This window comes from Glycine max, chromosome 3 (assembly GCF_000004515.6).
Source record: "Glycine max cultivar Williams 82 chromosome 3, Glycine_max_v4.0, whole genome shotgun sequence".
NCBI classification, from domain to species: domain Eukaryota; kingdom Viridiplantae; phylum Streptophyta; class Magnoliopsida; order Fabales; family Fabaceae; genus Glycine; species Glycine max.
The window spans coordinates 35955230-36020694 of NC_016090.4; the positions used below are offsets into that span (position 1 = coordinate 35955230).

The 65465-nt window shown below is 31.3% G+C and overlaps 4 protein-coding genes, 1 long non-coding RNA gene and 1 pseudogene across 6 annotated transcripts; 4 read left to right on the forward strand and 2 right to left on the reverse strand.

Annotated features, from left to right (window-relative positions):
* The first annotated feature begins 10754 nt into the window (after positions 1–10754).
* On the forward strand, positions 10755–14410 carry LOC100794939 (uncharacterized). Its single transcript, XM_003521110.4, has 2 exons — positions 10755–11293; positions 13111–14410. Exons 1-2 carry the CDS (start codon positions 11209–11211, stop codon positions 14064–14066), a joined length of 1041 nt encoding a protein of 346 aa, XP_003521158.1. The 5' UTR covers positions 10755–11208; the 3' UTR covers positions 14067–14410.
* Positions 14411–18740: 4330 nt separating this feature from the next.
* On the reverse strand, positions 18741–21649 carry LOC100795474 (glucan endo-1,3-beta-glucosidase). The gene is made up of 2 exons (XM_003521111.4): positions 21384–21649; positions 18741–19886 (listed from the first exon to the last, which is right to left on the reverse strand). Exons 1-2 carry the CDS (start codon positions 21469–21471, stop codon positions 18940–18942), a joined length of 1035 nt encoding a protein of 344 aa, XP_003521159.1. The 5' UTR covers positions 21472–21649; the 3' UTR covers positions 18741–18939.
* Positions 21650–30102: 8453 nt separating this feature from the next.
* Positions 30103–37704, reverse strand: LOC100807678 (uncharacterized). The gene is made up of 4 exons (XR_005890730.1): positions 37454–37704; positions 36624–36684; positions 31562–31649; positions 30103–30335 (listed from the first exon to the last, which is right to left on the reverse strand). It is a non-coding gene; the product is annotated as an uncharacterized lncRNA (long non-coding RNA).
* A 509-nt stretch (positions 37705–38213) lies between these two features.
* Positions 38214–38593, forward strand: LOC100796000 (histone H3.2-like; annotated as a pseudogene).
* A 721-nt stretch (positions 38594–39314) lies between these two features.
* Positions 39315–44736, forward strand: LOC100796521 (uncharacterized). Of its 2 annotated transcripts, none has more exon segments than NM_001253267.2 (6): positions 39315–39451; positions 40726–40966; positions 43772–43939; positions 44083–44129; positions 44213–44253; positions 44395–44736. In NM_001253267.2, coding segments are annotated over 6 exon segments (693 nt in total). In that variant the 5' UTR covers positions 39315–39346; the 3' UTR covers positions 44486–44736.
* Positions 44737–48503: 3767 nt separating this feature from the next.
* On the forward strand, positions 48504–49898 carry LOC113001220 (uncharacterized). The gene is made up of 2 exons (XM_026128033.1): positions 48504–49099; positions 49595–49898. Exons 1-2 carry the CDS (start codon positions 48504–48506, stop codon positions 49896–49898), a joined length of 900 nt encoding a protein of 299 aa, XP_025983818.1.
* The last annotated feature ends 15567 nt before the right edge of the window (positions 49899–65465 follow it).

Sequence of the window (65465 nt, forward strand, 5' to 3'; positions counted from 1 at the left end):
ACACCAAAACTTCCATTAGAAATGATGAATTGTTCGATGTTTGACCCATAATTTGGTCATGACCAGTTAGATGGCGTTATGTAATGTAGTGCTGTTTAAACTGAGATAAGTCTCCCAAATTCAAAATTCAGAAAATCTTAAGTTCAGTGGTAAGTTTGGCAAATATTAAATTAGAGAAATATATAACTGTTTGTTTTAAAAAAATAAAATAAAACGTTTATAATATAAAATGATTATTTATAAATTAAATATTCAAAATGTTTGCTGCTGTTCGGTTGAAATACCTAGTCTAATTAAAAATTGAATTATAAAAATTATAAATAGCCACAAATCAATTTCATTTTTTTCCTATCAACTTTAACCGTTCTTTTTGATTTACAACAACAATTATTTTCTCGTACTGCGACATATATTTAAAATAAAATAAGTAATTAAAATTAATTTAAGCACAATTTAATTATAATAAACAATTGATAATTAACTAACAAGTTATTGACTTTAAGTAATATTAGATTTGATTTCTTAAGTAAGATTTTAAATTTAAATTTTATGGATAAAAAAAATATGACTAAGAGGTGAGATTCTACTAATATTAAAATTGATTGTTTCCAACAAAGATTGATAGATACTTTACACTAATATGATAATGACAATGGATCATTAATTATAGTAAAATCTAAATGCTAATTAAACAAGAGATCACACGAGCCTTTGGGCAAACATAAAGTGGGGCCAAGAGCCAAGAGGTTTTTGTACCTGAATTGGAAAAGAAACATAATCCATTGCATTAGTCTTCTGCTAAGAATCAAATTAAGTAGAGAGAATGAGAACATGAACTGAAAGATGCAATATGCATTGTTTCCTTGTCTTTCTTTGACTCTATAGTTGATCCAACGCACTTGCATGTATAGTCTTGGATATAAGCCCGTAATTCGAGTTACCTTAACAACACTTTAGTGGGACCCGCTCTGATTGATTAATAACAATATCCAACGCACAGAAGAAGAAAAAATTCAACGCACGACTCATTGATTCATTGTTCTTCTCTCGTCCCATAAAACTTTCGTCAGTTTCATGTTTATCCTCTTGATACAGACACGTAAGCACTTCTACTTATTTTGTGCGCCTCTTGTACAATTAATTCAACCCTTTTTTTACTTAATGGCATGCAAAACAAGAAAAACGTTTTAATTTAAAATGCTAATAAATGATACATACTAAAAGTATTTAACAATTGTGAGGGATTAGCGTGAGAATAGAGAGGAAAATAAGGCTATGAATTGCGAGAGATCAGTAAAGACTTAGAGAGCAAAATTTGGTTATGAATTGCAAGGATTTAGAGAGGCACAATTGTGAGGGATTATTGATAAGCGAGGGACTATTGTGAGGGATTATTGATGTTGTACGTCATTTGCGAGAGAACAATCTGTCACAAAATCATGATTTTCTTGTAGTGTTAAAGAGCAAAATTAGAGGTCAAATGTTTTTAATTTGAATCATCTTCATGTTTCAAGTTAGTTTCTTCTTCAATTGCGTTATTGAATGTATTATAAACCCATATTTTCTTGTATGTAGGTGGAAATCCATGTTTTTTATAACAAATCTCAAAAGTGTTACCCAATTTGCCACAATTGGTACATTGTTATTTGACTTTCCTTTCTTAAATGTCTTCCTACCATTAGTGACATTTATCAAAGCTTGTGTTTCTTCAATAGGTCCAAGTCCATTATGTCTTTCATGTAGAATGATATAAAACTCTTTTTTAATAGGTAATAGATCTTTCGATCTCATGACATTTGAAGTCATAATTCAATCCAATGAGAAAACATATCACATAATCTTATAAATTGTAAGTCCTGAAAATTCATAAGGCTTCACAAGAACACCAAAAAACACACACAAAACTTGGAATGGGTCTATAGTTTTCCAACTCGTCCCACAAAATCTTCATTTTAGTGAAATTTTCTATGATAAAACTTGAATTATACTTATAAGAATAAAATTCTTGTTGAAACTCAACAATTCAAAATATGCTAGACTTTGTGCTATACAAAATGATGCATAGCTTATCAACCAAGAATGGACTAGAATAATACAATATTCTCAAGTATTGTTGTAACTTGGATCAAATCATGCATTATAATGCTCCATCCAGAAGATTAAATTTACTCTACTCAATCATGACTTTCCTTATTGCTTGAGCCTATAATGGTAATTATCACCATTAAGCAATGGATAGACAACAATGGTGCAAGATTCTCATTAAGATGAATGAAATCAAAGCTACCAAGATTCTATAATGGATTTTAAGATTAAAAAAAAAATTCAACTATAGTTATGGCTAACGAGGGAGACTTGATGAAGTCTCCCGCGGTGGGGAACTTTTTGTAGTCATCAGATATATTAATTGTAAAAATAATGGCCAAGATTGAAAAAGGTAAAACTAACAACTATAGTTTTATTGAATTTGATTTCAAGAAAAAAAATTAAGTCTACGTCACTCCACATGTCAATTGGAGGAGTTAAGGTTTATTGAGAATTTTGTTTCTTCCTCTTTGCAATAATGGTAAAACTTACGTGAAGCCTCTCACCCTCTGCCTCCTCTTCTTGCTTCAATCTCCCTTCCAATTCTCATTCTTGCTTCTTATCATATTACTTATGTTCTCCCTCCCATGGTAGACCCCAAACTATTTAGATATATATGACTTTGCCTTAAACATCACATATTACAAATCAATCTTCTCATATAACTTCACATCCAAAATCGCATTGATCATTCACATCCACTAATCAATTAATAACACTCATGTAAATCGCACTCAAACAATACCTTCAAATCTCTTATTTTCCTCCATACACGTCTCATGTGCACCACTTTTACCATCCTATCCTCCATCTTCTCTCATATCGTCAAATAATATCACTCACATGGATCACACTTGAAACATAACTCATCCCTAATGACCATTTATATGCTTGTGTGATTTTCATGGCTCTCTTTTTTTGTCTTGCGTATCATCGTCATTCGGTAAATTTTTTAACTTGAATTTTTTTTACTATATTAAGTTGGTTATCTAGTTTAACACAAAACTTAGTTCTTAAAGGTTCTTCAAATGCTAGTTAAAACGCTCAGAAAATTCAAGCTTCTAAGTATACTAAAAGTATATCTGATATACAAATATTCTAATAGACTTCAAATCTATAAAGTAACCATGATCTCAATTGAAAAGTATCACATATACAATTCAAATTAAATAACTTTGAGTAATTAAATTTTTTTAGACAAAACTTTTAGCTGTTCATATAAACAACCTTTATTGGTCAAAATCTTACAAATAAAACTTTTTTGTAATTATCCAAATGAAATAAGTTACTTAATAAGATATATTGTACATATGAATCTCAAATATGAATGTGTTTCACAAAGGATTTATTAAAAAGTAAAATATATTGTATGAAATTAAAAAAAAATTGTGAATCAACCAATAGTTTTATCAAGAAAACTTTAGTTGATCAAGAATATTAGAAAACGGTGAGAGTACACATATACAAATAAACCAATGTGAGAGATAAAGATATGTGATGTTGCACAAAAATATTATCTTGTTTAACCCAAACAATCCTTAGGCTACGTTAAATTCTCACACAAGGTGAGATTTTTCAACCACATCTGTCAATAATACAAGTATTCTCATTGTCTTTTCTAGTTTATATTATTATTATTTTACACCTAATCTTTACAAGCTTAAAACTCATTATTAATTTATTTATCATATAGCCTCTGCAGACTTCACACACAAACTTTCTTAAACCAATAATGGTAAAACTTATTAGCTTGGAAAGTGATATGACTCAATAACGTAGAATAATGAGGTTTTGGTATAATACCAACTCACAAGCAATCAAAGATTGCATAGGATCTTTAGTTTAAGTTATAAATGCCTCCTACGATATGAGAGAAAGTCAAGTTCAAAAATATTTGGGAGTTATAGTCTTATGACAAATATATATATATATATATATATATATATATAAAAGAAAGATGAAAGCTAGAAATTATGAACAATGTACTTAAACTGATATTAGAAAAATTAATCATAGATATTTATAAAAATTGTTCCATCAACATAGTCAGAAAGTTATACCTCAAGCCTCCAAGCCAATCCTACTAAGCTTCTAAGTAGATTCTATTAAGATTCTAGTAAATGCAAAATGAACACTATATATATATATATATATATATATATATATATATATATATATATATATTCATAAGACTTACAAATTTGGTATGTCATGATTAAAACAGAAAGGATTTTAACCTCACAACACACACTTCCCTTTATCTTGGTATTCGTCTTATTGTAACTTAGACATAAAAACACATGCATTTTGTTTCTTCAATTGCATAATCAAAGTCATAGTGGAAAAAGCCAAAGCTTTAGAGGAAAATCAAATGTAAAAACAAGTTAAGCTTCGTGTCGATAAGAACTACATCAATTAAAAGTGAACATAGTGCATTAAACATTGAGTGAATGACAAATGCTACATATCCTAACTTGTTGAAGGCTACACATAATTGGAAAGGCTTGATTTCGTCTACACTTTAATTATAATAACCAAGATAAACATTTTTCACAAACTTTTAGAGCCATTATGATTAACACGTCTAATAATTCATCGTTAAAAATATGCTTTCCTCTATGGTGGTTTAGATTAAGGGGTTCGCATGGTCCTTCCACCAAGATTCCCTTCAACCAAAAAGAGATGTTTTTTAGGAGCTAAAAGTGAACATTTCTTATTTATAGGACTAAAAAATATTCAATATTATTTTAAAAATATATCACAAAATAAAGGAAAGTACGGTGATGATGAAGTTTCTCTTAATTTTTTTATGGTGTAAAATTTTGTAAATTAGATCAACTTTATGAGAACTTTAAATTCAACTATTATATTAATAAAACTTTTTTTTGGATAAAAACTTATTACAGTGTTATATTCTATTAAATTTCACACGAAGATTCATTTGACATTTTTATAGACACACGCGTACACACATAATATATGCATGCATAATTGTATATGTATGTATAATATTTAGATATAACTTTTCAAATAATTATTATAATATTTTTTTTATTATATAGTGTTTTGAAACCTAACTTCAACTTACGAGGGTAGAATGCAAATCCATTTGATGCCCAAACATGAAAATGATGCCACCTAGAGTTTCAACACGTACGTGGTGAATAATAGACATGATATGCTTCACTATCTAGGATGTGTTTGGATACTCAAGATGTGGTAAGGTATAGGATAACATACTTAAAGAAAGAGACCTAGGTCGCCAATGCCCTTAAGAAATTTACAACTTTTCCCACATCCAGGTACGGATCGTGGATAAATTAGTTCGTTCCATTGATTAGTTTTCTATTATATATGAGATTTGTCTCTTATTAATTATGCAAACTTGCATCACCTATTTTTCTATTATTAAAAATTATAGATGTTCTTGTCAACTTTTTTCATCTCAAATAAGCTCAAATGTTGGAGAACCTTGAGCTTGTGAACTCAACAACTCAATATGGGTCAATTTGACTTTACATCCACCAAAAATTGAAGGTTTCAGACTCTTAGCTTTTGGGATAGAAGGAATCCACCTTAGCTTGATTGCCTTTCTAAGAGTCAATGAAATCCCTGAGGATACGTGTTGTATAGAGTCGAAGAACAAACTTCGCCTTATCAAGTAATGTTGTTATGAGCCTTCAATGACGTCCATTACCCAGAATCACAAGATCGCCTCATTTTTTTAGGTTGATTGCTTCACAAGATCGTTGCTATTTTAGTGTGGTTGATTCATAAGTCTATAATGGTTTTTTGCTACCAAGGTTTGTAAGAGAAAATGACCCTTTTTTCAAGTCGATCCAACCATAGATTTGTAAGGATATTAGTTTTCCACCTCACAAGTGCAAGTGGTAGTGATGCCAACGCTTGAATTAGAGGTATATAAGATTCTAAGATGAAAAGGACAAGGGCACTTTTGATGCCTACAAGAACTAGTAAAGGCACTCATTGCCTACTTCTTGTTCTACATGCTTGAAGCAACGACTTTGACATTCAAGCAAATAACAATATAACAACACACAAGTTGCGAAGGTAGACAAAACTATCTTATTTATTCAATGTCAAATGTATACATTTGAAAGTTTAACATCCCAATCAACAAAATAAACAACAAAAAAAAAACCAACAATAAGGCAAAAAGTTACGAGATACGTTAGCATCTTAACATTTCACTATTTCTTTAGCTCATTAGCAGTAAGATTAAAAACATAGGCAAGTTATATATCGGGGAAACCTAATATTTCAGATCTACCTCAGTTCATTTCCTACAACAGGCAAATATTCTACTAACTTAAAGGATGAGTATTCTAATTGGACTCAGCCTAATCACATCTTGCAAGGATAGAATGTAGGTCGGTCCAATGTCCAACCATGTAAATTAATAATGTCTCTCGGTGTATTTAGCATGTGGCGAATAATAGTCATTCATTTAAAACACATAGTTGCTCGATAAAATATCTCATACAATTTCGAAAATAATAATTTCAAATTACAACTACACTTATTGCTAAAAAAATAAGACAATGGTGTCATATAAATCTCAAATTCAGAATAAGGTACACACTTTCTTTTTCTTCTCCTGTTAACTCTACACCTTATTGATTTAAATGTTAGAGTCCTTACAAGTTAAATCTCCTACCATCTCTGACTATAAGAACCTCTCATCATATTCCTTTGAAAACCATTATGCAATCTCATCACTAGAGTTTGCTACTGCAAAATACACGAAGATTGAAAAGAACATGCGACAATCATTGCTTGAATATGTGAAAAATGAAAAGGATAAATTTAGGTCATACAATAATACATGGACAGTCCAAATTAAAAATTAAGTAATAGTGACATAACCACTTGAAATTGTATGTGCATTAATTTAATCTCAACTATTTAAATATAATCTAATGGTTATATTTCTAGTTCTCATTTTTCTTAAGGGGCATTTGTTAGGGAGATTCTTTTTAAGTTTCCCATGAATCATTGGGTTGTGAATCTTAAACTCTTATGTTTGGTATGAATATTTTAAAAATCAATTTTAGGAATCCAACATTCTCAGGAATCATTTTTAATTAAGTTTTTATTGAGTTTCTCACAAAATATTCTCATGGGAAAGGGTGAGAATGCAACTTTCTCTAGTAAAAAAAGAGTTTATTGTGGTAAATATAATTAAAAATTTTCATATTACTTTGATTAGATCATTTAATTTAATAAACATTAAATTTTTTTTGGTAAAAATGTTACATTAATATTTGATTCCCAAAAATCATATAAATATTATATGGAATATTTATGACAACTAAACCATTTTTAATCATTCAATCATGATTTTCAAGATTTATGAAATCTAGAAATAGTGATTCTTAGGAAAAAAAAACTTTCCTCATACTAAATGTTCTCTAATGATAAGAATTCTTAATTGATATTTGATAACTGCGAAATATAAGTTAATTTAATAGTCAAATTTGGCTAAAAATTATTATAATTTCTTTACTTTAATATTATTTTTAATGAAATAATGAAGAAATTAACATCTTTACAATTTTTGATTTGCATAATTCAAAAGAAGAAGATTTCAAGTGCTTTGGAGGAAAAATTGATGCAAAAATTGAAAAAAAAACTTGAAGAAAAGTTGAAAGAATTGGACAGTTCGCTTAATAAACACTCCAGGCTTAGCCCGCACTGCAAACTTAGCGCGTGAAAGCCCACAGTGAAGCCCAAATGTGCGAATAGCGTGAAAGCTCGCGCTAAGCACCAATTTCTCGTGAAATTAATTAAGCTACCTGAAGCTTATATAAGGAGGAGGAAGCAAAAGGGAAGGACACACTGAGTCTCAGAGCTATCCAAAGCCTAGGTCTATCCCTTAGGGGAAACCCATCTTTTTTAGCCATTTCCCCTTTTCTTGCTATTAGTCATCCAACCCTTTCTTCCATTAGTCCCTGAAGTGTAAAGTCTCTCATGACTATGAGAAGGGTTTTTCTGTTATTATAGTCTGATCACCCATATAATGTTTAGAAGATAATGTATTGAAAAATGATTATTTTCTAAAGAAATAGATTGACATTTATTTTGCCCAAGAATTTTTACATCTCTTATCTTAATGTGGTTTGTTATTTTATCTCTGCAAAGAAATTTGGGTAGAAAAGGATAAATAAACTAGGTCCTTCGTGCGGGAAATCAAAGATAGGGTAATTCAGTAGATGCAGGTGGAAATAAAAATTTCATTAATTAGATAAAATCCATTACATTACATTATAAGTAGTTTTGACATGTTAGACCCTAACATCATCACATTCTGATTTCATCTTTTTGCATTAAATTGTTCTTTATTTTTCCTGTTATTTTTTTTGCCTTACTCTAAATTTCACACTTCTAATTCCTTATCTTTTCTTCTTCTACTTCTTCTCATTGCTTAAGAATTGAGTTTGTATCACTTAAGTACAACCAAAGTTTATGTGGATTCGACACTTGGATTTTCATTTTAATCTTTATTACTTGTGATAAAATTGATACACTTACCAATCTGTTAACAATATTACACACATGACTTAATAACTTTTAGTGAAAGACAAAGAAGAATCAAATTGCACAAGATAATTTATATCATCCATTACATGAATGGCTTATAATAATTTTATCTTAAAATCCATTGTTAAGTTGAAAGTTCTTTTAAATACATTATATTTACAAAATTTTATATCAATAAAAATTATTTGATAAACCATTCATATACATTAAAATCGGTGTAATGAATTCCTTTTAAAAAAATACAAAAGTATAAAATGTTTGATTACTTTCTTATTTTTATTCAATTTTAACAATTTTTATGACAAACTATCTTCTTCTTATTATAATTAAGATAATATATAATTATAATTCAATAATTAGATCAATAAAATTCAAATTTTATGTAAAGTTATTAATGATCTAATACACATATACATATGTGTATGTATTTTTATTTCTCATAATAACTCTAATTATTGTAAGAAATGAAAACTTTTCACTTCTTTAAACAATAATGTGTTCTCACTATCAATAAGTTGGAATACGATCCTTTAATTTTGTTATCAACACTAAGATTACTTCCTTTACTTTTACATTAATTAATAAAAAAAGTCAATAATTAATTAATATGTAAGATAGAAAAATAAAATAAAATATTATATTAGGCATAGAAACAAACATTGAATTCATATTCAATGTCTGATTATATTTTTTTATAAGATCATCAAATTTAGAAAAGCATCTTTAACAAGTCAAGAAAAAAATAGAAATAAAATAAAAGAAATATTAATTTTTGATATTTTTAATTAGAAGAGTTATAACAATATTAATAAAAATAAATAACGTTCACTAAATAATTATAGTATAATCTCTTATTTTGAAAATCTTTAAAAATAAAATGGTTACATAAAGTAAGAAACAATCCTTCCTTTTCTTTTAAAAAAATTCATTTAATGATTTCTTAAAATAATGATAACAATTATCAAATACTCACGAGAAATGTTCTAAGAATATATCTTTAAATCTTTTTATCTTGAATGAAGAAGATTATCAATTCATCATATTGAGATTTTGAAGGGATTTCTAATTTGTTTTCTTTTTTAAAAAAAGAGGGAAAGAAACGAAAAAAAAAAAATCCTCTAACAAGGTGCAGAGACGGAGAAGGGGGGTTTAAGTTTGCGCAATACAAAAATGATTATTTATCTAAAATATAATTTAATTTTTATTTTTATCTTTTTTTTAATTGTTACAAGCATACTATTATAATAAACACTTAAAAAAACAGGAAAATAAAAATAAGTTAGAATAAAGATAATAATAAGAATATTAAGTATAATTTGTTTGTTAGTCTAAATTTTTTATTATGACAACATTAGGTAGTAATAAAATTAAGTTGAATTTCTTTTTTGGTAAGGATTAACTTGATGACTGTGTATTTTTGTTTGAATTTCATATTTTGGATAAAACACTGTTAGAGAAATTTTAGACCAATAGACAAATTAGACTTATTAATCAATATTATGCTTATTATATTTGTTCTAACTTATGTTTGCTTTTCTATTTTTTAAACGGTTTAGTGCAATGTTATGTTTGTAATGATTAAAGGGGATGGAGATTAAAATATATTTTGGATAAATAATCATTTTTGTCCTTAATTGAATATGTTATGTGTTGACAAATTTGTCTTTGAATATGTAATGTAGGGGTAACAAATAACGAATGAATATATTTGTCTCACTTTCTAACTATAGGGAACTAAAATTTTAATTTTTATTTTTCGGATATAAATTTATCAGCGTTTTACATATTTAGAAATAAAAATAATTATTTACACAATTTATTATTATCATGATTATTATTTTATATAGAAAATAGTAAAAGCAAATTCGTGAATATATTAAAGTAAATAAATATTAATAGGTTGTTGATTCAACTAATATTAAATTTAATTTTTTTAAACAAGATTTTGATTAATATTAGTTAGCGATAAAATTATTCCGTGTTGCATATTAATAACAATGGTTATAAAAAAAAAGTGAATAAAAAAAATAATGATTACAAAGATGATGATTCATAAAACCGAAACAAAGCAAAGGACAAAAAATACCATGTGCTATAAATAGCGAAACGAATATGATAGGGTCTCACTTCAAAGGAAACGCTTCGAAGGCATGTGACAAGAAACCTCAGCGAGCGTTTCCTCTGGGGTCCATTCACAATTTCACATTTCACGTTTCACATTCATCAATTCATATTCATTCATGGTCCTTCTACAACCTCCTTAATTTCATGCTCTTCTTCTTCTACCTTTTCCTCACGCATCACCGTTTCTTTTCTTGTTTCTGTCTACGTGTGGTGTCCCAATACACAATAGAACAACAAACAATAAACACACACACAAACATAACTCTCTTTATTTCTCTCTCTCTTTTGCTGAGGTAATTACTGAAATCCGTGCCTGCTGCTTTCACCCTTTTGTGCCAAAGTTTGCAATTTTTTTTCTATTATATTGTGCCTCTGCTCTGCTTGCCACCAAAGCTTTCAAATTTCCTCTTCTGGGTCTTTCTCTTTTGCCTCTGGGAAATGGCTAATTGCAGAAAACAACAAGGAGAGGGTCATCATCAAGTGGGTCACTGGCGATCCTCCTACAACAGGAAGCCACCCTTGGGTTAGTCACTCTTTTTTCTTTTTCTTTTTTTCTATTCTTTTTCTTTTCCTTTTCTTAGTTTGGTTTTCTGAGCCTGCGTTTAATTCTTGTTGCATGGATTACTCTTTTAGTTTTCTTTTTGTTTTTGTTTTCAGACACACTTTGAAAAGTGGGCGTGTGATTGAATTGCCACGCACATCATGATCACGCTGCTTTTTGAGTGAATTTTAATTGGGGTTTTTGTTTGAGAAAGTGGGGTTCCCTTGTGTTTTGTAAAATGGTCTGTATTTGAATGAGCAATTAATGGTTTTCTTGCCTTTCTTTTTCGTGTGATGGAGTTCTAATTTTGTGTCAGTCGTGTGTTTCTAGGAACTAGCTTTAGTTAAGATAGATATATATTGAATTGAATTTTGTTTTATTTTTACTGTCCAACTTTTATTTAATTTTCATAGTTGAGTGAAGTGTGGTTTGATTGTGCCCTTATGAAACCCCTGCCTCTTTTGTGATAGGAGGATCAGAGGTGGATTAATTCAAGGCTTCAATTTACTTTCTTGTGTTTGTGTTGTGTGTGTGCAACTCAAGTGATAAGGGTAGGGTGGGGTTATGATGGAGGGCTTAGGTTTCATTTCCTTGTCAATGAATGTAACTAAGAGATTATGCTTGAATAATCAAAGGGAGGGCCTCTAAGGTTATCAGGTGCTGTCATTTCTTTGGTTGGTAGGTTGTTGGTATTGATGCTTTGCATGTCCAGCAGATTGATCGGTTCCAATGTCATTGAATTATTGAAATGGGCTAGGTCTTTTTTATGAAGATGAAATGGACTAGGTTAACATGCATAACTAAGTGTCCTTTTGTAGTGGATCTAAGCAAATTCTGCTCTGTAACAATTTTTGTTTGTGTGCTTGAACCCCAACTGTCTATGGTTGGGCAATTTTCAAGTGGATGTCTAGAAATTGAATCTTTTAGTGCACATTGTAAATAAAAAACCTCATATTATCATATTTGTGAAGCCTAGGGTAAACTGAATTTCCTATGGTAGTCTGTTTTCCACATGTAGCAATTTTAATTTCTGTCAGCATTCTGAACTGAAATTGTTCTGATTTTAGCAATTTCTAATGATGAAACTTTTGATCCGTTCATCCAATGCTACGTGGTATTATTTAATTGAAATTGAGTACTGCAAAGATAACTGAATTTCCTGTTTGGTTTATCTAAATAATTCTTATAATTACTCGGTGTGTCGTGTTCTGAACTGAAACCGTTGAGGTATCTACTAACGGTATAGCTTGGAGACATGTCTGATTGTTTGAAACAATGCCTACATCATTCAATTATTGAAAAGAAAATCTGGTGATTGAACCTGAAGCTGTCGGTTTGCGTAAAAATGTCGGTTTGTGTCGAGTTTCTTTGTGTTGGTTTTTGAACTGAAGCTGTCGATTTTGGCAATTGTTAACTAGTTTATTAATTGAATATTTTATGGTGACACGTTTCAATCAAACAAGCATACAGAGTAATTGTTGCTCTAGATATAACTTGGAATTGTTTGTCTTAAGTTTTGCATGGTTTTCTTTCCTTTGTCACGTTTGTTAGAAGCATCTGCATGTTATTATGAAATAATTTTTTTGAGAATGTATGAGTATCGTACTGTAGACTGCACACGGAGTAATGCAGGGCCCTTTTGCTTGGGATTTTACATATTGTTTCTTGGCTTTCCTTTTGTACTAACCATGCTTTTATTTTGTTTAGATTACGGCACACCTTTTGTTATGTATTCTTGCCATGATAGCAGGCGATTCCTTTAATTATCAACTGATTTTCTTATTCTTCTTGGTTCACAGGAAATAAGTGGCATTCAACAGTGCCTGCCTGGGAAAGGAAATTCTGCACTTCAATTGGCTCAGTTCCATGGCGAAAGCTAGTAGAAAGCAAGAAGTATATGCACCTGTTTGAACATGTGGTGAACTGGGATGACTCTGCCGGCAAAGAGGCATTTGACAATGCAAAAACAAGGTATTGGGCTGAGATCAACGGTGTTCCCTGCAACATTTCGCCACCTGATCCCAACATTTTCATCGATGAAGTAGATTGGAATGCAACTGTTGACCCTCAACTTATTCTAGACGTGGAAACAGAATTAGCAAAGGTCCCCAATGAGGAACTAAGGAAGAACGATCATGAGATTGTGATGATTGGTGGCGCTCTCTTCTTGAACGAGCAAAAGCTTCCATGTACTGGATGGGACGATGATTATGCTGCCGAAGGACCAAAGCCTTTTGATCCAAATTCTGCTGTCCAAGGCTGGGGGGAAAATCTGCAAGAACACAATGGAGTAGAATCTGGGAAACTGAATCATGCTCCTGCTGAACATGCAGGTGAACATGTTGCTCCTGCTGAACCTGCAAAAGAAGATTTTTCTCTTGCTGAACCTGCAAAAGAAGATTTTTCTCTTGCTGAACATGCAAAAGGGCATGAATGGCAAGATTGGAGGAATGATTCTTGGGGTTGGAATCAAAGGGAGAACTATGGTGGTGGTGGTGGTGGTGACTTGCACAAAATGGGAAGAGGGAGAAATGGTGGAGGAGGGTATGGTAATTGGGGAACATGGGATGGTTATAACAGAAGGAGAGAAAACAACATGTCATGGTCTAAGACCCCTTCTGCATATAATGGTAACAATGAGTATCATGTGAATAACAATAGGGGAAGAAGAAATTATAGAGGAGGAGGAAGAAGGGGCAATTTTGTTTATGTGCCTAAGGAGGTGCCTCCTACTCCTACTCATGCTGGATGGTAAATGATACAACAAAGGCTAAGTGTCAAAGACCGTAGACCGAGACTGCGACAAGGGGACCCCAATGAAACTGCTGAGGTGGCTGAAGATATATAAATTTTGTTATCTGGTAAAAAAAACATGCAAGATATGGTAGCTTATAAGAAGACAAAGACAGCATTTTATATTCTAATACATTTGTATGGAAGGTTTATGGTATATTTGGGATTTTATAGTTTAAGAATAGGTTTATGGTATATTTGGGATTAATAGGTTTATGGTATATTCTAGTACCTGCCGTGGTGATAGGTTTATGTATATTCAGAGAAAATATGCATAGACAATTTTAAATGAAGCTAAATTGTTCATTCTTGTCTCCTTGATGATCTATGCTACTTTTGTTTATTTGTTTTTCATAATTCAATATGTAATCCCCTTTACACTTTATTTTGACCTTAGGGAAAAACTACGTCTGTTTTTTTCCTATTTTTTTTTAAATGTTTTATTTTTTATGATTGTGTTATGTTTTTAAAGTTATTTTCAAAACTCTCTTTTTTAGATTTTAAAATTAAAAAAACCTTTTCAAAAAAATATAAAACTTGTTTGATATGAATAGTTTTTTGAGAATCGTTTTCAAAACTCTCTTTTTTAGTTTTTAAAATAAAATAAAAAACCAAGTATATCTAAGATGTATTAAAAATCTAAAATCAGCTTGACTTTTTTTTTAGGAATTAGCTTGATTTCAAATATTTATTTTCAGTTTTTTTATTATGTTTTTAAAAAGTTTAACACGAGGAAACCATTTCATGCTAAGGTGCTAAAGTCAAAGCATGCCTACTAATGAACTTATTTTTTAACCTAAGTTTAATCCTACTAATGAAAGTTCAATTGATTTTCTTCAACCAAATAATTTAACTAAATGTCATTATTTTGTTATGGGTTTTTTAGAGGATTTTTTTTATCCAATAATTTCTTTTGGTGAATGATTTTACCCGGCCAATAACTTGACTCAAACCAATCCAAGTTTGATTAGATTGATTTGGCTAAAACACTTACCTAAACCCAATCATACCCAACCTCATTTAGTTTGGAGCACTGTTTTGCTCAAACTTCATCTATAACCATTTTTAATACTCGTATAAGTAGTTTTTTTTTTATTAAACTAATATACCAATTTATGTTTTACATTATTTAACTTGTATCGTCATTTAAATATTTTGAAAGTTTATTAATTTTAAATTATCCTGAAATTTCTTTTTCATCTTTTATTTTTTTAATTACGTAAATTTTGTGTTTAGTACACTTCTTTTAAAATTAGATAAGATTAACAAGTTTGCCTAATGAACTAGTTGGGTGATGGTTTAACCATGTTGGTCAAGTTTGCTTCCAAAGAACAATTTGGCTAATGAACAAGTTTGTTTAATAAACTAATCAAGAATTGATGCAAATGACCTAACTACCTTGTTGGTTGCCTCCAAAATAATTATATAAAAATAGTAAATCTTAATAAAAATTCAATCACTACAAACCATTATAGAGGGAAACATATAAAATAAATTACTAGCAACATATGAAAATATAAATTTAATAAAAAAGAACAAAACAAAGAAAATAAATTTACAAGCAACAAATAACTATAATTCATTTTTTGCATAAGTTAATATTTATATTAATTAGGGTGAAAAAACTAAAAAAATAAGATATTTAATTTTGGGAAAGAAACAAAAAAAATTATAATAATATACACGCTCTAAATGTTTGGCCTTGACACAATTCGAAGGTAGGTCTTTTTATAAGTTCTGCATAAGCTATTCCTATAATTAAGTTATCTTGAAGAACTTGTGAAAATAAGTTAAAAACATCTAATGTATTAGTAATAAGATATTTTTATAATTTCTCCCAAACACTTATATAACATAAGAGCAGTCCAAAACCGTTGTTTATAAGTTCTTCCAAATGGAACCTTAGTTATTTGATTTGAGGGTGTGCTTAATAATGGAGATTGAAAAACTTTGAACAATATGAGTTTATGTACGACCAACATGTATCATATATTCATAATGCACGAGGTATCTAGAGTTCTTAACAAGTTTGTGATTGAGTGTCATGGTGAGTTCTACACAAGGTGGGTTTCAGAGAAAGGAGAGACTGGTTGAGTCTTTTCAAGCTAGGAGGACGATTTTCTTAACCGTGGTACGAAAAAGGTGAAGGGAGGATAGGTTTGAGAAAACGTGGTGGTGACCATGAACTTATGAATGTATAACTCAGAATATGACTAAGGTTCTAGAGGGTGGTCCAGTGAAGCATTGTGAATTTGTGATGGTCATGTGATTAATTCCTCTTAGCGACAAGGAAATAAATTTATGGGCAAGCCCATGAAAAAATACGCTTAATTAGTTGTTAAGGTGTTAGGGAAAATGGTTAGCTTCCACACTTTGGAATCGAAACTTTAGAGGAATTGCACTAAGAATGATAAAATATTTATTAATGATATGTACAATGGTTTTTTCCAAGTAGTTTTTAGTAATGGGAGGAATTATAAATTTGCCTTACTGGAAGGTCCTTGGATGGTGGTTGACCAATATCTAATAGTCCTTGGCAATCATTTTTCTTGATGAATGCGAAGGAATCAAGGAGGATTACAATTTGGATTCCCACTGAACTCTCTAATGGTATTTTTTTAGAGGGGTTGTGGTATAACCCTAGCTCGGGAATTATGAAGGTTAATCCTTTGACTTCGGTTCATTAATTCACAAGGTGAAATTGGTCGAATTTTTGTTGTATTGGGCCATCATAAGCCTTTGGTCACTCTTATTGTTGTTAGGGGTTATCCCCTTTACTTAAAATATAAAGGTTTACATGTAATTTGCTTTCGGCCGGTGTGGGTGATTTGGGCACAGAGAGGATCAATGTACTGAGTTCATAGGAAACAATTGTAATAATCAGGGGGGAAATAAGACGCATAAAAGGTGTCAATGAGGTAGCGTATGCAAAAGAAAGCAAGGGTTGACGTCTGCCCTACTTTCTAAACTAATGCAAAAAAATATGGATCAAACTAAGTCAACGAATCACCTACAGTCTATCTACAGGGTAATTAGGGTTCATGGTTAATTGTTCAACGTAATAACGCGTAAAATAAGGAGGTTACACAAAGTATTAAAGATTCTTCCATTTGGGATGTTGAAGTTGGCTTTGAGTTATAGCTTTTGCAACAATAAATTTTATCCTTTTCTTGAGATCCCCTAAACTTCGATGTAACTCATGGATTTATAACAAACCCGAAAGTTCATCTGCTAACTTAAGAGTACTAAGATCTTTTTTACTTCCTAACTAAATGGATGTGATTGTAGGTTCTCAATGATTAAGTAAACTTCAGAAGTTTCATGAGCTAATCCTCTCTATTGTAGTTTCTTCTCAAAGGTGTACATGTGTTTATTGTTATAACTATTTCGAGCAGTTTTGAACCTTTTGTGGGTATTGATAATGATTATTGCTTGGTTCTCTTATGCATAGAGAGTGCCTTGATTAAGTTTTAGAGGATTGTTTTATTCTGAAGAACACGTAGTTGTACACTAGTGTATTCATTTGTCTCAAATTTTTGAAAGTACTGTTACACAAGTCAAACAAAGTTTTGCAAGTAACTTCCTTATGACTGAAACCCTTTTCTCAAATTTGTCTCTTCCAAGACTTAGCTACTTGGACATCTTCTAATCTGGCAATCATGATTTTGAACTTCATCTCAAAATTTTGATCATCTCATCAATATTTCTTGAATTGACTTCAAACTTCAAGAAATGTTGATAAGTTTGATAGGAGCTAGGTAACATTATTGAAGTCCAAGTTATATACAACTTGATATTCTTCCTCAAATCTTCTTCCTTTTTGTCCATTTAATTTACTACATTAAAAATTCAAGAAAATTAGTGTGCAATGATCTTTTTCATTTAACAATCTCTTAACACGAATTGCATGAAAATGTATACAATTTTAATAATATCCATCAAGTTAATGCATTAAAACATGTAATAAGATTCTACGAATCTACATATGCTACCGTAGATGTTCCATTTATCAGGATTCAGGACACTTTTGACCCTTCTTATTCTCCCCTCTAAGATAGCTTTGCAGTTCCTAGCTAGAATCCTAGATTTAAGCCACTCTGAGATAGTTTGAGTTTTAATTATGCGAATGGCTATTGCCTACACAGCGTGATGATACTGATCCTTCGCACGCACCAGCTGGTATTATTTGCGTGTGATCATTTATTTTTTTTCTTATATTTTTTATTCACCGGATTTATTAGTTAGTTACACTCATTATGCTTCACGACTAGCTAGCTACAAATCACTGCACCTTGGATCAATATTAATTATAATTTGATCCCCCCCATCTCTATCGTATGCATTGAAGTTTCAATTTTATGGTCGAGCATACTTATTAATTGTTCTCCTGAATTGCATTCCTCCACGTTAATATTGTGGATGAGTCACTTGTTCTTGCTGGCATATTCTATTAACTAGTGTTGTTGTCATAGTGGTCGCTATAACACGTTAATTTGTGAAATGGTTGTACTGATATGACATTAATTAAGAATCTTTCATTTAAAATTTTCCATACTAGGTTGGTCGTACTTTGAAAGAAAGTCATCAACCATACTAGAGATTCTGAAATTCTAGAATTAATTAATATGCTAGCAAATTAAAGAGATGGTTCAATACATACTGTATAATATTGATAAGGAAAATCTTTATTTAAAGCTAACTTTGCTCGTAAATGGGTACATATTGACTCCAACAGTTCAGATAAAGCTCCATAGCTGCCTCTTCTAGGTCAATTATGGAAGCTTCACTTGAAATCATAGCCCTTATTTCTTATAAACTATATATACTTCTAATAACTAATTCAAATTAATAGAGTATTTGAGCTGTTTATTTGGAAGGAAGAGCCCCCAAAACTTCTCATACTCTGGCTGCTTCTGATTTTCTTCAAACATGGCAAACACATAAGTTTCAAGGGGTCTACCAGGCCTTTTTGGTGTTCCTTGCTTCACATTCCGAACCAAGTTTGTGTTGTAAGTTCTTGCATTATCAAGTGAAGTTGCAGTTCCACCAGAAGAAGGCCATCCACTCTCAGACACAACTATGTTCAGTGACCATCCTCCAGATTTCTCCAACGCAGCATAAACAGCATCAACCATAGCATCAAAAAGGTTACGGTAACCAAGTGAACCATCTTGCACTACCACCGAAGGAGACCTAAAGAGTGCATAGTCAAGACTAATGTCCCTAGGGTTTTCAATGTAAGCTAAGTAAGGGTACACATTAACCAATAATGGGGCATTGTTGTTCACTAAAAATCTGATGACACCATCAAGATATGATGTTCTATAATCAGACCTAAATGAGCCTCTTGATGGAGGGTATGATTCTGCCAATGCACCAGACTCAATGGCAGTGGAAACTTTGATTTGGTTTCCAAGGCCAGCATTAGAAATTGCTCTTTGGATGTTTTGCATTGCAGGCACTACAAACTGTGCAAATGAGTCCCAAGGCTTCACTTCATTTCCCACAGTAATGTACCTGAATCTGACATTCCAAAAGTTTCTGACATTGTCTTGCACCCATCTGTTTGCGTTGTCTTGGCTGGAAGCTACATATTGGAGGTCGATGTTAGGAAGATCTAGCAGCAACTCAATGTTGGAATCTCTCAGAGCTTGGAGGACTTCATGGTTTCGATCATAGATTCTCATCCTTTGGAAGCCGTACTGTTTAAAAAGGGAAACTACTTCTTGTGGCGATGGCAGATTGTTGCCAACTCTTCCATAGCATACACCAGATTGTGCACCTGCACCAGATGGAACAAAATGGTGAATTGATAATACTACTTCTAAGATATCAAGGAGATCTGTCTTAGTTTGTTGAACAGTATGTTATGTGTTGTGTATATATGGATAAATTATTATAAATTCTTATTAATATTGTGTGCATGAGTTGAAATGAGCTGTCAAAATTCATATTCCAGCTTATTTAGTCCTGATCGACTTAAAAATTTATTGGCTCTAATTAAGCATGATAGTCCTTGGACGATTTATATTTTATTATTTAATATTTTTATAATTGGTAAAATCGTGGATATTAAATTTAACACTACATGTGTTGTCACTTTATTTTATTTCTATTTCTATCTATTATATTTTTCTATTTTATAGTATACATAATAATAATATTCTATAGTTTTTAATTTTATTTTATAGTGGTTAAAAATAATTAATGATTTCGTAATGTAAAAATCAATTATTTTAATATTTTTTTAAAAAATTAATTGGCCCATTGGCCAACATGTTTAGCATGGGACACACTAAGGGTTGGACTAAGAAATATATAGAGAGAGAAGTGATTAACTTACATTAAGAATAATTTTTGTAGAGTTATTCTTTAATCTATAAGATTAGTGATTTAGTATAATTATTAGATTCTAAAAAATAAATGATGAAAATAAAAAGTCATATATATATATATATATATATATATATATATATATATATATATATATATATATATATATATATATAACGGGAATAACTAAATTGATAGTACTATAAACTAGATCAAGTTTAAAATTTTTCATGTAAATAAAAAATTAATTTACTACTTCATAGACTACCTTATTTTGACGAATAATATGGTATTTAAAATATAAGTAATCTCATTGCTATATAACATACAATAAAATCAATTTATTCGATGTTTGATATACATGATCATAAAGATAATATATATCAAATGTTTCAATGGTTGGATTTATTAATTCCGTATTGTATAAAAAATTATTAAGAGGTGTAAGGATAAAATACTGACACCTCGTGTAAAAGATAAAATTAAATTAAAGAGAGATCAATTTTTATTTTTTTTGGTTACACTCTTCGATAACTTTTTATTACATAATTTTATTTCCAAAGTTATCATTGATAAAAATTATCATATAAATTATGCGTACAAAATCTTATATAAATATAACTATTTATTCAATATTTGCAAAATACATCTGTATATTTAAAGTAACTAATAGTGTAATAGTTTATATGAGTGTAAATTGATATATATTTTTCTCCTTTCTCTCTATATGTTCAACGTTATAATACAAAAGGCAGTACAACTTTTCTAAATTAAGTGATCATATATATAACCTTAAACAGTGATATGAAAAAGTGCCCAAAGTGGAAAATAAACAAGACTTGAGCTTCCTATTAGTAAGAAGATGATATATATATATAGATCAGTTTGTAGAAAGTAGAAAACAAATAGTGATTATTAAATGAGAGAGAGAGAGAGAGAGAGAAACCTGTTGTGCCTGTATTACTGATAAGAAGCATAAACAGGAGGAGTATTGAAGTCATGGAAGAGGTTTTTCCAGAATGGGATTGAGCCATTGAAAATTGAGGATAACAAAATAGGTTAAGGAAGCAAAAGTGATACAAGGGAATGACAATTTAGGCTCCAAAACTAGCTCGTTTAATAGACAAATGAGGCGGCTTGTATTGGGCCATTAGATTTTTTTCCCCTCCAATTTCTATGGCGTCATTCACACTACTGAGGGGTCAAGCACTGCAGCCACTGAGCCACTACCTAGCTAAGCTAGAATAACAACAAAATCAGCTTTCCCTATATGATGGATATCTTAGTGATTACCTAGCAATTTGTTGATCGTGGACTTCACACGTCAAGTTCCCCTCTCTTGTTAGTGTTCAAATTGAAGCCCTAATTTTCAACAAAAAAATTGAAGCCCTAATACCCCAAGGAAAAGTACTAGTATCGTGCTTGTGTCGAACACCGATACCATACGTATTCGTACATATTAAGAAGTATTCAGTTTTTTTTTATTTAAAAAAAATTATAAGATACAATTGGAATAGACTTCGATACGGTTCAAGATGGCTGGATATGACTAAGTTATTTCAAATACGGCTTGAGCCTCTTTTTTGATTATTTTTTTAATATTTTATAGTTTTGTTGTTTTAACTTTAGACTTTTAAAATAAAAAATATCCAAGCATAAACAAAATACAACTCTTTTCCTCTTCGACATAAACAAAAACACAACACACAATTTTCCTCTTCTTTGAGCATGACAACTCTTTTTCAGCAGTTCTAGGCGTTCTTTCGATGAGGAGGTTTATTTTTGGCAAGTGGGATGAGTTAGTCTCTCTCCGCATAATACACAAGCCATGCTTTTGAATAAATTTATTTTGCCACTCAACATCCTTGTTTGTAGTATTTACTAAAACAAAATATGCATATTTGAAGTTTTTTTAAAACGGCAAAAATGAAGATGTCTATTAAACCGCAACACCAGAAGTACTGTAAACACAACATACAAAGAAAGGTTGGACTGAAACTTTGCAGTGTTTTAACAGCACTTAAGATTATATGCATAATTGCATTTTAACACTAGCACAATTGTATTATATATATATATATATATATATATATATATATATATATATATATATATATATATATAAATGTATGTAGAATGTATCATATCCTTAATTTTTTTTAAAAATCTTGTATTCTCATATTCGTGTGACATCACGTATCTAGGATTCATAAATTCAAAACATTTAAGAGTAATGATAGATGTTCATCCAATGAAATAGATTGAGATGAAATATAAAGGAAAGAATAAAATTGGTAAAAAGAAAAGGAAATGAATATTTTTTATATCAACCATCTGTATCATTTATTGGATGTAATTACGTTTGAGAGATAAAAGTATATAATAATTATGGGACATAAAACTATTTCAATCAACATTTCAGCGAGAGAAATGTGATAAGTAATGTGCTCAAATGAAGAAAAATACAAGACAAAATGGAAATGTAAATGAGTTCAAAGAAAAAAAATGAATATATTCATCATTACTCTTCAACATTTAATTAATCTACTTAATCGCTAACTAGGTAATTTCTGGCAAACAAATAAAAATATGATTCAATTTAATTCAGTTTAAATATGATATCAAATTTGAACCAAATCAAACTAGTCTTTTTATGGTTTGATTTGATTTAACGATTTTTATTTTTAATTTATTATTATAATTTAAATTTATGAACTAAAATTACATAACTTATTATGGTAAGTATATTTTGTTTTAAAAATGCATTTATTTATTATTTTATTAATTTTTTTAACATATTTTAATTTAAAAAAACTTACTTCTATTTAATATTATTATAAAATAATATTATTAACTCTTTTTATAACATAATAGTAATTTGTGTATCACTTAATATTTAATACTATTTTAATTTATATTAGTTCATCCTTTTTAAAAGCAAATCAAATACGATAAATTATTTAATACTTATTATTAGTTATTACAACAAAAACCACATATTACAAATTTATTATAGAAAAAAGTACAGTATGAATCAAAAACTATAAATATTATAAACTTAAATTAATACTAGTCCTATAATGTTAAACCTCCATTAAATAAAATTAATATAATTGTAATATGTGATTTATTTCAATTTGATTATATTTCTATAATAAGATCTGAAAACTAAATAAAAGTGCGGAATTTTTTAATTATTTATTTTTACGATTTACAGTTTAAGCGGTAGTCAAATTTTTTAATCAGTTTCGTGGTTTACAGATAATTTGATTGATTATAAATAAATATTTTTGAACATATAATTTATATTTTAAAGGTATGATAAATAATTTATATTGTTATACAAGGTTATTTTTAATTATTGACATTTTATTTTAAAATATTAGAATTTAATGAATAAATAAAGATGAAATAGATAGATTAAAAGATATAAGAGGTTGAGAAAAGTCTCTAAGAATGTTATTGTCGAAGAATAAGTCTTAAAAACGTTGTCCTTTAAGGTAACTATTATAATTTTTATATATAGAAATTAAGGATTTTTTGTTTTATAATTAATTTTACTCTTTTAAAAAATTATTATTAGTTTTATCTTTGATATAAAGGCTGGTCTAGAAATGTATATGTGTATAGATATCCACAAATCCAATTTGATCCAACTCAACTTATACATTTTAACTTTTTTTTTATTGATCTTAATTTAATCTAATTCAATTAAATTTATAATTTTTTTGGATTAAGTACCGGGTTTCGGTCTAACATTTTGTGAACACGGATGGATTTTTTTTTCCCCAACCAGGGTAGCTTCCATTTCCCTAGATTTCAAACCAATGTGCCATTCATTGTATTTTATTTTTCATTGTGGAAGCTAGACTAATGAAGTCTTCCACTAACCTTAACTATAACTAGTCCAATAGTCTTCCACTCACCTTAACTATAACTAGTCCAATAAAATCTTCCACTCACCTTAACTATAACTAAGTGGCATTAGTCATGCCGATATTAATTTGATAGTGACTCGAAGTGGAGTGGGTTTAGATTTTTCTTTAATTTTTCAAATATATGGATTAAATTTTATCTATTTATTTCATGTAAATTTGTTTAAAAGCAAAGGTCAGCTTTAAAATTTACTTAAAGGTTTATTTTGTAATAATGTGTTTAAATAAGCTAATAGATTGAAAATAAGACGAAAAAAGAAAATAAGTATATATTAACTATTTTTCAACATTTAATTAATCTTGTTAACTGCTAGCTAGGTAGCTCCGCTGCAAGGAGATAACATGCACATTAAGAAAACAAAATGGGTGATCAAAATGTTTGACTGTATCTGCATTCATTTATCCTCTTTTTTTAATGGATGTTTTATTCTTGTTTTGTATTTCTATTTTTTTTAGTAATTAAGTTCATAATTAAGACTATGATGAATTCTATATTTTAACCTTTTGTTATTTCTCAATTTCAATATAGCAATGTTCCTTTGTCCAATAGAGTGTGTTATTATTCACAAAATTAATAACCATAATATAATTGATAGTTTGATTCATGTACGACACTGAATTAAAAAACTCAACTTATTTAACTCAATCAATTATTAAATTAAGAAGCCTAATAACACGTATTATAAAGAACTTGGTTGATGATTGATACCCATAGAAGGCAATATTAATGCCTTGATAAAAAATGTTTGCAATGCTCAATTACATAAAGTCTGCCATGCATACCATTGACAGAGATTTGGCCTAGTAAAACCATGCTGAGCAAGTTATAGGAAGATATTTGAAGGTCCACCTGATTTTAAAAATAAAGTCTTGTCATATCCCTAACCAACTTGTCACAAACTGCATCATTTTGAGCCAAAAATAGTTCAGCTGCTTCTCTACTATCCAAACTGCTCCCTTCAATAAAGTAGCTTCCCTCATGTTTCACAATGATTCCATGTTCACAAGCCAAATCTAAGACATCTGACTCATGGCAAAACCCTCTTCCAAACTTGATACCCTGTTCAGCCCTTTTCGTTGCTGCGGGTGCTAGTTTATTTTTTACCACTTGAGCACAGATCATAACACCCTCCACCTGAAGCACCAGATATCATAAGAGAACAAAAGAATCAAAACAAGAAAAGAAAGGGTGTTTGCGAAAGAAAACAAGAACTTGGGTAACTCTACACATATTACGAAACAACAATAATTGTTGGTGTATGACCACACTAAACCTTTATTAATAATGAGCAAATAGGATCGTATGTTTAGATAGGATCAATCTCAATGAGTAATAAAGACTAAATCACTAATTACTATATAATCATAAATAAGAAAATAATATATAAATCTAACAATCTTAATTGCAGACCCAGTATCCTGGCTTAGTTACAATCTCTTTGGGGTTGCCTAAATTGCAAAGTGGTGGTTTAGTCCCACATCGATGAGTTATATATCAAAATTAAAATATATAACTAAGGAACAACTCTTATCTTACTAGATGAATTTTTAGGATTAAGTTAAGGATATGACTCACGATAACATACAAAAGTAGCATATTAAAGGTGACATGATTGAGAATCAAAGTCTTCCTCACACAGAGTACTACCCTAGTCATAGTCCCAATAGTACTTAAGAACTAACCTTATCCTCAATAGAGTACTACCCTGGTCATTCGTGATTGTAAATCTTGATTAGTGACAAAATCATCTTATATTCATGTGAGAGTAAAATGAAAGATGAAATGTATACAAATATATAGAAAATATCTTATGAATGAATATTTTAGGGCATCTTTGATTACCTCTTAGGAGTGACTTTCATATTTCATTTGTTCCCTTATGTTACTAGAATTAGGAGTATAATTTTAGTATAAATAAATAGGAGTTGGTATTTTGTATTTTATATCAAATCAATATCAATTTCGGATTATTCATTAGCTTATTCTTTCTTTTCTTTCTTCTCGGTCTAAATCCTACAATTTCAACAAAACGAATAGGAGAATCCGTAAACCTAGTGTAAATACTTGGATGAAAGTCATTTAATGCTGCAATTGGAGGCAACACTCTTATTTCTTGATAGTGAGGTGTGACACCCTCTACCCTAACATGCATATAAATGGAAGAAAAAAAACATATAAATGCGGAATCCAATTAGAATCAATTTTATTCATTAAAATTGCAAGTAAATTCACGTGGATAAAAAGTCCACATTTGCTTCACTGTTACCAATTAAAACTTATTAGAAACATTTCTGCCTCACAACAAGGCCATTTAAGTTTACAAAAGAACTCAAGTTAAGATACAAAATAAAACAAACTAAAATAACATGTTCAGAACATTATGAAATTAAAACAGAAACTTATGATCCAATGTCACATCCTATCAAAACATTGTGTCCTAATATCCTCTAACACGAAGTTCTTCAAAGCTATCCATTTAACTATCTACTTCCACGAATACAAAGTTCAAAATCATCACATAATTCAAATACAAAAAACACACAAGAAGTGATTTATCACATTCCTAAATAGGTAAAGATAAACAAAAGCACACACACGTATAATATAAGTATACCAAGCTCAGAGTAGCACAATTTGCATCATTTTACCACTCATTGTGTAATATCACTTGTCCTAAGGATTTAATCATAAAATCACATTTTACATCTTCACATTAATCACGTGTTTAGAAGAACACATCTCAAGTATAACACAACATCTCACACTCACACAATTCATTACCCACCATCGCATAACAAGTCACAATGATCATTACACTAAGAGTCAATCTTATATGCAATGTGGTACTATGTCAATAGAAAATTTCGTTGGGTGCCTAGGAGTACATGACAAGACATACCACACATTAGTAAGTCAGGTCACTCTCACTATGTAAAATCATAGGAAGACTAGTCAAGGTCACGCTATTTCGCGAGAATGCTCAAACCATGTGGGTTTGGCACAAGCTTAAAGGAACACTCAAATCAAGTGTATTTATCCCAAAGACCTAGACTCCAAAGAGTATGTCAGGGTCTCTCCCTCCTGATTCAAGTCCAACCCATAAAATATTTTAACATGTTAATTCTATCTATGAACTATACAAAACACACAACTTCTCAATTGTTCTCAAAATAATTTTAATTCGTTGGGTCTCAAAGTGATTCAACTTGTCGGACTCCCATAGTGGATCCCATCACAATACTCATTGTGCATTAGCTCGTTACCCTTAAAAGGTCTTATAGTCGTGTAATTCTACGGTTCATAGCTCACAATTCAATGCACACAAGATATCAATACACATGTGATCTCACAATTTAACTCATACTCGATTTATCACTTATACACAATCTCAATAACAATTTTATAATCTCAATATAATAATTTATCACACCTCATGGCACAAAACACACACTCACACATACACATTAAATCGAACTATATTATTTTCAATTAAAAAGAATTTCTACAACAATTAAATTAAAATTCTATCAAAGAAATTACTATGTATATATAACATGTTGATCATCATTGTGAAAAGATACAGGACAAATGTAATAATTTGTATAAAATAAGCAACTAAAGAGAAGATTATTTAGAATATGATTCACGTTCTTTAAAAAATTCAATTGATGTGCGTGGTGTCAAATATCAAAAGTGGTGGTATAGGACATAAAAATCCGCGTACGATTTTAGTTTGATTTAAAAAATATAACATTACAATATTTTTTTCAATCTACCGCAATATGCAAAACAAACACAATTTTTTTTTCTTTTGACCATTTATTCTTTATCACAATATACTAGATTCAAATATAAACTCATAACACAAATTAACTAGTAAAGATATCATATTAATCATTTAGTTTCATCAATTTATGCTAATTAGAAGAAAAAAAATTTAGGGTTCATACTCAACACATCAATACATGTGTGATCTCACAATTTAACTCATACTCGATTTATCACTTATAAACAATCTCAATAACAATTTCATAATCTCAGTATAATAATTTATCACACACTCACACACACACACTAAATCGAACTATATTATTTTCAATTAAAAAGAGTTTCTACAACAATTAAATTAAAATTCTATCAAAGAAATTACTATGTATATATAACATGTTGTTCATCATTGTGAGAAGATACAAGACAAATGTAATAATTTGTATAAAATAAGCAACTAAAGAAAAGATTATTTAGAATATAATTCATGTTCTTTAAAAAGTTCAATTGATGTGCGTGGTGTCAAATATCAAAAGTGGTGGTACAAGACATAAAAATCCGCGTACGATTTTAGTTTGATTTAAAAGTTTATTTTAATATAACATTACAATATATTTTTTTCAATCTACCGCACTATGCAAAACAAACACAATTTTTTTTTCTTTTGACCATTTATTCTTTATCGCAATATACTAGATTCAAATATAAAATCATAACACAAACAAACTAGTAAAGATATCATTTTAATCATTCAGTTTCATCAATTCATGCTAATTAGAAGAAGAAAAAATTAGGGTTCATACTCGATACATGAACACATAAATTTCAGAGCAATTTCGTATTGGGACATCAATTGGTCTGTTAAACATATATAATTCTTTTGAACAAATATAAACTCATAACACAAATTAACTAGTAAAGATATCATATTAATCATTTAGTTTCATCAATTCATGCTAATTAGAAGAAGAAAAAAACTGAATTTTTAGGGTTCATACTCAACACAAAAACACAAATTTCACAGCAATTTCGTATTGGAACATCAATTGGTCTGTCAAACATATATAATTCACAGTTATAATTGTAAAAATATAATCAAAATTGTAGAAACACCTCAAAATTCATCCTAATTGATCCTCTAAGGATCCTTACATATGTTCTCACTATGCCCCAACGTTGAATAACTCATCTCTTACCTCTAAGTAGACTCACGTGTGTAGTTCAACAGCGATAGTGACGTCTCTAGCGATACCCTAAGATGTTTCAAGCTTATCCTCTGGTAGTTCTGTTGGGGTTTCCAAACGTTAGAGAAAAGGAGAAGGGATTAGGCCGCAAATTCACTGTCTTTGTGTGAAGGATATCTCTTTCTTTACAAACATTATTTCGCAAATTCCAACGATGAGAATATGCAAAAATGAGTTCCAAATGGAGTGTCTAAATTTTAAGACGATCCAATGGTTATGAAAGAAAAAAAGAGAATTTTTAAAGAGAAAGAAGAAAGAACGAATTTGGAAGAAAGAGAGAGCGTAATACATGTAAAACAAAATTGACATAATATATCTCTATTTGGATACTCTGAACCTTATTTATTTTATTTTATTATTTCATAAAAAGAGAGTTCTATTTTACTCCTTATTAAATAAATAAATAAAATATCATTTTTATTTTCTAAAAGTACATATTTATTTTATTTACCTTAAAATCTTTATTTTAATTAATAAAACTATTTCTTTTTATTTATTTAATTACAAAAATTTCATTATTTTTTTAAAAACTTTATTTGTTTTTAAATAAAACTCTTTTTAATTTATTTTAAAAAATAAGAATATTTTACTTTTGGGGAGAATTTTCTTCTCCTTTTACTAAAATGGTTGCAGACTTTTAAGGAATGTTCAACACGAGTTATATAAAAAAAGCCAGCATGGTTATGATAAAAACAGTGTAATCTAAATCCACCTCACTTAACCAAATCCTCGAGCAATATACTAGGTGTTAAAGACAAAATACAGTAACTTACACTATCAATCACAATCACATCTACAGCACCACTTTTTGTTAATGTAACAACCATGCTTAACAAATTTTCAGCACAATCAGGATGTGATATATATAAGAAGGTTTTCAGTATCTACGCCCATCGATTCCATAAGTGAGAAGTCCAATGCATTTTCCACATCAAGATATGCACAATATCCTGACAACAGAATAGACGGAAACTATCAAATTGACAGCACATTATAAGCTAGACACCATACTCCAACAGAAATAGCGCATCAAGTGAAGAATATGACTGAGAGTCTTGCAGGTGTCAATTGACAAGAAATAACACAAATTTAATTTTCAAGTTTTTGGTAAGAATAAAAGTCAAAGGAAATAACTTTTAGAGAAAGCTTAGTGCATTTCATGCATGTCTACACTCCAGTATTGTTATGATGAACAAATTCAATATATAAAAGCTTAGATCATCACCAAGAAACTAACCTATTTCAAATGAAGGAAAGACTTACAGTTGCCTCCAATCCATTTTACATATTTTACAAATTTTCCTTGGATATTCTACCTCCAAATTATTTGCTTGGTTTGAAATTCAAACAAGATTCTTTTTTTTTCCTAAATGCTTTCCCTATGCTTCACTTTTGAGAAACCATAAAATGATATGATGCCAATTATACTAAAAGTAATAATTGATGACAATTTACGAGCTCATAAGGATGTTTCTGTATACATAGAGCCTTTAACCGGCACATTTGCCACTTAAAGGAAACATAACTGTGCAAAATAAATTCTAGTTGCATGATTGAAGAATTTACTCATGTTGAAACTTGTCAGAAATTCATAACTCACTTTCTGACAACTTAATATAACTCTGGCAGGAACTGTGTATATATGCTTTGATGTATATTTGATCTCTCAAGCATCTATATTTTATTCTCCCACTTTTTTTTATCTGTCCACTTCGGAAGTTAACACAAATTATGAAATGTAATTAATATCCTCGTATATATTAAAATTATTATTAACTTCCTATTCTCTCATTTATAAATGTGAGAAGTATATAAGAATTAAGAAGAGATAAGGGCATGATTGAGAAATAGTAATTAATATTGTCTGGAACTTCTAAGTGAACAGATAAATAGAAACAAAATCTCCTATAAAAAGTGGATAGATAATAAGAAACGGAGGGAGTATAGCACAAAGAAAAATATGCTTCCATGCCAAGCTCCAAAAGTTCATTATTATTGCCTAGCCAAGAATTGATAATTACTCCAGTCCCTTATTAACATCATCAGTACTCATAAGAATCTCGAACAGAAATCTCCATAAACAGACTCCCCCCGCCCCCCAATAAAACTAAATACTAATTGAGAACTCGTTCATATACTTGAAGTGAGTCTAAAAATCTGAAATTCTGATACGTACCTCCAAGCTTTTGAGCTTCTTTAATAATTCGAAGTGCAATTGTAGTCTTACCAGCTGCATCTCGTCCATAAATTTCCACAATCCTACCCTAAAATGTTGCAATGCAATACACATTAGGAAATTTTTTAATATAATGGGAAAAAAAATCATATGCTAGAAGTAAGAATCATCATTTCCAGTCAAGTCAGTCAAGTGCCCATTTGAAAAAGGTTGACCAACCCAAAACCATACTATTGATAGTTGACAAAGCATTCAAGTGCCACATTACAAATTTAAAGTGATCATCTATCATCCAATAGTTAAGATCTGGGGATAGAGAATGAAAGAGTAAATCAAAAGAACAGAAAGGCTGCTCTATAGTGAAAAAATGTTATTTGTCAAATTCATGTGGTCTGCTGCTTTAAACAGCTGACTAATTCTTACAGTGAATAATACACATAATATATCATTAAGAGGCTTAAAGAAAGATTCCCTTTGGCTGCAAAAGGTTCAAATTCTGAATCCTATGGGTGTTTCAAGAGAAAAAAGCTGAGATGAGAGGAAAAAAAATCATCACAAGAGCTAAACTGAAAAGATCTTGACTGCTCCATCTCACCTAAATATGAAGAATCAAATTTCCTAAAATAATAAACTTTTTAATTCGTTTAGTATACATTATAAATATAAAAGACAGACACTCTCTAAGTTTATCACAATTAACAAAGCAAAGATAAACTATTCTAAGCTTCTATTTAGCATATTAACAGTGGGAGGGGAATACTCATCTTATGTGTATTCAAGGTTCCCAATGAAGATTTGTCACTGCTTTTGACGGGGACAATTTCGTACCAATACCATGGTTACCAAAGAAAAAAGGATATTAAGTGGGAAAGAGAACTAGCATGAATAAAAGGAAAGACGGGACGAACTAGGGAATTTATGACCCCTAGATTCCTTGTCTGAATATATCTATCTATACCTAAAATTCTAAATATCAATATCAACACTTTTGGTCGCCACTCAACCTGAATTATTTTCCTGTTAAAGCCCTATTGCTAAGAATTTTCTATTCAGACTCCAGTTTCATATTAATATTGACCAGTAAATCCAAGCATTTAAGGCCATCTAACCATCAGAAAAAAGCAAATAGTGCTACTACTACACAATTTCGCTGGGTCATTGTTAGGAATCTTCTCTACTTTACTAACTGCAACTAGAGGTAGAACAGATGCACACAAGAACCAACACAGAACAGTACATGCAGAGATAAAGGAATCATTGTTATTGATAGTTCTTTCACTCTTTATGCAAGGAAGAGCACTCTCTTCTCTTACAACACTGAGACACCTCTTAGGTTCTCTCAATACAATCAATTTCCCTTCTCTCCTTCTCAAGAAAGATGCTATTTATTCAAAACTACTAACTAACCTGCTATACACCAGAAATTTTCTTCCCACCAGGTAAGGCCGCCAATGCTGGATGGCTAACACCAAAGCCATCAATTCTTTCTCATACACCGACTTATTCAATGATGCTTCTGACAAAGGTTTGCTGAAATAAACAATGACCCTCTTCTGCTGAAGCAAAACAACTCCTATCCCCTTGCCTAAAGCATCACAGTCAATGGCAAAAGGTTGAGAAAAGTCTAGCATTGCTAGCACCAGAGCTGTAGTTAACGCTTGCTTTAATTGACAGAAGGCTTCTGAGCTTTCCTTAGTCCAAGTAAAATTCCCCTTCTGCAGCATGTTGGTAAGAGGCCTAGCAATCTTCCCATATCCTACAATGAATCTTCTGTAATATCCCGCCAACCATAAAAATCCTCTCAAACTCTTGACTGATTTGGGTAACGGTCATTGAAGCACTGCCTCAATTTTCCTTGTATCCATAGCCACTCCCTTTGCAGAAATAATGTGACCTAGATATTCAATTTCTTGCTGCCCAAAACTGCACTTCTTGAGGTTGGCAGTAAACTCATGTTGAACCAGGGTTCCCAAAACAGTCCTCAAATGTTGTAAATGATCTTCCCATGATGAACTATATATCAATACGTCATCGAAGAAAACTAGAACAAATTTCCTAAGAAATGGTTGTAGTGTAGTCACCTTATTTAAAGCCCTGTAGTCAGTGCATAGTCGCCAACTTCTATCTTTCTTTTTAACCGAAATCATAGGGGTCGAGTAAGGACTGTTGTTGGGCCTTATAATTTCAGCATGAAGCATCTCACTGACTTTCTTTTCAGTTTCATTTGCCTGTAGATAAGGGTATCTATAAGGCTTAACATTGATTGGATTAGTTCCTGTTCTGATAGGGATGGCATGATCGACTGCCCGAGGTGGAGGTAGTCCTTTCCTCTCAGAAAATACACTAGAAAATTCATCCAGTACCCCTTGCACTTGTTTTTGTTCTACAATAGAACCTCCATATTGCACTGCTTCTTGTGTATCCACAGTATCCTGTACCTATAGAAACATGGCCAATTCAACATCTATATGCTTGCAAATCGATTGCAGAGACACTTTAGTTCGTAGCAGTTTAGGATCACCTTGAATTTTCACTAACTGCCCTTGCTGTTTGAACTTCATTGTCAGAGATTCCAATTTACCTTGACATCTCCCAACTTTTCCAGCCATGCTACCCCAAATATGATATCTATACCACCCAAATCAAATAGAAAGAATTTCTCTGTTATGGTCATTTGTCCCAGCTGAACCTCCATCTGCTCACAACAGCCTTGAGCATTTTTCTTGTTTCCATCACCCAATCTCACTCCATAGGTTTGAGTAGGAGTCACTTTCAAACCTAGTTGCTGCACTAAGTCTTGAGAAATAAAGTTGTGGCTAGCACCACTATCAATAAAAATCAACACTTTTTTGCCCTGAATCAGCCCTTCCAATTTCATTGTTTGTGGTTGAGTAAATCCACCAGCTGAGCAAATGGATAAGTCCATCCATTGACACTCCACCTTTGTTTCTACTGTATTGTCAAATGTATTCTCAAGCTCCCCTTCCAATCTTGAAATCTCCCCCTAATCGTTAATCCATTCATCATCTGCCAAAATAAGCAACTTGAGGATTTTTTCAGGGCACTTGTGACCAACAACAAATTGTCCTCCACAATGGTAACAGTTTTGCTTCGCGGCGGCAAAGATACTCTTGATAGGGCAAGTTCCGGACTCCCCTATTCTGCGATCCCGAGCTCGTAGGCTCACTTTGATTTGCAGCCATTACGTTGGTAGAGCTACGCGCATCCCTTGCTAGAGTTCGATTCTGACTTTGGGTGTTGTGAAAGGTGTTCATAGTGGATCCTCCAACACTGCTATCCATGTTCCTCCCTTGGGTTGAAAATGAAATTCACGACTATGCAAATCAATCTCTAGATTCCCTTCTTTTTCAAATTCCTCGAAATCAGCCGCCAACTCCATGGCACTTGACAGATCCTTCGGTTTGTGGGGACAAAATTTTGCGCAGATGTCATTGCGAAGTCCCGCCAAAAAATATCCTCCCAATTGCACTTCCTTTGTACCCAAGACTTGAGCCACCAGCACCTCGAATTCCTGAATGAATTCAGTCACAGTCCCCGTTTTGGCACAACGCTACCAAACGTTCGTAAGCATCTCCCCTTTCGGTACCGATGTAGCGCTTAATCAGCGTTGCCTTGAAAACAGACCAACTCTTCCGCTTTGCCTTTTGCTTCCAATACTGGAACCAATGCAAGGCGTTTCCCTCCATACTGATAAAGGCCAATCTCACTTTCGCGCTCTGTTGGACGTGTTGCACGGAAACAAACTTCTCCACATGTGATCCATCCTAACGGATCCTCCCCTTCAAACACTGGCATTTTGACCCCTTTTGCCCAATAATGGCGTGACGAATGCAGTATCAAATCCTCCTCAGACTCGCTTGCTTCATCCTCCAATGCTGATGAAGGCTTGGGTTCCGTCACGGACTCCGCATCCTCCAACCCACTGTTCTACTCCTTAGATGCATTATTGGCATCATTATACGTGATGCCTTTCTATTCCATGAGCATCTTCATCATCCTGTGCAAATCTTTAATGTTGTCGCATCGTTTCAACACCTTCGCAATCACCTCAGTTTGTTTCTTGGATGATTTCTGCAACTCAGTGGTCATCGCCTTTAATTTGCTGGTTGTTGTTTTCAATGCTGTAACCGAAGATTCCAGCACAGTGAATCGAGCCTCATTGCCATCCATGATTCTTTCTTCGACAAATCGGACCAGTTGTTAGGAATCTTCTCTACTTTACTAACTGTAACTAGAGGTAGAACAGATGCACACAAGAACCAGCACAGAACAGTACACGCAAAGATAAAGGGATCATTGTTATTGATAGTTCTTTCACTCTTTACACAAGAGCACTCTCTTCCCTTACAACACTGAGACACTTCTCAGGTTCTCTCAATACAATGAATTTCCCCCCTTTCCTTCTCAAGAAAGATGCTATTTATTCAAAACTACTAACTAACCTACAGCTGGCAGAGTCTAACTAATTTCCAACAACCTAGCTGTCACTCTTTCTCATCTAATTCTTGCTACTGTACACTAGCCATGGCTTAGCTACAGTAGATGATTCCTCTTGCCTAACAGTCATCCACCAGCAAACTATGAGCACATGATACATATCCCCATCTCATAAATGTGCAACACATTTTCTTACACCAAACAACTGTCTAAACTCTAAAGAACAGATGCACAAGTCCTATTGTCACCTTTGGTAATCCTCTAATTCCCAGAGCTAGATGAAGCTTCAAGGAGCCTATAGATATCACACGAGCACGGCGTACACCAAAAATCTTCTGTAGAGATAACATAGATTACTTGCTAAACTCGCTAACAAGCTGTGAGAGAGCCAAGCAAAGTGCATTATCTTTGTCTGCTGCTTTGACATCATCATGGGTCACATCACATTCAAAATCTGAAGCTTCAGCTGAAATGCTTCCAATGTCATTTAGTAACACATCATTTTCGATTATTTTATTCTTAAAGAAATGAAAGGCATACTTATATTCATACATCCATACATACTCACAGTCACAGGTATACTAGGAGATATGGGAACTAGTACCTGCAGAAGAAAGAGAGCAGGCATTCATGCCAATCCTGGTCATTACTTGTCTACCTCCATTCTGGTAAGAAAAAGAAAGGCATAATTTGTCACAAAAGGAGATGACAATGGCTTAGACAATACTCATTTAGGGGAAATGGAAACATATGAACACAATTGCAAGAGACAGAAGGGAAAATAAAATTAATTACGACACTGGACGTGTATTCAATCAGTAACTATAGGTTTAACTTAATTAAAACCTATTAACATTTCGAAAGATCATCTAATCGTCTAATCCCAAAACAAAAGCTCACATCAAACTAGAGCCATTTTGGATAAACTTTTCCATAAGCCCTTACAGGAAAAGAAAATGAACTAAGCTTCTCTCATAAGCTGATGCATAAGTAAAAATACGCTTTCAAAGAAGCTAATATGAGAGAACTTCTACAAATTAGCTTAAGCATATGCTAGTTTACCCTTTTGTTTTCTTCTTGTTTTCTTCTTTCATAAGTACTTATGCAGAAGTTCATCCAAACAGAGCATAAACAAATATAACAATGCTTTGAATTAACAACATTAGAGGAACATTACCCAGCTCAATTGAACTATCAAACCAAATCCACAAATCTGTCCCATCAGGATTCAGGAGCATTAGCACACTTCAATTTTCTTTTTTAAAAAATAAAACTTTAACAAATGAGACGTAGTCAGGTTTCATATTTAATAAAACAAGTTTATATTCAGTCTATGGGTAAGTAGTAGTTGCAAACAAAATATGTGAGAGTGATAGGTTTTGGAAAAGGAAAACAAAAACAATGATAATGAAAGTGTAGGGAGAGAGAGAGGACCTGGCAGAAGGGGCAGAGAGAGATGAGGAAAGTAAAGGCCTAGCGAAGATATGGAGACGAGGAAAAAGAGACATTTTTATGAGACAACAGAGGTGTGTGGCGGCATTTACGACTTCATGAACATTTGAGACAGCACAACACGAAGCTAGCTTATGCTCATGATGTTCTGTTCTTCGATCCCAGCTTACCTAAGTAGACTTAATATAAGAAAAACATGGGAGAAGGAAAACTAAGGGAAGGGTTTTTGGGTGGTTAAGGAAGTTAGAGTAAAAATATTTTAATAAAGATAAAAGAATTGCACGGTTAATGATCTTTTTATGGAAATGGATTCTGCACACATCAGTGAATTTTAACCATTGAATGGAGACTGATATTTTGAATTAAATTTATCCAGATAAATTATGAGTGGTATGAATTATATTTAACAGTTGCGCGATCAATTGAATGTGAGAATTTTTTGACCGATGGAAATCCAAATTCTTGATTAGTAAAATCCTAAGAGTGTGTTTGGATGAATACTTTCATCTGAGCAATTCATTTTAAATGAGATATTAAATTATTGTCATTTTAAATTTAGTGTGTGGATAATAATTTAAGAAGAAATTAAATGCCTGGAATTTTAATAAAGAATTTTAATTAATCAAAACTTAGTCATATGAAATTCTCCTAAAAATCTAGGAATTTGAATTTCTCAAAACGTGTTCGTACTCACACCGTGCTGTACTCATTAGTCTTCTTCCAAAGTCAAGCAATCTCTGTGTTCGAAATGGCTCGTACGACGCAAACCGCAAGGAAGTCCACCAGAGGAAAAGCTTCGAGAAAGCAACTTGCCACGAAAGCAGCACACAAGTCCGCTCCGGCGACCGGCGGCGTGAAGAAGCCGCACCGTTTCAGGCCAAGTACGGTGGCGCTAAGGGAGATCCGAAAGTACCAGAAGAACACCGAGCTTCTCATAAGGAAGCTTCCTTTCCAAAGACTCGTAAGGGAAATCGCTCTGGACTTCAAGACCAATCTCTACTTCCACAGCAGCGCCGTCTCCACTCTCCAAGAAGTCGCAGAGGCCTACCTCGTTGTGCTCTTCGAGGACACCAACCTCTGCACCATTCACCCAAGAGAGTTACCATTATGCCCAAGGACTGAGGCCTACCTTGTTGGGCTCTTGTTTATTTTCATTGAATATTGAAATTTTAATTTTTAAATAAATATTTAAAAATGAAAATTTGAATTTTATTGAAATTGAATCACTTTGTCCAAACAAGAAAATTAAAATATAAGAATTTGAATTACCTCATCCAAACAAAATATTTACAAAAGGAAAGGAATTAAAATCAAGGCAATTAAAATGTTATGAATTTAAATTTCTTAGAAATTTTTAAATTCCTCATCCAAACACATGGTTAGGGATTGTTTGATAAGAGAAAAAAAACTATGTTCAGAAATGATGATTCTTAGAAATCCTGATAATTATATTTTTTTTGGAATTGAAAAAAATTGCTTAATTAATCATTAAAAAATTTATTTAAATTTTTTAAGAATCAAAGAATTGTATAAGTTAATTTATTATTTTAATTATTTATCATGTTATACAATTTAATAAAAAAATAATATGATATTTTTATATAGAAAATATGAAAGAAGATAAATGCAAAAACTCTAAGTCAAAACTTATAAATATTTCATATTTTTTTAACAAATAAAATAATTTATAAGAAGATGTGTTAGGAAAAAAAAATATTCTGTTTTTTTTAATATAGATTTACCGACCACACCGGCTCTTCGGTGGCGGAAGCGTTGACTGGTCTTTCCCTTCTCACTCTCTTCTCTTCACAATAAAAATCCAATCTGTGTTGTTCAGCGCAGCACGCCAAATCAAAGCGCGTGAGAAAAGCAGAAATGGCGGCGGCTACGGCGATTTCTCAGCTAGGCTGTTTTTCCGCCGTCCACCGCAGCTCACACCTCCGGCGCCGCTCGTTTCTGTTCCCTTCCCCTCGCTCCAAGGTCTTTCGCCTCTTTCTAATTTTGATTCTTTTTTGTAACTTACTAGGGTTCGTGTTTAACCACAATTGCGTGTTTCAAGCACGCCAATGTAGAAGTTACTAAATAGATCTAAAGCAACGATTCCTGAATCATACGTTGCCCAGGGAATTTTGAAGTAATAGTGTTAAAAAAAAGTAACTGAATTTTTGCTTCGAGAACTTTAATTTCCATTGAGAAGTTGTGTTAGGTAGGGATTTTGTTTAGTTTATGGATTGGCTCGCTGAATACATTGAGTGCGTTTTTGAGTTAGCTTGTTTTGAAGAAAATATATATAATTGAGTTTTATTAGCGGCTTCTTGATATATTATTTTAATGATTAGTTCTTCTTAATCATTCTTTCCCAAACATGATTTAGTGTTGAAGATAGTGCCTTTTGTTCATACAGTTTTGTTTTCTGATTGTTAGTTTTAGTCAAAGGATTTTGTGTGACTGTGTAACTTCTGAAACAGATTACTGAGAAAAGAGCGGCAGCATTAAGTCATTAACATAAATCCATTTTATTTAGGAATTCCATAAAAACAAAAAATGTCTGCCTGTTTTACCATAGGCAATATATTTTTAATCACCGGAATACCTTGCTTTCCTTCTACTGTTGACTTTTCTGCTGTTAAGCACACATAATCTACATCTTTCAAATTTGGCATCCATGCCTGCTTATATGTAGGCCCTGTTTAGATAAATTTATCCATAAGCACTTATAGGAGAAGAAAAAAAATAGCTTACGCATAAGTTAAAATCAACTTTTAGAGAAGCTAAATGATATAGCTTCTACAGATTAGCTTATGCATAGGCTAATTTCAACTTAAACTTGTAGAATAAGCTTATTTCCTTTTTTCTTCTTTTCTTCTCCTATAAGTGCTTATAGAGAAATTTATCCAAACAAGGCATGTAGACATGTTTCTCTGCAAGTACTGAATAGAATGCTTTATTGATTATATATACTTGTATGTATATGTAATTCTAATGAGAATACAAAACTTATACATGCATAGCCGAGTGCTGGAAGTGTACATAACTATTCAAGTTGGCCTTAATGATGATAGATTGGCATTTTTCTCCACATTTAGGGGAAAGTCATATTAAGTCTATATGCTTGCACATATCTCTTGCTATATTGCAAGGATAGTGCTAGACAATATCAACAGACTTGAATAACAGCATACATAATGTTACGTAAGAGTTTGCTAGAGCAATTATTTGTTATTGATACTAAACAGGAAGCATGTCTCATTTAGTTATCGGTTGTTATGAGTCTGGAGAGGCATGACACGGATACTGCTGGGTCTGATACCAAAAATACACTAAGTTATGCAGTTGATGTGTCAAAGCTACATGTTGAAGAAAAGAAGAACTCATATTCAACAAAAGATGGCCATGATGCTGAAAAAATAGGGTTTGGAGAGGCAACACAGGAAAGTGTCGATCAACCGAAAAGGACTGCAAAGATTCATGACTTCTGTTTAGGCATTCCCTTTGGTAAGTGTTTCCTTGTTAGTCAATTTGCATGTTAGGCAACTTTATTGTTAAGTTATAATAATGTGTTCCACTTACAGTGTGCTTGGTTGGATGAAAATGGAGGGGTGGGCTAGTTCTATTTTAAAAAAAAATGTTTTTATACCATATTTGATTCAGAAATTTGGGAGTGGAAGGGAGGAGATATGGTAGAGCTAAAATCCCTCCCTGCCTGTGTTTGTTTCCCCTTCAATATTTGGGGGTGGGGGGGGGGGGGGGGGGGGGGGGAATGGAAGGAAAAGGGTTTTAAATTTTTTTATGGGGGAAAAAAAATTTCCCCCAATTTTTTTTCCCCTTTATTAGGGTTAAACCCCCCAAGTTGGAAAAAAAAATTATGGAAAGGGGGAAAAAAAAAATTTTCCCTTTTTTTTAAATTTTAAAAAGGGGGGAAAAAAAAAAAAAAAATTTTGATCTCTCTTTTTCCTGACCCTTGGCCCATCTCGTCTGTTGTCTACTCCATAACTAAATCTTGGGTCCTAACATTGCCCTTTCCTGGAGCTACAGCCTTGTCCTATCACATTGTACTTCTATTAATTTCCCCATATTTTCTGGCCTTTGATGAATCTTCTCTCTCCTAAATAACTTGTCTGCTAACCATCACCATTACATATTCTGGCTCCACTTGATCTAGTAATTCAAGTTCCAGTCCCTCTAGCAGGTTGTTAGGCACAATTTTAGGGAAACCCAATTTCCTACCTCAAAACACTTGTTCCTTTCTTTTTCGATCCACATTCTCATTCATGAGTGGTTGTGCTCATATTAGGTTTTGTCTCAACTGTGATAGCACTTCTTCTCTGTCCTTCATATCTTGAGAGCTAGAGCCTCTACTCTGGTTTTCCTAGATAAGAGGCATACCGAGGTAGGAGGCTTCCTCCATAGACAATTTCAAAAGGCATTATACGTGTGGATGCTTCATGTAACATCGTTGGTTGTTAACTTCTCAACGGCTCACACACTGCAACACTTACACATTGACACTTCACTCAATGTCCTTGTTGGTCAGAACCTTTCATAGGTAGTCCTTTTCGAGACATCAACAACCAACTTTGACACCGCTCGGCTGCTCTCAAGATCAACACGGGACTTTTCAGCGTGTTGTTGGTCAGAACTCAATGATTGTCCCCACAAACCAACACGGGACTTTTCAGCGTGTTTTGGCCTCACTCACTCGCTTTTCGGGAAACTTTTTGAAAAGTCACCCATCTGATAATTGCTCTAAGTCAAGCACGTTTAACTATGGAGTTCTTAAGTGAAAGGCTACCAAAAAATAGATGCATCTTGTTAATATAAGTAGTACCAATTAATTTCTTTAAGATATTCTTAACTGTACAGTCTCATACTTGTATAACCTCTGGATCCCTCTCATTTCGGTGTGATTCGTTCAGGGTGTTACACTTGAAAAGATTTGTTGTACCATAGCTAAGCCCGGATCACACAATGAGGTAAAGCAACTCAAGTTGGTTTCCAAACACCTATTCAAGACTTTGGTTTGACCATTTGATTCAAGATGATATGAAGAGCTCATTGTAATTAATGTCCCATGGAACCTAAACAATTATTTCCAAGAATGGCTAAAGAAAAAAGAATCTCAGTCACTAACCACTGATTTGGGAATACCATGCAACCTTACCACATACATATCTTGAAAATAACTCAATGACTATCTTGGCCATACAAGGGTGCTTAAGCAACAAAAATGGCTATAATTTAATTGCATATCATCAACACAAATAGAAGGGCTCATACATAGTCTTGTAGGAAAACCCATTATGAAATCTCTAAGTGTCTTCCCAATGATTCTCTAGAGGCTGTGTGTGGCTTCATATTTGTTCCTTTGACAGACATGACAGGACTCCACAATGTCCTGGACACTTAGTCAATCCAGTAGACAAGGCAACTAGGGGGGTTCTCTCCCCGTCCTCGTTCCAACCAAGGACTGGACTGTTTGAGTTGAACTGAAACAATTCAACAATTTAGCATTTCTTTTTCATCCAGAATTAACAATTTAAATTGCTTATTAGAAGTTTAGAATGGGTTGGTAGAGGGTGGAATTTCTCACCACAACGGAAGTAAAGGCTTTTTTTTTCACTCAATGAACTCAAGGTAAAAGTGGTGATGAAACCCTTTCATCTTCTCTGTCGAGACTCTCCAATGTTGGGGCACCAGTCACAACGACAAAGCAGAGAGAGAAGATCTAAGATTAGAAGAAAGTTTGTGTTATTCACTGGAAGAGCTTGGACAGAAAACCAGAGCTTAACTCAGATTATATATCTGTCGCAAAAATTGCAAATCCCCCATGTCCCTTACATGCCTGCTGTATCTTTTACATTTAACTAACTGGTCATCTCTCAACAGTCAACAGTGCCAAGCCAACTATTGCCAGCTCAACTTACTAATACCTGCTAACTAACTAGCTTCTTGATCTCTCTTCTTGCTCCTGTAGTATACTTTCCAGACCTTGGGTCCTTCTCTGTTATTGTCCACTAACTGATCTGTACCTGAACTTTGGGTCCAAACAATTGACCTCAGAAAAGGCTTTATGAAGTCTAGTGTTATATAGATTATGGCTTATTAAACTTTTTACATTTACCTGGTAGCTGAACAGGGTATAGTATTTGTGCGTGACCTCTTGTTTGAGATTTGTGACATCAATAATATGGAAATATGGTATTATTTCAGTACAGAAAGAAAAATTATACAGTATTCTATTAGGAAACTATCCCCCTCCCTATTGAAGATGTTATATCTCATCTTTATCTTTTGCTGTAGGTGGATTTGTTTTAACAGGAGGGATTATTGGATTCCTTTTTTCACGGAGTCCTGCAACACTAAGCAGTGGTGTGCTCTTTGGGGGTGCTTTACTATTCCTCAGCACCTTTAGCATGAAGGTCTGGAGGCAAGGAAACTCAAGTTTACCATTTATTCTAGGACAAGCAGGTATATGATTTAAGCAGCATTGTTATAGCATTGCATTGGTCTTGGAATAAAATAAAAAAAAGGAAACATAAGGAAGCTGCAGCATAATCTTATTATTTGGATAAATGTTATGTACTCTCTTGACTTGTTTCCTTATTTTACAGCTTTGGCAGGGGTTCTTATCTGGAAGAACTTCCAGAGCTACTCATTGGTAGTACATCTATTTTGACAAAAACTGTTCTTATGTTGTGTCTCATTGGTAGTACATGTACTTATTTGCTTTTCTGGATGCAGGCAAAGAAAATATTTCCATCGGGCATTAGTGCTATTATAAGGTATCTCAATCCATTGCTTTTATCCTAATTAATTATACTTTGGTCTTTGAAATTGATAATTGTTCTTTTAGCCCCTTGTGTGTTAGATTGTCCTAATTTTGGTCTGATTGCTCTATGCTTGCGGGAAATTTTTGTTTGCAGTTCTGCAATGCTCTGCTTTTATTTATATGTGCTTATATCTGGAGGAAATCCCCCGCCTAAGAAATTGAAGGCATCTGCCAGCACTGCATGATGAGATAGTCAAGGTTATGCTAGCCTATATAGAATATGGGGATATGATTCTTATTTTTCTGTGAATTGAAATAAGTTTTGGATGAAAATCTGATAATTTATATCTATATTTTTTTTTATAAATCATAATCGTTATTTTCAGTCCATTTTAGCTGTATATTCAGAATTGGGCTACATTCTGGTCCACATGTGATGTATTGGATGTTCAATGATTTCTGATCGAAATGGATTCAGCTTATATTTTCTCTGATAGATACAGTTCATGCAAAGATTAAGAAAAGGAGAAATGGAAAACAAATGGTGAAGATTAAATTCTGTAATGCCTGTGTTTTTTTCCATACAGAAGGGGAAAAAGAAAAGGGTAACGTGATCCTTTCCCTAATATGGCTCATGACTCGTGACTATTTAGGGTAACAAAAGATTAACAAGGATCGATGTAAACAAGTTAACAATCAACCTAGGCATAAGATTGGTAGTAAAGTAGCGATTAATATTATACTCAGAGCAATACATACTCAACCAAGCAGCATTGGCTAAATGAAAAAACTCCTCTAATTAGTTTTAGTATGGACAAAAAAAATCCGTGTTTTCTGCCCAATAATATGTTTGAGATTAAAATAAATTATTGAACGTAACATGAGGCTAGAAAATTTATGCCCAATATAAATAATTTCTTGCAAGCTGAAGGAAGAATAGGTCTTGCTTTTGGGTATCTTCTTTTGAAGATGAGCAGCAGGAAATTTAAAGGAAGATGTTTGAAAACACCACACACCAGTCTACTTATATTTTCCATACGTAACTTTTTATTTTTTATTGTACCTTCATATACTATGTAATGACCCTAGCTAAGAACCGTGATTGAGTTGTCTGGATAAAAATATTCTATATACAAAACATTATTGTCACAGGTCACTTGACAACTACTACCATCAATGCAATTATGCACAAGCAAAATAGAAATAACTTAATGGTACAAAGCAACAAAAATGCTTAGTTAAGCAAACAAAAGATGCAAACAAGAAGGGTATAGCAATAGGGCAGTTTTTATTTTTTTTTATATTTCGTAATTAATTATAACTTTTGCTTTAAGAAAATTCATATTTTCTGATTAACTCTAGTAGACATCTTTTACACGTTGTTCTATCTACATAAAAATGTACTTTCAAGGCTCTATTAATAAATCAATTCCACAAGCAATACAAGTACACCTATGTCGTTTTTTTTTTTTTTGTTGGGGTAGGTTGGGAATGCTAGAATGTTAAGCTTATTAACGGTGGTTATAACATTGTTCATTTCAACTTTACGAACTCTAGTGATCCTATATAATTTCACCAAAAACAAAAATCATATATAAAACACACGGGGAATAAGTTGAAAAAGTATTAAACTCGAGAGAACTTAGTGTAATTTATTCTAGAAATTACTATATCACACCTTACCTAAATTCTCTGTTGAGAACTTGAGATATCACGCAATAAGGCAAGAAAAAGACATAAGGTTTACGTGGAACGCCCACCAAACAAATGGGTATGCCTTGCAAACTTGCACTCTTTTGTCTTTCTTCCTCCTCGCATTAGAGGTGCAGTTATTGGAGCACGTCGGTCCAACAATCAGGAGTGAGAGACCTAAAATAAACTTTACGATATTTTATTTTTTTTTTACTTAAAATGAGATATCTATACAGTTGAGCCTTTTTATCGATATATATGACACATTTTTGTTTTATAAAAGTTAATATCAAATGATTTTTTGTTGGTGGTTCTAAAGTTTGAGTTATAGTAGTTTTGCCCTAGGACAGTTCTGCTCGAGAGAAACTAGTGTAGGGGTATCACACCAGGTTCCTGCAATGTCTACAACAAGAGCCAAACAAAGAAGGCACCTGGTGGAAATAAGTTACACCCAACTCGAGACTTGTGAGTGACCTTTCTTGGCTTCAATGTCATCACAAACATCACACTCTGTATTATGCATGAGAGAGTTGTTACAATGGGGACACAAAAGTGCACCAATCTCATGATGAATAAGATTGTCTTAAGGATGAGCAACATAACTGAAATGACCACACAAAAAGGAGGTTAAGTGGTTAGACAAACTTGCCCATGCAACATTTGTTGGAATTTTATAATTCCTAATTAATTAATTAGTGTGAGTTACATATTATATTTATTATTTATATTAGTTATTTACATTTATGGACTCAATAAAAGTGATCTAATTTGGTGAGTCTATTGGACTATCTTCAGACATTAATATGGGCTTGATAAACGGAAATCAATTTGACCCGTTAGAAAATAATGAGAACTCAAACAAGTTAAAATCTAAAATAAGGTTGTGGTCCACAATACACTAAATTCAGAAATTGTATTCTCTTTTCCACATCTGACGAGAAATCTAAGGTCCCAAAAGGAAAACAGTGATTTGGTTGAGGAAGAACATAAAACCAACAGTTCCTCAGACTCATTAACTTCGATGTTTATCATGAATTCAGGTATTTTTCACAATCTCTCTTGATAATTTAAAGTAATATGTTTCTGGTGATTATTGGTATTTTATTAAGATTCTTAAAATTTCAAACAAGTGGTATCAGAGCCACCATTATTGTTAGATTATTGAGAATTAAAGTTATTTGGTTTGTGTTATATATGTATTATTTTGTTACATGAATCCTAATTTATTTTGGGATTTTATCTTTGCAATTATAATTATGATTGTAAGTTTGGAAATTTCTTTTTTTTTTTCTTTTCGATCACGATATAATAATCATTATATGCGTGTTCATGTTTTGCGTTTGGATTTCATGAGACAAACTAATTTTTTTCTCACTCCAGAATAATCATCCATTTTTGTTTCTCGTTCATGTGTTTTTTTTATGACGGTTGGTTTTGTTTCCTTATGCATCCATGAATCCATGTCATGCATGCCATGACATGATATACATGTGATACATTATCTTTAGCTTTATTATATCATCATAAGAAAACTCATGTTGAATATCGTTAAATGCAATTTGGCTTTTGCATTTTATTTTTGTTTTTCTTGTTTTTATTTGTGAATTATGTGTATTAATTGGTGATTCCCATTATGTTTTGGTGTAAATTCAGAAATTATAAACCCTCAAAATTATTCCTTTTTTTATGTTTGGTAATTTTGATTGAATTGATTGAAACAATATATTGTCAAAGCAATCTCTATTGCGTAAATTAATTTAATTAAAATTGCATAGATATTATTATAAAATTATTTATGTAAATTGTGCTCAGCCCAAAGGAAGATACAATTTGGCCAAATAATTTTATACCCGTGATGATAAATGTGTTATAATTATAAAGTATTTTCATGTGAATTACAGTCGGTCCAAAGAAAAACTATGATTTGACAGAATTTATTGTCAACATTTGATCATTGCGTTAAGATTGTCAATTACAAATTAATTTCTCTATCCAAAGACTATGAATTAATGTTGTGTTGGGTATCTTGTGATGAATTTGTTATGTGAACTATTTTGCACATGTCTTATTATATATATATATATATATATATATATATATATATATATATATAAAACTTATTGGCTTATTTGTGAGCATGTAATTATTTTTATTTTTATTAGTATTCAGTTTTCTGTTACTAGTGCTACAAATTTATCTGCTCAAGTAAACATATCCCTATGTTGAATGGAACAAATTTTAAGGTCTGGAAGGAAGCCGTAAAAATTGTTCTCGACTGTATGAATTTGGATTTGGCACTAAGAATCGAACGACCCACTTCCACTCCGGAAGCATCCAATGAGGTAAAAATTGAGAAATGGGATCGTTCCAATCGAATGTGCATTATGATCTTGAAGCGCTCTATTCTAGAAGCGTTTCAGAGCTCTATTTCTCAGGGTGAAAATGCAAAAAAAATTTATTAATGAAATTGAACAGTACTTTGCCAAAAATGAGAAGGCGGAGACGAGTAACCTTTTGGCTAAACTCATCTCCATGAAGTATAAGGGCAAAAGTAATATAAAGGAGTACATAATGGAAATGTCTAACTTGGCATCTAAACTGAAAGCAGTTAAGTTAGAGCTTAGTGAAGACCTACTTGTGCATTTAGTTTTTATCTCACTTCCTACACACTTTGGGCAATTCAAAGTGAGTTATAACACTCAGAAGGACAAATGGTCCCTTAATGAGCTTATATCTCACTGTGTGCAAGAGGAAAAGAGGCTGCAGAGAGATAGATTTGAAAGTGCTCATTTAAGTTCCACCTCTCAGAATAAGAAAAGAAAGAAAACTAAGGGTGTTGTTGAAGGGTCTTTTCAGCAAAAGAAACCAAAGAAGGATGAGAGATTTACCTGCTACTTCTGCAAGAAATCTGGACAGATGAAGAAAAAGTGTCCCAAGTACGCCACATGGCGTGTCAAGAAAGGTAAATCTCTTGCCCTTGTTTGTTCTGAAGTTAATTTAGCTTTTGTACCTAAAGATACTTGGTGGGTAGATTTTGGTGCTACTACTCACTTAAGTGTAACCATGTCGGGTTGCCTGTGGAGCCAACTGCCAAGTGGTGACGAAAGATTCATATTTGTTGGCGATGGCAAAAAGGTTGCAGTGGAGGCTATAGGAGCTTTTAGATTGTAATTAAAGACTGTATTTTATTTGGATTTGTTTGAGACTTTTATTGTACTGTCTTTTAAACGAAATTTAATTTCTATTTTTAGTTTGGACAAATTTGGTTTTTCTTGTTCATTTGGAAATAATAAAGTTAGTCTCTACCAGAATTCGAATTTGATTGGTTCCGGTTCCTTAATTGATAATCTATATATGTTGGATGTTAATTATTCCTATAATGAAATATTACAAACAAATTCACGTGGTACAAAAAGAAAATTAAAAGAGAATTCAGCCACTTTATGGCACAAACACTTAAGTCATATCTCTAAATAGAGAATTTAGAGACTTGTGTCGGATGAAATTCTTAAACCTTTAGATTTATCAGACTTTGAAGTCTGTGTTGAATGCATAAAGGAAAAAAAAAACATAAGAAAATTAGGTGCCGAAAGAGCTAAAGACATCTTAGAACTAGTACATACAGACATTTGTGGTCCTTTTCCAACACCTTCTTGGAATAGGCAACAGTACTTTATCTCGTTCATAGATGACTACTCTAGATACGGTTACCTTTATTTGATACATGAGAAGTCCCAATCCCTAGATGTTTTTAAGAGTTTCAAGGCTGAAGTTGAACTTCAACTTGGAAAGAAAATTAAGGCTATCAAATCTGACCGTGGTGGTGAGTACTATGATAGATATGATGGATCAGGAGAACAAAGTCTAGGATCTTTTGCGCTTTTTCTCAAAGAGTGTGGAATTGTTCCGCAATACACTATGTCAGGCAAACCTAGCATGAATGGTGTTGCAGAACGACGAAACTGAACTCTTAAGGATATTGTGAGAAGTATGGTTAGTCATTCTTCCTTGCCAGAGTCACTTTGGGGAGAAGCCTTAAAGATCGCAGCTTACATCCTTAATAGGGTGTCAAGTAAAGTAGTTAATAAAACCTCTTATGAACTTTGGACTGGCAAAAAGCCAAGCATTAAGTATTTGCATATTTGGGGTTATCTGGCTGAGGCGCGGCCTTATAGGCCACATGAAAGAAAGCTAGATTTAAGAACAATTAACTGTTATTTTGTTGGCTATGCTGAACACTCTCGGGGCTATAAGTTTTATGATCCCACTTTAAGATCAATATTTGAAACGGGAAATGCAAGATTTCTTGAGGAAGTTGAGTTTGGGAAGGAAGAGAACATAAGGAAAGTTGTCTTTGAAGAAAAACATGTTATTAATAGTGCTCAAGTCCTCATACCTATTGTTGTTCAAGAAACAACTCCAATAATAGAAAATAATGTTCAAACTATTATTGATGACATTGTTCAAGAACAAGACAACGATGAGGTTTTTCCTCTAATACCTATACAGCAACCTCAATAACCTCAAGAAGTGTCATTAAGGAGATTTGATAGAGAGAGGAGAAGTGCAATCCCTGATGATTATATTATTTTTCTCCAAGAACATGAGGATGGTATTGGTTTAACACAGAATGATCTGATTAACTTCTGTCAAGTCATGCGTAGTTCTAACTCTCAAAATTGGATCAATGCCGTGAAGGATGAGATGAAATCTATGCAAGAAAATGATGTTTGGGATCTCGTCGAATTGCCTAAAAGTGTGAAACCTATTGGTTGCAAATAGATATTTAAAACCAAAAGGGATTTAAAGGGCAATGTCGAGAGATATAAGGCTCATCTAGTCACTAAAGGATTTACCCAAAAGGAAGGCATTGACTATAAAGAAACATTTTCTCCAGTATCTTCAAAGGATTTTTTTAGAACAATAATGACACTGGTAGCTCATTATGATTTAGAGCTACATCAGATGGATGTTAAGACTGTGATTCTAAATAGTGACATTGAAAAAACAATTTATATGATACAACCGAAAAACTTTGTATCAAGTGACTCAAAGTCTATGGTTTGCAAACTAAATGAATTCATCTGTGGTTTGAAACAAGCTTCTCATCAATGGTATTACAAGTTCCATCAAGTCATTACCTCATATGGTTTTGAGGAAAATATAGTTGATGGTTGTGTATACCACAAGTTTAGTGGGAGTAAATACTTATTCTTGGTGTTATATGTCGATGATATACTGCTTGCTAGCAACGATATAAGCTTCTTACAAGAGACTAAGAAATTTTTGACGAAAATTTTTTAGATGAAAGATCTTGGGGAAACCTCTTTTGTATTAAGAATCAAGATACTAAGAGATCGCTCTCAAGGTATCCTAAGATTGTCACAAGAGAGTTATATCGATAAGGTCCTAGATAGATTCGACATGAAAGGTAGTAAAGTAGGAGATGCCCCGATAATTAAAGGAGAAAAATTTAGTCTCAAACAATGCCCCAATAATGACCTTGAAAGAATAAAGATGCAAAAGATTCCTTATGCATCAGCAGTAGGAAGTCTAATGTACGCTCAAGTTTGCACTCGTCCCGATATAGCATTTGTAGTAGGAGTTATGGGTAGATATTTGAGTAATCCTGGAATGCAGCATTGGAAAGCAGCAAAATGTGTGATGCGTTACCTAAAGAGAACAAAAGGATACATGCTCACTTATCAGAAGTCTGAGAATTTGGAGATCATTAGGTACTCAGACTCTAATTTTGATGGATTTCAAGATAGCAAACGCTCCACATCTGGATACATTTTTATGCTGGCTGGATGAGCTATCTCTTGGAAGTCTACTAAACAGATTCTCATAGCTTTTTTGACCATGGTCACGGAGTTCATTGCTTGTTTTGAGGCATCCAACCATGGGATATGGTTGAGAAATTTTGTCACTAGTTTGCGTGTGGTTGACGGCATTGAAAGACCATTAAAGATTTATTTGTACAATAACTTAGCAGTTCTTTACTCCAACAACAATAGGAGTGCAACCAAATCAAAGTTTATTGACATCAAGTTTTTGGTTGTTAAAGAAAAAGTTCCGAATAGACAGATTTCCATAGAACATTTAAGGACTAATGATATGCTAGCTGACCCATTTACAAAAGATTTGGTATCTAAAGTTTTTCATGAGCACACTGCTCATATGGGAGTGACTCCTTATAGTACCTTAGTTTAGTGGGAGTCTCATTTATGTTCTATATATGCCGTATGTTTTTCAGATATTTGTATAGATTGATTTTCTATAAAATAAAGTTGAAGGTTATCATTTCATTCTGAGCTTGTTTTGTTTGTAATATTTATATTGTGTTTGGATTGATCTCTATAAAGAATAAAGTTTGAACTAGTTGAAAATGAACATGAATGAGATCACATTGCATGTTATTTTCATGTCGCTTATCCGTATTTGATCTATGTCATCAAGTATATGTATGTGACATTGGTGATCATTGTGGCTCAATCACGTTGGATTATGAGGAAAACTGCAATGGTTCTGCGTTACTATATAAGATGGACCAAATTGTTTAAGGAAAGTCTAAAAGTAAATAACATACGATTGTGCGCCTAAAGATTTTTGCAATATAAATGATTAAGGTTAATATGAAGCTCAAGTGAGAGATTGTTAGGAATTTTATAATTCATAATTAATTAATTAGTGTGGGCTACATATTATATTTATCATTTATATTAGTTACTTACATTTATGGGTTCAATAAAAATTATCTAATTTGGTGAGTCTATTGGACTATTATTAGAAATTAATATGGGTTTGATAAGTGGAAACCAGTTTAACCCGTTAGGGAATAATGATAACTCTAACAGGTTAAAACCTAAAGTAAGGTTGTGGTCCCCAATATACCAAAATCAAAAATTATATTATCTTCTTCCCATCTGACGAGAAACCTAAGGTCCCAAAAGGAAAACAGTGATTTGGTTGAGGAAAAACACAAAACCAACATTTCCTCATACTCATCAATTCCACTGCTTATTATGGATCCAAATATTTTTCACAACCCCTCTTGATAATCTAACATAATGTGTTTCTAATAATTATTGATATTTTATTAAGATCCCTAAAATTTCAAACAACATTCCCAATACGTCAAATCCCACTTACGTTGTGCTGAAAAAACCAGCATGAATGCAAAAGATTCATCATTGCACACTGCACACACCTCTTAATAACACACAAGTAAATTACATATTCTTCTCAAGTTATATTAAAAAAATTGAAATTTGAAACTCCGAGATCGAGAAAGTTCAATCTTCATTGTACTGATTAATAATTAATCTTATGTGAAACTAATTAACAACTAACAATGAGTAAAAAGTTGTATGCCACACTACTACAAAAACACGCTGATTATATATATATATATATATATATATATATATATATATATATATATATATATATATATATATATGCATACATCGTGACGTACTGCTTATCTAGAAAACAAATTTCCTCTAAAACCCTTTAGAATGTGTTTGGATAGGATAATTTAACTAGGTAATGTATTTTTTTATAGGAAATTAAATTCTTTTTTATTAAAAGTAACTGGATATTTTAGTAAAAGGAATTCAAAATTTTAGAATTTTAAAAAAGGATTTTAGTTAGTTGAAAGAATAGAATTTCAAATTTTATATTCAAGGGAGTGAATTTGAAAATTTCTCTCTCCGTCGTCGCCATGCCCCTCCTCCGCCATCTTCACTGACGTACTTGCGACTGAGTTTCTACGGCGTGACGTCGATGCCGCAGCACACTGTTACCACGATGCTCACGGCCTGATTGACGATGTGGATGCACTCGAACAAGTTCACCGAGTTGTCGTGGTCGGCGACGGTGATGCCGAGCACGTAAATGCCGTTCACGAGGCAATACATGGCGCGGTAGCGACTCTCGACACCGATGATGACCTGGTCGTTGGTCGCCGATGGACTCCCCGGCATAGGCATCGTCGGGCGTGGAGTGCTTGTTGACAGCGAAGGCACGGCGTGTCTGGCGGAAGGCGGAGAGGGCGCTGAGGGCGCATGAGGGAGGGAACCACTCGCGCGTTTGGAGAAGGATGTTGGGTCCATTTGCAGGTTGCAGGAAAAGCGCTAGACAAGACATTGGAGATTCTCATATTGTTGAAAAGAGAAGTTATATCCAAATACAGAATTTTAAAAATAAAGAAATTTAAATTGAAATATTTAAAATTCTAAAAATTTAAAATTCTTTAGAATTATAAATTATCTCATCCAAATACTCTCTTAATGTTTCATTCGATGGTCTTGAAATATTTTACTCGCTACCAACAACAATAATAATTAGTATACATAAATGTATTTTACACTGGTGAACATTCAAAAGTTTAATATATAACCAATAGTGATTGGTTGCAGTACAAATCAAACTTTACATGAAATAACAAATATTTGAATCCTGAAGTTCTCTGCCTGATTACTACTCTCAATCCAATTAAGGGATTAATTAAACTAGCTAGTCCTCTGCATATACTTGAAGTTGGTGGGATACATGAAAAAAAAAATAATTAAATGTTTATTAGTACGTAAACCCTAAGCGATTGGGTCACAACACATACAAAAAGAATCACTTGACATGAAGAGATGATCACAACCCTAAGAGGAGATCGTGTAAAGGGAGGTTTTCTCATGTTTGTTCAGGAAAATAATATTGTAATGGGAGATTTTTTAAGTTTGTCTAAAAAACTGCTAATAGGAGGTTTCTCAAGTTTTTGTATATACAATTTTTGCATAGTTTTAACTAAATTATAATTTTCACATTCTTATTTTTTAAATCCATAATTTTAATCCTCAATTTTTAAAATTATACAATTAGTAACTTAGCCGGATGAGCATTAAGTACACAAATGACATAACAGTTATGTGGATATTAGTGATGTAGCAAAGTGGTTTAATTATAATTTAAAAAATGTTATAAAAATGAGACTAGAACTCAAGTTCTCTTTTTTTCTCTTTCTCCACCTATACCACTAAATCATTTTGCTTATTTGAATTATATTACCATGTATACATTACTGTATGAGTTAATTTTTTTTAAAAATATATATTTAATATTAAATCTAGTTTATAAAAAAATTATACATTCAATAAATACACAAATAAAATTATTTTATAAATAAATTATATAGTTCATTATTTAATAGTATATTGTTTTCTTACAAGCACTTTTGTCTTCATATTTGTATCGTATTTTTTCATTTATTTTTACCACATCAATAATTTATATAATTTATTTTAGCATCATAATATTGTAAACTATCTTTTAGTTTAAGTTTATTACTACTTCTAATTAAGGTTTTATAAACTTTGTCATGCATGCATGATATCTAACCTTATATTCTTTGCTTAAATCTGGATTTATCTTAATTCTTATGGATAAAATAATTATAAATGACAAAAATTTTCTTTGGAGTATTTAATATTACTATATGCTCAAAATTCGAATGAGTCTTCATAATTACGCTAAGCTATGTTATACATATTTAGCAATGGATTTAGAGGTGAAATATTTAGAAAAGAATAGACAATCCATATTACTAATTCTATCCTTTTTCTAAATAATTTTTTTCTAACAAAATATATCCTTATTAATTAGTAAGTGATGTACCTAATTTTATGTTTTTTTTTCTGACAGTGGACCTGCTCTCTATACGTATGGCATATTGTCTCAAAAAGGTTTATAAATACGTAGGCTGCGCTTGAGATGTTTATCATATCATGCCACCTGGCCAATGAAAGAACACATTTGAATTATTCGCAAAAGCATTTATTTAATTATATTTGTTTCAATGCACACTCCACATCACTGGGATTTATGTTGAAGCGTTTGGATCAATAGCAAATTGATGGTGGTCGATGTTCAAAACTAGGGACATATCATGAGTACTGTTTTGGTGGATGTTGTCAATTGTGGGTGTGGAGGCATTATCTAAATTGCAATCCGTATGAAAAGTAAAATGCATTATATGCATAAAGAAATTAAACAAAAATAAATAAGTAATCAAACAAAGAAACTGTTCCACGGGGAGTACTATTGATGGGTGTGCCAATTATAGGTCATCCTATTTTCCAAGAACATGATTACCAAATTAAGCACCACCTACGATGGTGGCAAGAATAATATTGTCCCTTTATCTATTGGACGAATGCATTCTAAAATTGTCAGGCTATGAGATGAGATGACACAACTATGTATATATTGCGTTGGTATGCCTAACCCATCTTGATTTGGGGGATGATGGTAAAAGAAAAGGTGATGATAGGGATCCCACAATGGGTGTGAACTATCACCTCCAGGTAGTGAATGTGTGTTTTTCAATGAAATTAGGGTTCATGGACCACATGGTCATTTAGGCTGACTTTTGGCCACGTACACGTCTTTTTCTCTTGTTGGAACCCTTGCACAAGTGGCTCGATCATTAATTCTCAGATATTATATTATATTTCAAGAGAAGAGAAAATTACATAGGTCATTGTAATATTCAATTCAAGTTACCAACAGTCGTCATTAGCTCCAGGAACTAATTCAATGATTTTAAGTTAGATCTCAAATTTAAATTTTATTGATGGAAAAATTTTGATTAAAAAAGAAAAATCTAATAAAAATGATTGATCCGATTTTTCGATGTAAAAACTTTTGAAAGCCATGTTTCAAAGCAAATGACTAGGCACTTATCAAGCATTTTGCTACAGGGTATTGAGCTAGGTGGGGGTGTTATTTCTAGCTTTCTCGACCCTTTAACTAGTCTTTTCGTGCTCGGCACTGCTTAGTGCACTTGAGCATTGATGGGATGCTAATTTCTTTTCTGTATAAAGGTGGCTTTGCAATTGCATGATTGCCTAAGTAGATAATTCTACATTGAAATGGCTATCTTCTCTCAATTTTTGTCATACCGAAAAATGTTAAAATTTAAAATAATGATATAGGTATATTTCTTTATTATAAACACTTATTCAATAACTATTTTTATTATTTTTTTCTTTTTATCATATTATATATGTAAAGTATTTATTAACTTTGTCTATAATTTATTTTTATTAAAAAAATCTAACTTACCACTTATAATAGAATCTCTAATTAAATCTGAATGAAAGCAATTCTTGCTGTGTTGCATATTTTTGAAAACTATTTCAGTTTAAGAGAAAGAAAGTCTTTCGAATTAAACAAACTTACATTTTATCTCTTTAATTTCTTATTGCATTATATTTTTATTATTATTTCTATCACTTCAATCTCTCTTAGCTTGTTTTATTTGTTTATTATTATTATTATTTACACGGCTATCTACAAAGCATTACCCTCATAAATATAAATTCTCACCTATATTTGTTGATTGTTTGAGAGGAAAGAAAATACAAAGTATGAGAAATTTTTTAAATTTAAATTGAAAAAAAAATATAAAGAAACATTTTTGTTCATTTTTTTTCCATACAAGCAAAGATCGTATAGGATGCTACAAATAATATTTATTTTTCCCACTATTATAATTGTAGTCTTGTACATTTAGAAGAATATTTGTCTTTTAGGGATCCAAAATTCAAACCTTTTTTCGTAGTTGGTGAAAGGAGTTGTCTCTGCAGCAATGCGACGGGAGGTTTGACTAAGTGGGGTCTGAGAACAATTTATGGGACGGAATAGACACAAAAATCACATAGTTAACTGAATATAAACAACACCATATATACTACATTGCAACTTGCAAGAAAAGCCCCACTCGCATGCACACATCATTATCTATCTTTTCATTTAAACTCATTGAAGGTGTTTAAGATAAGTTATTTAAATTTATAAAAATAACTTATGTCCTTATATTGTGAGTATTGTTTTTGTATTTGTTTTAATAAATCATACAATTAAAAATTTATGAATAAACTCTAATTTAAGAAGATATTATTAGTTAATGAATGTTTATTTAACTAAACTGATTATCGATCTAAATATGTATGTTAGATAATTCATTTCATATTGATTTTTTTGTTGCTAATTTATTTAAAACGTTTTTTGTTAATTCCTTGTGAGACTTATTGTAACTTTTTTATATATTTATATTGAGTAATGATAAGTGCAAACTCATTCATTTCAAACACTATATTAGCATTTATTATTTTTCTTTCATAAAAGACATTTATTATTTTTTATATGTTTCTTTCTTTTATCAAATCATATCACATATTATAACTTTACTAACAAAAACTATATATATAAAAAAACTAACTTATTAGTTTGGTGATTAAGAAAGAAAAAGAAATAAAGAGGTTATAGATTCAATTCCCTGACAAAAACTAACATAAAAAGATATCATAACTCCATTTTTCTATCTTCAAGAAAATAAAACTAACTCAAGTGCTTTAATTAATTCCAATGAATGTGTGGATTAATATATATATGTCGAATATTCAATAGGAGAATTTTATTGTCTATATATATATCTGTAGTACAATCTTAGTTTACTCACACAAAATTGTCTCTCATAGAAAATATCTGTATCTTATAAAAACAATCCTACAATGAATTGCAATTGAAAATTGTTATTAAAATATTTATAACATTATAAATTTGTTATATTTTATATTAGCTTAAATTAATTTATTAGTTATATTCTCTTTAAAGTTTTAACTTAGTTTCTGTAGTTTAAATTTTTAATTAAATTCTTATATTTTTAAATTTTTTTAGTTAAGTATCTAAAAGTTAATACCCTTAAATTAAAGTCCATTATGTGCTACTATAGTATAGCATTTCTTTACCTATAGTATCCCATTATATCCTTATAAGTTGAAGGGAAGAGAGTTTTTTTTATTTTTTTTTACTGTTATTAAATATATATACTCATCATGTCATGGATGTACTCATAAATCTTCCTATGATTTGAAAAAATTGCCTATTCTTCTAATCTTACACTAAGTTGGCCATTTGACAACAGCATTAATATAATATGCTTGATGAAAGACCCAAATTAATATAATTTCCTGAAGCACAATTGTTTCACTACAAACTAGTAGAAATTAACTTTTTTTGAGCTTGGTAATGAAGTATGTTAACGATGTAGTGCATTCTTTGGTATAGATCGATCATAAGGTGAAAAAGTTTTTCCTTCTATTATTGAATACAGTTCTATACTTAGAACATGAATTCAAAATTTCTAATTAAATTAAACTAAAATAATTTCACTCAAATTAATACATGTGTTCAGTGATAGTCACATATACTGCATTCTAAAAATACTTTATAGTAGCATGAATCAGAGAATTATTGCCCCCGTTCTATGTGAAATCGTATGCATATCAAGTACGAGAGTTTTCTTAATTCACAATATTTGGTTTGACCATGTTGATCTGCACTTTTATTCTATCTTATTATATATATATATATATATATACACACTCTATGGTGTGTGACACAGCTGTGCGCTCTTTTTCTATATATATATATATATATATATATATATATATATATATATATATATATATATATATATATATATATATATATATATATATATATATAAAAAGAGGAATCAACTTACATTAACTTATTTTTGTTATTTATTTTTTTGAAATCTAACGGATAACATTAGTAATTTATTATAACCATTAAATTTCAAAAAAATAAATGGTAAAAATAAAATATAACTCTAAAGAAGTTTACTCTTAATATAAATTGATTATTTCTCATATATATTTTACGAGACAGACTGACTTGTATTTATCTGTACAAGGAGTTTGTAATAGGAATGTAAAGTTTTAATCTCCTGCTAAAGCTAATGTATGTATTTATCTGTACGTATTAATTTGCTATTTTTCCTCAACGAGTTACATTCTTTTTTTTCTACAGCTAATGTATGTTTGTTTTGAAGTTGATCCTTCTCACTTTCCATGTTAAGCTTTTGTGATTTCGGGAATGCAAGTTTTGGTATATATATATATATATATATATATATATATATATATATATATATATATATATATAGGTCTGTAAATGTGCATATTGTTACTTTTACAGTCACACATATGCATGATACCATATTAATGGTGGATTACTCAAGTCACATGCTACTTACACATCGAGAATTAGAAAAGATCATAGAATTGAAGGGTGTATCTTTTTAATGTTAGCCATGTGGTTCTGGTGCAGGGAACACTCACTTTGAGGGCCTGTGTGGAAAACGGACCATTGCGTACGTATTTTAGTCATGCGGTCAGTACAAGAAATTCATTGAATATTGACTGATTTAGAGACCAAAACTATAGAGGCACTATAGTACTAATTTAGAGACTGCTGTAGAGACAGAAAATTATAGTCTGTAAATTGGTTAGTGTGGCCATTAAATTGAGTTTTAACTAGAGACCGAGTTTTTAGTGGCTAATGGTTTAAAAAAACTCATTTATCAGATACTGATTTTTCAGCTACTAACCCATTTTGGTGACTGAGCATTTTAATTTCTATTGAAATACAACTAGAGACTGATTCTGCAGTTTCTATTTACACATTTTAGATACTTATTTTCAGTCTCTAATTGTAAGAATTTGAAAATGATATTTTTGGTGTCTAATAGAAATATAATTTGAATAAATTCTTGAAAAGTGGTAACTATTTTCCATTATTATTTATTCTGTTAAATAATATTTTTTATAAAATATTAAAACATTAAAAAAATGACATTATTCTTTATGTAATATAAAGAAATAATTAAATATAAAAAAATATTTGAAATATTAAAATTATTAACAAATTTTATTCACATATTAAAAAATTTAGGTTTATTATTATTTTTTAATTATAGATATATAAAATTAATAATATAATAAATAAAATATATATTGTAATTTTGAAAATATTTTACATGGCAATTTGTCTCTAAAACCAATTTTTCTTGTAGTAGGTGGAGTTTGTTTTTTTTATATATATATAGCATGGGAAAATGAGGATGTTAAATCAATGGTTACTCTTTATTTATAGTGTGCCATACACATAAATAGAAAATAATCATTTGATGGAGATAAGATGATTTTTAATTTGATGAGAACTACTTGTAAAATGGTTTTTAGGTACCTTTTGTACCTATTATTACATATCTAATTCTTTACTTTTGCTGATTTAAAAAAAAAGTAAATATTAATTTATATTTTACATATGTTATGATTATATTTCAGCAAAATAGCCATTAAAATGTTAATACTATTATTAATCTGACCCAGCTCATTTCTTCTTAGGAGCATTTGTGGACTAGAGTTGATTGATTTAGATGAATAAATTAAAAAGCATCCGATCAAATCACTTCTGTTTTTTTATCATTCAATTGGTTTTGATTTTAAAATTAATTAAATCTAATCCGATTCGCTTGATTTATATTAGTTCGAATTGGATTAATTTTCTTTGATATTTAAAAAAGAGTATAAAATATTAAAATATATAAATAATAAAATACACAAGATAACTTTGTTCTTGAAATACATAGGTAAACATTAAACATCACATTTCATATATAATTCAATATAATACAATAGATTGTAGGAACCAAAATAAATACTTAGATGAAAACTATATGTCATTAATAAATCCAAAATTAATCATGTTAACCGTTAAGAAATTGAAGCGATAATGTATCTGAATTTATGACAGTCAAGTAGTCAAGTGTTCTTTAAAATTATGCGGTCATCTAAATCGGCATGTACTCTTTTGAGAAAACTTTATAGTTTTCTCTGATGATAAGATGTCAGAAAAAATGAAAATAATAATATTACATTTTTTACTTTCATTTTTTTAATTTTTGACAAATTTTATCCAAAAAATTAATTTGGTGTATTTTAGTTTACCCACAAATTTAAAAAACTTAGCTTGCAAATTTAATTCATCCACAAATTAATTTTCACAAAGATTATGCATTAACAATTTTATTTAAAAGTCATATACCAACAATAATTTATAATTAAATAACCGTATAAAAAAATTAAATTATAATTAGATGACCATCAAACTCATTTAACAATGAAAACATATTTTAATATCACTTTCTAAATTAAATTTTCTTATATTTATTTACTGATCTTTATTTTTTTATGCAAAAACCTAAACAATCACACACACTTTAATTATTCGAGATTAAAATAAATATTTGAATCCATAATTATTTCTTGAATTAGTAATGTACATGAACAACAATCTTATCATTCTTCCTCTATCTTAATCTCTTCATTAAAAAAAAACCTCAATAGAACATTTGTATCTCTTTATATGAAAAAAAGAAAAATAATTTTGTGACTTGATATATTTAAGACCATAATTAGAATTTCTTATTTATAGACACCACTAGATTTCCATTATGTCAAACTCGACTAATAAAGGTATCCATTTATATATTAAGCTAATATCACATCTTTTGGTAGTCTAATGAACTTATTTAATTAGATCACTTAAAATGTAATCTACTAATTATAAATAATTAATATAATTATTACTAAAATATGAGCCTACACTAAATAAAAATAAAGAAATATAAATTTCCAACATTTAGAACCCTAGTACGTATTTTATTTAAAATAATAAATTTTTTCATTAGCTTTAGAAAATCTATAATCAACGTTCCCTCCAGCTCTCCCCCGAGACACACTCATCTTGACCCATCCGTAACATTGATTTATCTGCTGCGATAATCGAATAATTCTTGTGGCAAAAAGTTTCATATCTCCGACCACAAAACCCTAGCCAAGTACGATAGAATTGCATAATTTTCTACTTGAAAAATTTGTTTCCCACACCATTCCATACCCTCTCACCTTAATGAACTTTAACAACGCATAGTGGCCACACATGGGGATACAAATGATGACAGAAAACAGAAGAAGGCTATATGTTACACTTCCCACCAGAGGATAAGATAGCATGTGAAATAGGGTATAAACCATATTCGATGTTGGATCATGTACTCAAGGAGTAGTAGCAAAATACTATTTAGTACACTTTTCTAACAAGATCAAAATTTATTAAAAATAATGTGTGAAATTGGTCATTAAGTAAAAAATGAGACCTAAATTTTGTGATTTCAATAATTTCAATTAATAATAAAACATGTTTTAAAAAATGTGTGTTTATATATATATATTATGTTGCTAAAAATTTTCTCATGTGCTCACAAGTACCTTTGTCTTTGTCTAATTAACTAGGATAACTACACAGCTAGCTAGCTAATAATAATGCTCCAAAGTTTCTTAACTCCACATCTTGAGGTCTCTTCAGGTTTGCTATCAAGAGTGTGGTGCATGTTCTCAATGTCATCTTCTCTAGCCACATGATCATGATCATCAACTACTTAACTTCTCCACTTTACACAATTAGGTTAGTTGGGGACACTTGTTACTTGCGTGTTAATTTAGATCAGAGAAAGAAGTGACAGGGTTAATCTCATTCATAAATCCACTCCATGATGTAGAAAATTAACGCATTCAGCATCAGATATTTTTATTTTTGTTTTAGCAAATTAAGTACAAGCTTTTGTAATATTTATTTTGGACGATTGAAGCTAACCGTTAATTTGATGACACCCAGTGTCTTAATTTCTCTGTGAGCATGGGACATATATATAGATTCGCAGAATATATGTTTGATGTTGAAGAGTCTGAGAATAGCTACGTCAGTTAGGTCATATAGGCATGTGATATGCCTACAAATCAAATAAATTGGTTAGGTCTAAAGTTTTATTAGAAAGTTACAAGCACGGGGATACCCTTTCGCTATCACAAACTTAAATTTGAGTCTAGAGACTTTGAATGCAAAAATGGTCCTCTTATTAATTGTCTTAGGACGGATATATACTCCAATGCAAAGACGAATTTAAAGCATAATAATGGGGCTGTAATTTTTTTTTCTCTTTTGGATGCATGATATGTACAAACATAATCATTGCTTGACATAAAAAATATAAGATTGATCTAGATCAAAGAAAAATAAAATAAAATCACAGGTTTAAATTCTCTCACTTATAAAAACTAATAATAATAATAACTAATATTTATGAATAAAAAAAAATCACGACTTAGCATGACTAGCAATTTGCTAGCAACGCAAGCCCTTGTCTGCCAAAAGCTTAGGGGTCTGATATCTCTTTGTCAATCATTTTCAGAATAGCTGTAGTGACGATGCTCCAAGCTTCGCCAATTCACCATGTGACAATGACTTGGTACCTTATATCTAATTAATGTCCCCACCCACAAACGATATACTTGCAGAAAAAACAATCAGATACTGTACTATATGTAATTTATATATTGTTGGATTTATTATCGAACAAATCAACTGGTGCAATGCTATCCAGTTTAACAAAAAGTCTTGCAGTTCAAAGTTTTGGATATGTAAGTAGTTAAGTTAAATATTTGAAGAAAAAAATTTGTCATTCATATTACTTGATTATATCTGATTTGAATAGGATTTACTATATGATTGATGATACATTTGATTTATACCGAAAATATATATTCTTGTTGGTTTTATTAAGGACAAAACTTAAATTTAGTTTATTAGGTGTAAGTTGTTGATAGTATTGGAGTTTTACTTGCTAATATATATTAACTTTTATTACATACATTAGCAAGGTGAAACTCTAATCTTGATATAACATTGATAAGACCTAGAAAATTGCATTTAACTTTTCTCCTTATTTTTAATCAAAATCCACGTTTTATCTTAATAATTGTCAATTTTTGTTATTGAAATGAAAATAGTTATTCTAAGATGAAATATTAATTTTATTGAAGACCAATACTATATTTATGTTTTGTCCTACACTTACAGGTCGAAACATGTCCTACAACTACATGTCACTGAAAATTTTGAAATAACAGAAATTGTTGTGTAACTACGGTTGGATTTGTTTTTCTGCGAGTAATTATAAAATAGGGCTACACTCCTGGTTTGCCCTAGCCTCACAAAAGAAAGGAAATAAAACTAAACTTTAATTTTGTTAAACCCACCCCAAACAAAAAAAACAAAAAAAACTCAGTTTTTCTATCCTATTTACTCATGCAAGATAATCTTTCATATGAAGCACTTTTGGTCTCTATAAAAAACTCATCATTATGCAGGTTTTGTTAAAAATAATTTATTTCTATCTTAAGAGAGGCACAAAATAAAATAAATGGAAAAACTTTAGTGAAACGTGTGAACTAATTCTTTGAGATGGAGCGACGAAATTCAATTTACCCAGGTTCAAATTAGGTAGTTCTTCTAATGGACTACTATTCTTGCAATACTGAGCATATTAGAACTTGGTAAAATAATATTTTTTGAACTTTAACTTTTAACTATGTACATCGTGTAATTCACATAACTGTCCTCAGCTACCAAGATATAACTTTGTTGTTGTTAGCATTGTGCCCATATATGATGGCTTGTGCAAATAAAAAAATTTCTAAAACAAATAAGAATTTTTATATTAAAACTTCTATATTCGATCTCTCCCCTATGCTATACATTTTC

What these genes read in the sequence shown, in the direction of transcription:
- LOC100796521 (XM_006576171.4), top strand. Translation starts at nt 40,738, where the DNA reads ATGAGTCTGGAGAGGCATGACACGGATACTGCTGGGTCTGATACCAAA. An exon ending in ATTTATTCTAGGACAAGCAG is followed by an intron (nt 43,940 to 44,082) that starts GTATATGATTTA and finishes CTTATTTTACAG; the next exon opens with CTTTGGCAGGGGTTCTTATC. An exon ending in ACTTCCAGAGCTACTCATTG is followed by an intron (nt 44,130 to 44,212) that starts GTAGTACATCTA and finishes TTCTGGATGCAG; the next exon opens with GCAAAGAAAATATTTCCATC.
- LOC113001220 (XM_026128033.1), top strand. Translation starts at nt 48,504, where the DNA reads ATGGAAATGTCTAACTTGGCATCTAAACTGAAAGCAGTTAAGTTAGAG. An exon ending in GCTATAGGAGCTTTTAGATT is followed by an intron (nt 49,100 to 49,594) that starts GTAATTAAAGAC and finishes TTCTTGGAATAG; the next exon opens with GCAACAGTACTTTATCTCGT.
- LOC100795474 (XM_003521111.4), bottom strand. Translation starts at nt 21,471, where the DNA reads ATGGCTCAATCCCATTCTGGAAAAACCTCTTCCATGACTTCAATACTC. An exon ending in CAGTAATACAGGCACAACAG is followed by an intron (nt 19,887 to 21,383) that starts GTTTCTCTCTCT and finishes CATCTGGTGCAG; the next exon opens with GTGCACAATCTGGTGTATGC.
- LOC100794939 (XM_003521110.4), top strand. Translation starts at nt 11,209, where the DNA reads ATGGCTAATTGCAGAAAACAACAAGGAGAGGGTCATCATCAAGTGGGT. An exon ending in CAACAGGAAGCCACCCTTGG is followed by an intron (nt 11,294 to 13,110) that starts GTTAGTCACTCT and finishes CTTGGTTCACAG; the next exon opens with GAAATAAGTGGCATTCAACA.